The 71,025-nt window shown below is 39.2% G+C and overlaps 2 protein-coding genes and 1 long non-coding RNA gene across 4 annotated transcripts in view; 1 reads left to right on the top strand and 2 right to left on the bottom strand.

Moving 5' to 3' along the window:
* The first annotated feature begins 15,844 nt into the window (after positions 1-15,844).
* On the top strand, positions 15,845-54,556 carry Gabrr1 (gamma-aminobutyric acid type A receptor subunit rho1). Its single transcript, XM_048808983.1, has 10 exons — positions 15,845-16,171; positions 32,072-32,125; positions 34,908-35,017; positions 36,910-36,977; positions 38,151-38,374; positions 44,101-44,183; positions 46,898-47,038; positions 50,282-50,434; positions 51,651-51,853; positions 52,820-54,556. Exons 1-10 carry the CDS (start codon positions 15,939-15,941, stop codon positions 53,111-53,113), a joined length of 1,563 nt encoding a protein of 520 aa, XP_048664940.1. The 5' UTR covers positions 15,845-15,938; the 3' UTR covers positions 53,114-54,556.
* On the bottom strand, positions 37,617-52,962 carry LOC125618526. The gene is made up of 3 exons (XR_007349867.1): positions 51,321-52,962; positions 47,362-47,597; positions 37,617-39,286 (listed from the first exon to the last, which is right to left on the bottom strand). It is a non-coding gene; the product is annotated as an uncharacterized LOC125618526 (long non-coding RNA).
* An 11,368-nt stretch (positions 54,557-65,924) lies between the features above and the next one.
* The window catches only part of Pm20d2 (peptidase M20 domain containing 2), a 17,569-nt gene continuing 12,468 nt past the window's right edge, over positions 65,925-71,025 (bottom strand). The window contains exon 4 of one of the 2 annotated variants that reach the window (XM_048807925.1): positions 65,925-65,987. In XM_048807925.1, the coding sequence (XP_048663882.1) occupies positions 65,947-65,987 (41 nt within the window). In that variant the 3' untranslated portion in view covers positions 65,925-65,946. Of the gene's footprint in view, positions 65,988-70,430 lie in introns of those variants that run through there. The other variant, XM_048807873.1, reaches the window with a different exon arrangement.

Raw genomic sequence — 71,025 nt, 5'->3', positions numbered from 1 at the left:
AGGAGGAGGAGGAGGAGGAGGAGGAGAGGAGGAGAAAGAGGAGGAAATTTGGCAGGGGGTGTTGCAAACATTCAGTCCGTAGCAAACATTTTACATGTGTCATGCATGATTTTATACGTATTAACTAATTTACCTACTTAAGAAGTCAGTACTGTCACTATCATTCCCATTTTGCAGATAAAGAAATTAAGGTCTGGACAGATTTATCTCCCAGAGGATACACAGCTGTAAATGGCATACATAACTGGGATCTGGACATGGGTGGAACTGGCTTAGGCTGAGCTGTTACTATCACGCCATCTGCTTCTCTAAGATGATGTCATTTCTCCTCCTAGCATCCCCACGTTGCAGCAACTCTCTCCACCTTTGTTATTCGTGGGAGGGTTGCTATATTCACACTCTTTGAAGTATTATCCACTAGATATAACAGAAGAAAGCTGAAAGTTTGCCTAAAATCTTAATGATTTCCCATTTTGGTCTTCTCAGAGGTTTGTAGTGAGATTACTGAGTCAGGCGTATTCTTTGTGCACACCATGACAACCTTTGTGCCTACAGGACAATCAGAACCACCAGCATGATGGAAAAGACTCCATGGACCTCTCCACATGGCTGTCTTTCCTCCATACGGCTGTCTTTCCCTGGATACTTAGTGTCATGTTCGACTGAGGTGGGAAATGCCTCTTGGCAATGAATGCTAACAAAGAAGCATTGACTCAAATCTCTTTGTCTTCACTGCCTAGACAGTTTGGCCTTGCTCTTTAGTAACTTCTCTACTGCCTCAGGATTGCCTCTTTTTCTGAAATGTGATGTATGACTGAGTTCAAGAGGCACCTTACATGACTGGGTGGGACAGGTAAGACAGAGTAGCTTTTTTTTTTTTTTTTAATCTAAAAATTACCAGGGAATACTAAGTAACACCTGTAAATTGACTTAAATAAGCACAGTTTTTAAGCAAAATGATCACGGTAAACTAAAAAAAAAAAATTACATGTTCCTATTACTGAGGTTTCAAAGCAGGAACCGGTGGATATTCTAAATTAAGTGGAATTTAGCTACTCTGAAACTACTGAGTATTCAACTCAAGAAAAACCAACTGAGAAAACCACCTGTGCTTCTATCTTTAGCTTTCTATAGAACAATCAGATGCAGAAGTTAGAGCTTCAAAGATCACATCAGCTGGGATCAGCCAACTCTATCTCCAGCATTGACTAAATAGACAGGAAATTACCGGATGTACCTACAGGGAACCAATAAAACAAGAACCTCCTGTGACTTTATAGTCACTTGGAGAAAGCAACCAAAATCAAATAAACCATCTAGACCAGTTTTCTGAGGGTAAACAAAATAGATTAACCTGGGAAATCTCAAATTTTTCTCTAGTTAAAATAATCATGATTCTATAGGATGTCTAAGGTAAGCTCCAGCCACCAGTGATCAACTGCCTGCAACTTCCCAAAGCCTGCAATGTATGTCCATGGGTGTCCTGGAAGTCCTCCTGGGTGGCAGGAAGGTGATCTCAGAAGCCACCAGGGAACACCTCTCTGTAGGGAGAGCCTCACCCTAATCCTCAGTGGGCACAAGGTGGACACAAATCTACGGAAATCATTACTTTCACTGGCTCATAAATATCCCTAATGTTTTCTCTTTCCCTTAAAATGAAGAACCAAGTCATCTGAAAAATTAGAAACCAATAAAAACACTCAGATTTTTGCTTTTTTGTTTTTACGTTCCAAGAGATCCGAAAAGAGAGCAGAATTTAAATTGACCAACTTTTAAAAATTATTGACAAATTTATTCAATGAGTCAAGATAACTCTGTACTCTAAAAGTTGACTAGTCATACATTAAATTGCACAACTTAACACTGTGTAATGTTGTTCTTACCTTATGTGGTTCTTTTCTATTGTACATTAACCTGACTCCAATTAAATCTGTTGTTTGTTATCATGAAATTAAACTATAATCTTTTCTTCAAGAGTTGACAGTTCCAAATATGGCTTTTTATTCAAAGAATTCATTCTTACCATTGCCAAAATGCCTCTCTTTCATTCAAATGAATCAGCTCCTCTAATTAGCAGGGAATAATCTGTAATAAATTAACTGAAAGATTTGGGTTGTCATCAAAGCACCTTGTTGGGTAACATGGTAAGTGAGAAGACTGTCATAAAGAAAATCATTTTACAGATCAGCCATCTCAGGAAGGGAGTATAGAGTCCATGAAAAAGCACCAGTTCTGGGACCGAAAGTACCAATTTTCCTATTTATTAACCGTATGTCTAGGGCAAATATCTTCATGCCTTGGGGCATGAGCTTCCTCATCCATGAAGTGGTGGTGCTAACCTGCTATGCCTCATTTGAAGGTTTGTTCTTGGGACCAAATGGAATCATGGGTGTGAAAACAATTTGTGAAATGCCAAAAAAACATTTGATTGCAAGCTATAATTATTCAGCAGCAGTTGGGTTTCTTTGGGAGACAAGAAAAGAAGTCTGTGTTTTGCATTTGGTCCTCAGACAACTTGCAATGCTGCTGAGAGGAACTGCCTCAGCACCCCCTCTTCATTCCGGCGGGCCCCATGGGGGGCTCCTCAGTCACGCACCAGGAACCAGCTGGATCTCAGGGCATTTCCTCTTTTCACCACAATATCTGCCACAGGGACTCCCTGGAGATGTGACAAGCATACCAAACCCCATCAATGAGAAATCAGGGGACTTTTTGTGAAGTTATATTTGAGCCTAAAAGCCTATGGGTTTCAATTAAAGTCAGAGTTGGAAATAAATAAAAGGTTGCCTTAGAGATTTTCACTAGGATTCCAGCAGAGGGAGACAGGGCTGCACTTTCCCACTGGAAATGCAATTTAATTTAAAAGTTGACATTATGAGGAAACAAGCTTCCTTTCTTCCATATCAGATGATAGTAGCCATATTTTACATATCTCTTGGTTGAGAAAGCACATGGCTAAAGGCCATGACAAATCCAGCAGGACTTCCAAAACAGGTTTGCGTGTTGTTGATCATAAACACACTAGGACTTTGAAAACAGCAGCACATGTTACATGTTCTGTCTACAGACAATGCTTTGTACCTGTGATGGGTTCCACTCGTGGCTGACTAGTCATTCACTCTGTCTTCTTCCTGATCAGAGCCAGTTTTGCTCCACATCTGCCCCATTCCTGGTCCAGAGGGAGATCCTGATTAGCACAGGCCAATCGGATCACATTTCCCCCTGGTAAAGGTAGGGAGATGACTTGTGACCTTACTAGACCCAGTCAGACTGAGGGGAAGGGCTTGTCTTCCACATGCTCTGGGAAGAGGTCCCCCTCCCCTCCCACTGGATATAAATGAGGAAATGGCTACTGTTAGCAGCCAAATTGCAAAATGGCTGGAGGGGGAAAGACAATACATGGAAGAAGGAAGAAAGGAAAGAGCCTGTGCTTTTTTATGACACCACTGACTCACTATGCAGAGATTCTGAAGACAAGGTGAATCTGAATTCAGAGTTACATATTCTGTAACCGGAAATTCTTGTTTTATGAGAGAATATGTTTCTATTTAAGACAATTTGAGTGGAGTTCCTTGGGTCAAGCCTCTATTTTATTTTTACAGATAAAAGTATCATCTTACAAATACAGCACCTGCATGCATGGATGGTCCCCCTTCCGTTTCCCTGACTACCCAGTGTTGTCAGTCCTGCTACTTTTCACTTTAAACTACCTGCTGTTTCTCATGGCTTACTTGTTGAGGATGAGGTTCATATCATTTCTGTGGTGTTCTGTTTCATTGACACAGCCCTCTACAAATAGTTACTATTTATGCATCATCCTAGATGGAACTATAGTTTGGAGGGATTGTTTCCGAGTGAAGAGGTTATAGTACAGAAAGTCAATACTTACCCTGAATCACCCATGGTAGTGCTGGAAATACCATGTCCTTCATAAATGCTCTTCTCTTTTCTAGTTCTAGCCTGATGGAGGGGGAAAAAAATCAAGTCATTTAAAATAGTAAGTCATGGAAGTTTCGGTAAATACAAATCTTTGATGCTGTCTTCCTTCTCTCCTCAGGTGGACTATATCAATTTTTCCTTCATTGCTAGTTCACATTTAAAACCTCTAATTAACTTACTCTAGAAACCACCTTTTTTTTTTTTTTTGTACTGGGAATTGAACCCAAGGGTGTTTTACCATTGAGCCACATCCCCAGTCCTTGTTATTTTTGAGACAAGGTCTTGCTAAGTTTCTTACGGCCACACTAAATTGCTGAGCCTGGCCTCAAACTTGTAATCTTCCTGTCTCGGCCTCCTGAATTGCTGGGATTACAGGCATGCACCACTGTGCCCAGATAGGAGATCACATTTTATTTTTAAAATACAGTTTTACATAGTAGTTTGGTTCATCCTACAAAATCATACATGCATGCAATTTGATTACTGTTCCCATCCCCCCTTTTCTCTCCTGTCCACCCTCCCCTCTCCTGTTTTCCTCTACTCTGCTAGACTTTCTTTTGTAGAGACCACATTTTTAAAGCCACTTTGGGCTCTCCGTAGAAAGAGCTGCAAAATCAAGGATTAGGGGTTGACTCATAGAAAGTAGACCACAGTGCCCAACTAGCCAACAAGGATTTTGGCTAAGTGTTTAATGAATTACTAGATAATTAGTTTCAGGATTCATAAAAGATCTATTATTTGACCACAATTATGTGAAATAATGAATCAAAAACAAATCAAAATTTCATCCAATAGTAGACAATCTTGTGCTGGATGCTGTGTGTAATGAAAAGACGAATAAGACACAATGATGATATTTATATTGTGCTTCCACAACGAGGCTTGTGTATGCGAAACAGAAGCCAACCATTTTAAGCAGCAGTAAATCGAACGCTAAAGTTATGTGGTACATAGTAAGTGCCATCATTACACCAAGGAAGGGCTATTGTGTCAGGAGAGCTTGTTTTGTAGAAGAGGCGCTTCACATGATGCTAAGGTTTGGACAGACTTTCCAAGGTGAGAAAAATTAGAGTAATTATGGTATGATATTTTAAAAATAAGATCAATGCTAATCAGAAACAGTTTTTATTTAGACTTCCTTGAATTTTTTTCTGAAATATATTAAGTAACACACGAACATTCATCTCCTATATTTTGTTTATTTATTTACTTATGTATTTATGGTTCGTTATAGACATACAGAATATTGGGGTTCATAATTATGCAAGCATGTAATATAATTTGCTCCAATTCAGTTCCTAATTCTTCCCCTTTCTCTCCCCTCCTCCCTCCCCTATTCCCTTTTCTTTACTGATCTTTCTTCTATTTATTTACAATTTTTTTATGTTGTAAATAATCCATCTTTAATCTTGAGATTTTTTTTTGCATTTTCTTTTTTTTTAAATTTTTATTTGTTTTAGTTAGTTACACATGACAGTAGAATGCACTTATATACTTTGATATACTTGGATGGGATATAATTTCTCATTTTTCAGAGTATACATATTGTAGGATCACATTGGTCATACAGTCACATACATACATACAGTAATAATGTCTGTTTCATTCTACTATCTTTCTTATCCCCACATCCCCTGCTTTCCCCTCCTTTCACTTCCCTCTACCTAATCTAATTATCTCTGTTTGTATAAAAGTATGTTGACACCCAATTCAAGTCTTCATATATGTACTTTATATAATGATGTCCATCACATTCCACTATCCTTGCTAATCCCCTATTCCCCCTCTTTTTCCTTCCCACCCCCCTTCCCTATCTAGAATTCATCTATTCTTTCCACGATCTCCCTCCAATCCCACTATGAGTCAACCTCCTTATATCAGAGAAAACATTCGGTATTTGTTTTTTTGGGGAATTGGCTGACTTCACTTAGCACTATCTTCTCCAACACCAGCCATTTACCTGCAAATGCCATGGTCTTGTTCTTTTTTAATGCTGAGTAAAATTCCATTGTGTATATATGCCACATTTTTTTTTATCCATTCATCTACTGAAGGACATTTAGCTTGGCTCCACAGTTTAGCTATTATGAATTGTGCTGCTTATTTACAGTTTTTTAAAACAAAAATAAAATAAATAAAAGGAAATAAAAGCTGTGAGCATTTGATAGGTCTATTTATTCATTCACTAAATATTTATTGAGCAACTACTATAAGTCAGGTAAGGTTCTAAGTGGTGAGCAAAACAGATATGCCTTACTGACCATTAACATCTTGATCAGGGAGACCAACAACAAACAAGTAGTTTGAAAGGCTTCAAAGGAGAAGAAGACATTGAATATCTACAAGGTTCACTTATGTAGGGGTGGTTTGGGAAGCCTTCTCCAAAAAGGCAATGCTTGTAGAGACCTAAAGCGTGAGCAGAACCAGCCCTGCAAAGTGGGGAGTGAAACTCCAGGCAAGGCCAGAGGGCTTTGAGGTCTTAGGGTATATATGTAGAATAGATGGCGAGACATAGATACAGATCCTATATGTTCTGCATAGCCTATTTTAGTATGCGGTTGCTAGGGCTGCCAATCAGCAGTGTGCAGGGCAGGCCTCTAGGCTGCCATTCTTGGTAAGGAGTTGGTGCCGTAGTCTTGAGGCAGAAATCCTTCTTCAGGAACCTCAGTTTTGCTCTGAAGGGCTTTCAAGTGATTAGATGAGGCCACCTGCATCATCAGGGGTAATCTTTACATGAAGTCAACTGATGGTGGATGCTAACCACATCTACAAAACACTTTCATAGCAAAACCTAGATTAGGACCTGATTAAATAACTGGGTACGATGGCCTGCCACCTGGCATGTGAAACTCTAACTACTGCATCAGGAAATCATCCTGTGCAGCAGTGTCTGGAGAAGAGTAAGATGGGCAAAGAAACCAGATACATTTGGGAAGCTTGGCAGAGGTCTTGGAAGCTAAGGTAAAGGGTTTAGCTTTAATTCAAAGTGTACCGGGCAACCACAGAAGTATATCAGCAGAAGCAGAGGGCACAGTCACCTTATGGCCAAAAATCTATTTTTCAAGCTGAGCGCGGTGGCACAGGCCTGTAAGTCCCAGCAGGTGAGAGGCTTGCTTTAGCCTGGAAATTGAAGACCAGCCTGGGCAATGTAGTGAGTCCCTGTTTAAAACAAACAGAAACTGTATTTTAATTTTCTCAGAAGACACTCAGTGGATCAAAAAAATAGCATAGGGAGTGCGTCAGTCACAGTCTGGTCAAAAGGCAGAAACAACACCAGCAATTTGAACAGGGAACATAGAAATATGAGTTGTTGTTAACCAGTATAAGGAGCTGACCTGTAAGGGACTGCAGAGGACCCTGAGGTATGCAAAGGTAGCAACTGCAGGGAGCCTTTCTAGGGCTGAGGGACAAACAGAGAAGGAACTGAGGAACTTGGAGGAAGTCCTATAAGGTCTGAGACCCAGATTCTAACAAGAATGTGGCTCCTGCAGGAACAAGCTGCCCAACACTGGGAAGGAGAAAGAACTCCCTGGGAGCTGCTTGCTGGAACCCCAAGAACCCCAACCTCTTTGGGGAAAAGGAAGCCGTTGCACCTGGACTCTTTATCCCCCCTTTAAAAAATTAAAACAGTGAGAAGAAAATTCTCCTTTCTCTCTGCCAGCCTGGCAAACTCTGACTTTCACCCTCCATGGGAAGAGCCTGGCACCATGTTGGCTGACAAAGGAAAACATGGTTTACAGAGTCAGCTCTAGTATCACAAAGTAGGGCCAAGAAAAGTGGGCGTGGACGGAGAGCACAATAAGCTGATAACTGGCAGAGTCAAGGGTAGACTTGGGATCGGGGGACAGGTAAGAAAGTATTTGTGACAGAGCACGGTAGCACACACCCATAATCCCAGCAGCTCAGGAGGCTAAGGTAGGAGGATCTTGAGTTCAAAGCTAGCCTCAGCAAAAGCGAGGTGCTGAGCAACTCAGTGAGACCCTTTCTCTAAATAAAATACAAAATAGGGCTCAATGGTAGAGTGCCCCCGAGTTCAATCCTCAGTACTCAAAAAAAAAAAAAAAAAAAAGCTATTGTGTGTTAATCTTGGAGATTGCTAATAATGCAAACAGTATTAGAGAAAAAAATAATAGTATGCAATATGTAACCTTACATTTGTTACTTACATTGTGATCGATGATATCATTGCTACTCCCATGGGAAAATCTAATTAAATGATCATCTCATACTCAACACAAAAAGAAGCTAATGTGGTTGTCAAGGGAGGAGTTGATTGGGTCAGGATGAGAGTTAATCAGGGCAATTGAAGACGTAAGCTCATTGAAATTATTTATTGGACATAAGTACTCAGAAATTTGTTATTTTGCCTCCTTCATCATTCATTAAAAGATAAGTTGAAAATAAGAAAATTCTATGGTAGGACTCAGGCTCTTAACATTTCACAAATAATTTCAAACATGATATCTTTTTTTTTTTAAAGAGAGAGAGAGAGAATTTTAATATTTATTTATTTTTTAGGTTTTTTTTTTGGCGGACACAACATCTTTGTTTGTATGTGGTGCTGAGGATCGAACCCAGGCTGCACGCATGCCAGGCGAGCGTGCTACCGCTTGAGCCACATCCCCAGCCCAAACAAACATGATATCTTAGTGGAAGTATAATTAACTTATTTATTCATTTATTTCATTCACTATGAAATCAAGAAAATTAATTAAATGGAGTGATAGCCCTAGTTAATGGATAAGAAGTTTCAATATTGTTAAAGTTTCAATGCTTTCTGTAGATTCAATTCAATCCCAATCACAATTTCAGCAAGTTATATTATGAATATTGACAAACTGGTTCTTAAATTTATATAAAAAGGGGAAATGCAGGGCTGGGGTTGTGGCTCAGTGGCAGAGCACTTGCCTTGCACGGGTGAGGCACTGGGTTCAATCCTCAGTACCACATAAAAATAAATAAACAAAAATAAAGATATTATGTCCATGTATAAATAAAAGATATTTTTAAAAAACAAACAACAACAACAAAAAGGGGGGGGGAATGCCTAGCCAATGCAACAATGAAGAACAAAGTTGTAGAACTGACATTACCCAACCTCAAGTCTTACAATGAAGCTATGAGAGCCCATACAGTGTAATACTGGGTGGGTAGGTAGCAGACAATAGATCAATGGAACGGCATAAAGATCTTAGAAATAAACTTAGAAACTGCTCTTTAACAAAGGAACAAAGGCAATTTTAATACAAAAAGGTTATTTCTTTTTTCAACAAACAGTTTGGGAACAACCGGATACCCACATGCCCATGTGCAAACCTAAAATCTATGCGCTTTTAGTCATGCAGCAGATATTTATTGATTTCCACCAAGCTGGTGGTGGTGCTTATAATGAAAAAAAAAAAAGTGCAGATAAAATTAAGGCTCTGTTATCAAAAGGTCTTAGTCTAATGGACTATTGATCCTTGGCACCGTAGTTGTGATTGGAGCAGTCGTAGAACACTAGGCTTGATGTGTTCAGACAAGTCTTAGACTTTAAAAAGCTAATAGAAGCTAATTGCGTCTTCTCCTTCATTTGTATTTCCCATCCACCATGAAAATTTCAGTACAGATGGTGAGCAGTCTCCAAATAGCCTCACATCATCATCATATTCAATAACTTGAATTAAATAAGTTAAGTGCTTTCAGTGTGACACTGGCTGGTTTATGGGAAGGGGTGACAGGGAAATGATAAAGAGAGTACATTACAGATGGGCATTAAAAGACCTAGAAATCAAGGACTCTGACCTGACTTAAAATAGCAGAGATGGAACAGGGGCGGCTACTTTGGAAGCATACTATAAGTACCACAGCCTTGCCTGATATGCATGGTCTGACTAACATTTTGTCCTCTCTTCATTTAATTTGGAGGTTCTCACTGACCTGAGAATTTAGCTCCAGACATGAAATGAGGCAAAGGGAACAAAAACCAAGCAAAGGAGATTTATAGGAACAGAATCTAGGATTCAAGTCACTGCTGTCTGATCAGGAAGGAAAACAATATTGGAGAATTTTTCAGATTGATGATTGTGCCCCCAAACCTATTCTCCTTTATTTCATAGTGATAGAGTTTTAGACAGGCAGCAGGTGACTTTAGAAACTGCATTTCTTAGACCCTTCATAGTTAAGAGTGGCCATGAGGTCAAGTTCTTGCCAATGAGTGTGAATAGAAGTGGTGAGTGCAGCTCCTGTATCCCTTGCTTAAGGAAATTGCTTGCCTTTTATTTCTGCTCTTCTCTTCTTACCATGGCCTGTGTTATGGTTGTGGTGGCAGCCAGCTCTAACTATTTACATAAGAATAGCGCCCTAAGAAGGGACAAGATGGAAAGAACTTCACCCTGGAGCAGGTATCTCTTATTAACCTGGACTACTTACCCATGAACATGAAAAATAAACAATGTTCTATCTTATTTGTTGAGCTTTGTTGTGATAGTTTGCATCTTAAATGTCTCCCAAATACCAAATATCTCAAGTATTTGTCCATGAATTAAAGGCTGGGCTCCCAGCACCTGGCTCTATTGGGAGGTGGTGGAACTCTTAAGGGTTAAGGTCTAGTGGGAGGTTTAGATGGATGGAGATGTGACCTTGAAGGGAATTGTGGAAACTAGTCTCTTTCTTTCTCTTTTGCTTCCTAACCATGAAGGGGGTGGTTTTTGCTCCAACATGTTCTTCCACCATGATGTATCACGAGAGGCCCAAAGCAACGGGGACAACTGATCATGGACTGAACCCTTTAAAACTCTAAGCCAAAATGAACCGTGTTCCCTTTACAAGTTGATTATCCCAAGTATTTATTATGATAATGGAAATCTAGCACAAATGCCTTGATTATAGCAGCAGCTTAAATTATATGCTAGGCATTTCGGTGATGCAGCCACTTCAGGAACGACTCCTCTGGTCATTGTTTCATCAAATCCCTTTGTTTTTCTCTAACTCATCCCTCATTCCCTGCCTGGGAAGGTTCAGTCCAATGCTGAGAGACCATGTTTAAAAACTAAGTTCAGAGTCAGAAAAAAGCACGGGTGTGCTTGTAGCTAGAAATGTGCTAAAGGGAACAACTTGAAAATAGTTCATGGGCACCTGGGGCCGTTGTCTGGGAGCAGGTGGAGTTTGGTATCTGAAGTTAACTCTATCAGTAATTATGTCTTGTGTGTCATGTTCTGCTGGTTGGGAGGGCTGGAGGGGACACTCAAAGGCCATGCAAAGGTCAGCTAGAGTCAACAATTGCCTGGTCTTTCCTCCATGGAAGGAGGGTTGTTTTTTTAATTTTTTTTTTTTTTTAGCTGTAGATGGACACAATATCTTTATTTTATTTATTTATTTTTATGTGGTGCTCAGGATCGAACTAAGTGCCTCACACATGTGAGGCAAGCGCTCAACCACTGAGCCACAACCCCAGGCCCCAACTGAAGGAATTTTTACCCTGCATACCCTGCATTGGTGAGGGGAAGGCCAGGATGGTTGAAGAATAAAAAGTGAGAAGAGAGAAAAAACTGCTACACTGAGCAAAGGAAAGAGAGAGTTGGGTCAAAATGCTTGTTTTAAAAATTGGTCTGGCCTGGGCGTGGTGGCACATGCCTGTAATCCCAGTGGCTCAAGAGGCTGAGGCTTTGAGGATTACAAGTTTGAGGCCAGACTCAGCAATTTAGCAAGGTTCTTAGCAACTTAATAAGACTCCATCTCAAGATAAAAATTTTTAAAAAAAGGGTTGGGGATGTGGCTCAGTGATTAAGCACCCTTGAATTCAATCCCTGGTACAGGGGGAAAAAATTGGTCTGAAAATGTTACACTTCAATAGGTCAGTCTGAATCCTTAAAAGCTATGGTGTTGGCCCATCCTGCTTCTCTGAGGCTGCACTTCCTCTTTTCAACTCCTATTTGTCCTACAAAGAGGGAACAGATATTCTCTGCAGTGGAGTCATATGATGTAAATGGGAAATAAAGTTTATAAAAGCACTTGCAAGAGGGGAAGTAGCAAGTGCACATGGCTTCTGAGCTCTCCGGGTCACAGTGAGAGGGGGCTTGGGCTGGACATGGCCAGCTGAAGCCAAAAGCAGAAAGGGCTTTAAAACCATCCTTTCCCCTCAAGCCTGGGAGCTTCCTGGTGGAGGAAGCAGCCTTGTTGCAAAGGCTTTATTAGCCTGTCCTCCCATTGGTCTAACTCAGACCTGCTGAGCCAGCTCTGCTAAGCTAAGAGAGGGCAGGAAATGCATGTTTGAGGCTTTCTGAATTTGCTCCCTTTAGTCATGCCCAGGTTTCTGGCCCCTGGAGCTACACCCTCTAAACAAGAAAGAAAGGCATTTTCCAATCTGGTATCAAAGGTTCATTCATATTCCCTACCCCCCCCCCAACTTAAGGCCTTATTGTCCTGGACATTTCAATGTGCTTAGCCCCGGAATATCTCCTCTTTGCCACTTGGTTCTCCAGATCAGCAAATCACGACAAAGAAGTATCTAATCATGCTGAGCTACACAGAGTCTGGAGACAACACATGCTCTGCCTTTATTTCCATGTGTTGGATTATTTTCAACATCTATTTTTCGGCAGTGCTGTTAAAGGATGATTTATACACCAGGATATAAACAAGACTCTCATAGACCTACAAAAGGCACTGATATGGTTTGAATCTGGAATGCCCCCTGAAAGCTCATGTGTTGAAGGCTTGGCCCAATGCAGAAAGGTTCAGAGGTAGGACTTTAGGAAATGATTAGATCACTCACGAGGGTTCTAACCTTATTTGTGGATTAATCATTAATGGCTTCATAATTTGAATGGACTGCTGGGAGGTGGTGGAAACTATGGGAGGTGGGACCTAGTTGAAGGGAGTATGTCCGTGGTTGTGTGCCCTCTGGATTATAACTTGTGCCTGGCCTCTTACCACCTCCCTCTGCCCCTGTTTCCAGGCTGCTATAAGATAGCACTCTGCTCCACCATGCTCTCATTTCCATGATTCTCTGCCTCACTGCCTTAGCAATGAAATCAGTCAACCAAAACCTCTGAAACCATAAGCCAAAATAAACCTTTCTTCCTTTTAAGTTGTTCATCTCAGGTATTTTGTAACAATGATGAAAAGACGATTAACATATGAATAGACATCATCAAAGATTTATTTAACTCAATTAGTGAGGGGACCAATAAGATGCTACAAGTAGTTCAAATGAGAATTTGATTTACAGAGATTTATATTTTCTGCGAGACAAAAACAATAATTTGTATAGCTCTAGGCAGGAAAGATATCCATTGGTATCAGTTTTCTACATGTTATCAGTTTTCTACCTTTACAGAATTATAAAATAGCCTAGTCAAAGACAATCAGAGACACACATCCTATAAAATCAGATAATCCCCTGGGGATTCACTGGACAGGGCTCAGCATTCTATTGAAAGGACACTCAGTAATCTCATTTGCCCACTTCAAAGTATGACAGTTTTTCCTGACCAGTTTCATTTTCATTGTGATTGATTATATATAATTTCAAAGAAAGGTTATTCTTGATTTAAAAAAAAAAAAAGGCTGGTCTCTTTATGTTTGGCTGATTACTTTCATAAATTCTTCAGAGTATTATTTACCATGGAGGCCTCTTTCAGTTTGTTTTGTAAAATTTAGAACCATATGTACTCAAACAATTCCAAATTAGCTTCTGTCTAGAAGTTACCATAAGGAATCCTAGATGAGACTTTTAAAAGCACTTATCACTTGCTATTTACTGAGACTAAGAAACCAAGCCCAAAAAACTCCACCTGTACCTGTACATTGGGTGAATTATTTTCTTCTTGAGGCTTAAAAAGTTACCCCAAGGTGACTGGGATGTAGCTCAGTGGTAAAGCACATACCCTGCATGTGTGAGGCCCTGAATTTAATCTCAGTACCAGGTTAAAAATCATTACCTCAAGAACTTGCATGGAAGTGATAAGCCTGGACCCTATAAATTGGCCCCAGGATCAATTTTCTAGAGAGGACTTTGTAGACATTGATTTCATAAGTACATCTAAATTTTGTTCCTTAAACTGGCTTGTCACATTAGTTAAGTGAACATCAGTCTCAAATAAGACATTCCAGGCAAGGCCTTGATTGCATAATTGATTCTTCCACTTATATCCTGGCACAAAAGAAGACAGATTTTTACTGAACCTAAGCAAACAATTATACTGCCATGAAATGTAAATGGGTAGAATGTTTCTGAACTTGAAGGAGGGGAATTATATCAGTGGGAATCAGATATCATTTTAAAATGCTTCATCATGGTTTACAAAAGCAGAATTTTAAAAATTATTGTTAATTACAGATAGCATAAGAAGGAAAAAAAATTCTTACATATCTAGGAAATAAGAATTTAAAACAAATCGATGATAATCCAAACAACCTAGATAAAATTCCCTCATCAATTCATTCAAGCCTATGTAGTTATTCGTCTATTTTTTGTTGCTGTAACAAAATGTCTGAGTAATGTAAAAAGAAAAGAGGTTTATTTAGCTCATAGTTTTTGAAGCTGAGCATCCATGATCAGCTGTCTTCACTGTTTCAGCCTCTGGTGTAGGTCTGATCACATCGAAGTCAGGCAGATGGTATCTTGGGAGTATATCAAGAGGGAGAGAGCAGTCACACAAAGAGACAGGAATCAAAAGAGTCAGGCCCTGCATGCTGGAGCATGCCTGTAATCCCAGCAGCTCGGGAGTCTGAGACAGGAGGATCGTGGGTTCAAAGCCAGCCTCAGGAAAAGCGAGGCGTTAAGCCACTCAGTGAGACCCTGTTTGTTTCTAAATAAAATACAAAATAGAGCTGAGGAGATAATTCAGTGGTTGAGTACCCCTGAGTTCAATCCCTAGTACCAAAAAAAAAAAAAAAAAAAAGAGAGAGAGAGAGAGAATATCAGGGGCCAGGCTTGCTCTTTTCATAACAACTCCCTCACTAATAGGGTCCCTTTAATTCCTTCTAAAGGCAGAACCTCCATATGAACGAATTACCTTGCACTAGGCCCCACCTCTTAAGAGTCCCACCACTTCAGCACCACCATGCTGGGAACTGAACTTCCAGGACACGAACCACTGGGGAACATGTTCAAACCGTATCCAAAGCACAACAATTAATTCTTGTTCTGCTGGATCTTGGGTCAGTAGTTTTGTGAAACTGTCTGCTTTTCAACTACAGAGTTCTGGGAATCGTGACTCAAGTCTGCCAATACAGACTCAAAGTTCAGCTTTGAAGAGACAGTGGTCTGGAGTACAGAGTACAGTCCTCTCCCGCAAGGCTCTGAGACTGTCCTTTGATGAAGACACAAACTCAGACCTACAGATTAGAGCAGAGCCTTTGAGCAAGCATCAAAGGAAAAGAAAAACTATCTGTAGCTAACACAGACTTGATGGCTACAGTTCATTTATTACTAGCATTTTTCAAATGTGAAAAGTACAATGAGGTTTGCAGTAAGAATAATGCAACTGACAAGGAAATTTAGTTCTTTCTGTGCAGAACAAGGATTTTAAAAACTCTACTCACCCTCCCAATATCTACAGAGATGACCTGCCCAGGTGCTGATCAATGTCTGAGGTCCTAGGGATTCAGCCACAAGGAGTGGGGACTGAGAGCTGTCCAAATCCAGCCCTCAGCAAAGCAAATAGTAATGGCTGGAAGCTTAAAATAGATCTGGGGAGGAGCTATTAACATGGCATATGAAGCAGTTCAGCACCTCTGGACTTTTTCATTTTGGAAATTGCTGTGGTCCATTTTTACTTCCTTCTATGCAATGGACAAGAAAATACAGACGTTGACTAACATATTTGCCCCATTTGATGATGAACTAATTTAGACCAGCCAAAATAATTGTTCCACAGGGACACAGGAATTCAACCTCAGTTCAGAAAATCCCTGACATCTGACGTAGGAGGATTTATAGGTTTAGTGGAAATTGCTTTCTCCTGCTTGCCAGATTACATACTGCCGGTTGATTTTTTTTTTTCTTTTTTTGCATGAGTAAACATCCTTCCAATAATGAACAGACCAATAATGTCTTAAGAGAGAAAAGAACATCCGTTTCCTTTTTGTGGTTTCTTGAGAGACGTGTTTGGATTTTGAAACCCATGTTGGCTATCCAGAATATGAAATTTGGTATCTTCCTTTTGTGGTGGGGATGGGTTTTGGCCACTGAAAGCAGAGTGCACTGGCCAGGAAGAGAAGTGCACGAGATGTCTAAGAAAGGCAGGTGAGTGAACACTGAGCGACAGAGGATTTTAGGGAACAAGGCTGTGCAGAGCAAGCTTGGGCATTGTTCTGGGAACCGAGCATCATTTTCAGTTTCTGTGTGTTCTGTGTGGATGCCCTTTCCCTTTGTTCTCCCATTTCTCCCCTTTTCTTTTATAATGATACTAGATTAGATGATATTATCATCATATATTCTTAAACTCTTAACTAATAATTGTTCTGAGTGACAGAGATTCTGGAAAAAAGAATATATGCACATTTTCTAAAATATTAAGGGCAATTCTTTGATATCTGTATCCTAGGTTTAGGACAAATCTGTGAGTTCTCAAATCACCTATTGGATCTTTAATTTCGGAGAATTATTTTATTATTTCTATTAGATATGTGGGTCCCTTCTTAATCTTAAAAAAAAAGGTAGATTGTGTGACTTGAAGGACCATTTGATCATTGCCTACCTGTAAACTGGGAGGGGGCAGGGATGGAGATGCCAACACAGTACGTGCGGCCCCAGCCGTACCAGCCTGTGCAGATGGAGCTTAGACAGGGAGCGACTCCCCACTGGCCCTTCTGCGCTTGGCCTCACCTGTGTGCTCTGATGGCAAGGTTGTATGTATGTGCACTGCCCACCTGCTTGGATGCCATTAGTCAATAAAGCAGGACTGTGGGGACAACCTAGTCCAGCACTCTTTCTTGACTGATGAGGAAATGGAGTCAATAAGGGCATCTTTGATTTTTGATCCTTAGCCTTAGCTCCAAGTTTGATTTTGGCTTTCTAGAAGAGCTGGAAATACCAATTAATATGAAAGGAAATTGAGCTTTTGGAAGTTTAGGGCTGGGGGCAGGTTGTGTCTTGCTTCTCAGTGCCCTGCCTCTTGGGATTTGAGAGACACTTATACGAATGGGCTCCTACACAGCCAGTATAGCTCATAGCACTTATTTCAAGCTGCTTTGCAACATCATAAAACTAGGAGCTTAAATATCTAGAGGCTACCATGAGCCCTGGTGTACTGAGAAAGCCCACTGTGCCCACCAGAATTAGCTTGGCAAACAGTGTAATTTGTGGAGTGATACAACCATAGAGATTGCTTGAACCAAATATGCTCATAGGAATTAAAAGTAACAATAGCTATGAATCATATTGGTTGTCATCAAAAACTTCTCATCCTCTCTCCCAAGTTAGAGTAAAAACCTATTAGCAAATGCGGGTGATTAATAAGTCACAGTGAATTAGACTTTTGTTTTAAAAATTTTTTAAAGTAAAGATTTTAATTTTATTTATTAATTTTTTATTTTATTATAAACTCATAAATTATAACTATACATTTATGGGGTATACAGTGATGCTATTTTTATGTATTGCATATATTTATATGTGTATAAATACATACACAATGCAAAATAATTAAATCAAGCTAAGTAACATATTCATCACCTCAAATACATTTCAGGGTTTTTTTTTGTGTGTGTGTGTGTGAGAACATTTGAAATGTATTCTCTTAGCAATTTTGAAATGTAATGTTAATAACTATGATTACCATGTTGTGCAATATATTGCAAAAAAAAAAAACCACTGATACCTCTGTCTATTTGAAATTTTCTACCCCTTGACCAATATCTCCTCCCAATCCCCCTCCCCACGGGCCTCTGGAAACCGCATTCTCCTTTCTGATTCAAAAAGTTCAGTTGTTTTAGATTCCACATATAAGTGACATCATGTGGTATTTAGACAGGTCTATTTTTGGACATTAAATTTAAGAAAGTGGTCAGATAGTCTGTGGAGATCTCTTTTAGGCATTTAGAAACAATTAGTCTATTGGAGTTTGTTAGAGTTGGAGCTTACAAAGGAGATAGAGTCATTGGCTTTAGGTATTTGTGTCTGTGACTTGTTAAACCCAGAATAATGTCTTCCAGGTTCATTTATTCTGTCCACAAACGACAGACTCCCCTTCTTTTTTTGAGGCTAAATAGTATTCCATCGAGAATACATGCCATTCATCCAACAATGGACCCCTGGGTTGCTTCCATATCTTGGCTATTGCAAATAGTGCTTCAGTGGACCCGGAAGTGCAGGTGTCTCTTCAACATCCTGAACTCGGATCCTTTGGGTATATACTATGAAGTAGGATTGCTGGACTTTATGGAAATTCTATTTTTCTTTTTTTTTTTTTAAGAACCTCCATACAGTTTTCCATGATAGCTGTACTAATTTATATTCTTACCAATAATGTACAAAGATTTCCTTTTCTTAACATCCTCTCTAATGCTTAGCATTTATCTTTTTTATAACAGCAATTCTGACAGGTGTGATGTAATATCTCATTGTGGTTTTAATTTGCATTTCCCTGGTGATTAATGTTATTGAGCTTTTTTCTTTTCTCATTTATCTGTTGGTTATTTTTATGTCTCCTTTTGAAAAAACAAATTGGCCCCTTGCCCTTTTTTAATAGTTGGGGAGAGGGGGGTCTTACTGTATTGTCCAAGTTGGTCTCAAATTCCTGGGCTTAAGCAATTCTTTTGCTTCATCCTCCTGAGTGCTGGGACCATAAGCATATATTGCTGTTCCTGGTTTGCCCTTTGTAAAATCAGGTTATTCACCAGGCATGGTAGTGCACACCTGTAACACCAATAACTTGGAAAGCTGAGGCAGGAGGATTACAAGTTTGAAGGCAGTCTCAGCAACATAACAAGACTCCATTTTGAAACAAAACAAAATAAAAAACTTAAAGGGCTGTGGATGTAGCTCAGTGGTAAAGCACCTCTGGTTTTCATCCCCAGTGCCACCAAAAAATGCATAAAAATTAAATCTAGTTATTTGCTTTTTTACTATTAGGTTGTTTGAGTTCCTTATATATTTAGGGTAGTAATTCATTCTCAGATGTACACCTTGCAAATATTTTGTCCTGGTCTATAAGTTAACTCTTCACTCTGCAAATTGTTTCCTCTGCTGTGCTTTTTAGTTGGATGTAATCCCATTTGTCTTGCTTTGGTTACCTCAGCTTTTGGAGTCAGATTTTAAAAAATCATTACCTAAACCAATGTCTTATAATTTTACTGCATGCTTCCTTCTAATATTTTTATAGTTTCGGGTTTTACATTTAGGTCTTTAATCCTTTAAGAGTTGATTCCCATAGGATGTGAGATGAGAGTCCAGGTTCATTCCTCTGTATGTGAATATCCAGTTTTCCCATCACCCTGTATTAAAGAGACTGTCATTTTTCCATCATTGTGTTCTTGGGACCTTTGTTGAAAATCAACTGATTATAAATGCACAACTAGAAATGATGTATATTCTGAGCCATTGGTTGATGTGTCTATTTTTATGCCAAGATCATGCTGTTTTAAGTACGATAGCTTTGTAATACAGTTGGAAATCAAATAGTATGATGCCTCCAGCTTTGTTCTTTTAGCTTAAGATTTTGTTTTGGTTATTTGGGGTCTTTTGTGTTTCCATGAACAATTTTGGATTGTTCTTTCTATATCTGTGAGAAATACCATTGGAATTTTCATAGGAATTGCATTGAATCTATATATTGCTTTGAGTAGTTATGGATATTTTAATAATATTAATTAGATGGGCACAGAAGTACACGCCTATAATCCCAGCAGCTCGAGACACTGAGGCAGGAGGATTGCAAGTTCAAATCCAGCCTCAGCAAAAGTGAGGCGCTAAGCAACTCAGTGAGACTCTGTCTCTAAATGAAATACAAAATACGGCTGGGATGTGGCTCATTGGTCAAGTGCCCCTGAGTTCAATCCCCAGCAACCCCCCCCCCAAAAATAATATTAATTATACCAATTCATGAATGTGGAATATCTTTCTACTTACTTGTGTCTTCTTCAATTTCTTTCATCAGTTTTTATAGTTTTTAGTGTAACTGATACCTCCCTGGTTAAATTTATTCTTAAATATTTTATTCAGGTTTCAATTTAGCTATGGGGCTGTTTTCTTTATTTAATTATCAGAATATATAAATGGGGCTGTTTTCTTTACTTCATTTTTAGAATATAGAAACCCCAATGATTTTTGTGTGTTGGTTTGTATCCTGCAACCTTAATACATTCAAATATTAGTTGTCACAGTTTGGGGACGAAATCTAAGTTTTCATTTGTAAGATCACATTATTGGAGCTGGGGTTGTAGCTCAGTGATGGAGCCCTTGCCTGGCATGCGTGAGGCACTGGGTTCAATCCTCAGCACCACATAAAAATAAGTAAATAAAATGGGTGTATTATGTTCATCAACAACTAAAAAAAAATTAAGAAAAAAGATCACATTGTCAGCAAACAGCAACAATTTCATACTTTGCTTCCTTTGTTTGGATACCTTTCATTTCTTTCTCTTGTGTAATTGCTCTGGCAAGGACTTTTAGTTCTATAGTTAAATAGAAATACTGAGAGTAGACATTCTTATCTTATTTCTGATCTTAGAGAGTGAAATAGACTTCCTTTTTAAAGATTACTTTTCAAATTTTCTTTTTTTATTATGTCGACACATATAACCAAAAATCTTCCACATTTTTATCGGTGCCTTAGGCATAATGGTGAGAATCATTGTTACATATTTGTACTTGCACACAATTAACAATATAATTTGTTCAGTATCTTTTCTAGTAATTCTGCTTTCCCTCCCCTCTTTCCTCTCCTGGTTCCTTTTCCTCTACTCTACTGATATTCCTTTAATTTTTATGAGATTCCCTCTCTCCACACACATACCTTTCTTTTCCTTTTTCCTATCTCCTCTCCACATATGAGAAAAAAACATACGCCCCTTGACTCTAAGTTTGAGTTGTTTCACTTAACATAAGGTTCTCAAGATCCATCCATTTTCCTGCAGATGACATAATTTTCTCCTCCTCCTCCTTTTCTTCTTCCTCTTCCTCCTCCTCCTCCTTTTTTTTTTTTTTTTTTTTTGTACTGGGGAGAGAATCCAAGGTACTTAACTACTGAGCAATATTCCCAGCCCTTTTTAAAATTTTTAGTTTGAGGCAGAGTCTCTCTAAGTTGCTTAGAGTCTCACTAAATTGCTGAGACTGGTCTCAAACTTGTGATCCTCCTGCCTCAAATAGCTTTCCCAAGCTACTGGGATTACAGGTGTATGCCATTTTTTCTTTAAGGCTGAATAGAACTCCATTGTGTGTATATGCTACAGTTTCTTTATCCATTCATCCACTAATGAACACCTAGGCTGATTCCTTAACTTGGCTATTGTGAATCGTGCTACTATAAACATGGTTTTGCATATATGGCTATAGTATGAAGACTTTAATTCTTTAGGATAGACAGTAAGAAATGGTATAGATGGATTGTATGATGGTTCCATTCCTAGTCTTTTGAGGAAACTCCATACTAATTTCTATAGTTGTTGTACTAATTTACAATCCCACTGAGAGTGAAAAGTATTCCTTTCCCCCAACATCCTCTCCAGCATTTATTATTATTTGTATTCTTGATGGTTTCCATTCTAACTGGAATGATAAGTAGCTTTGATTTTCATTTCCCTCATTGCTAAAGAAGTTGAATGTTTTTTCGTACATTTATTGGCCATTTGTATTTCTTCATTTGAAAAGTGTCTGTTCAATTTATTTGCCCACTTATCAACTGAGTTATTTGGTTTTCTTGTTTTTGTTTTGGGTGTTAAGTCTTTTGAGTTCTTTATATATTCTGGATATTAATCTTCTGTCAGAAGAGTAACTAGCAAAGATTTTTCTCTCATTCTGTAGTTACTCTTCTCATTCTTGTTTCCTTTGCTGTGCAGAAACTCTTAAAATTTATGCCACCCCTTTTATTAATTCTCAATAATATTTTCAGAACATTAGCAGTCCCATTGAGGAAGTCATTGGCTGCACGGATATATTGGAGTGCTGCAGATGACATAATTCTAATATTCTTTGAGGAGTTGCAAAGTCTCTGATCTAATTCATAGGTCTTTTATACATTTTGAGTTGACTTTTATATAGGGTGAAAGTCTCATTCTCCTATATACGGATAACCAGTTTTCCAAGCCCCATTTATTGAAAAATCTGTCTTTACTCCAAAGTGTGTTTTGGCACCTTTGTTGAGGATCAGATGACTGTATCTGTGTGGGTTTGTCTCTGTGTCCCCTATTCTGTACCATTGGTTTATGTATTTGTTTTTATGCCAGTACCATCAGTTTTTATTAAAATAGCTTTGTAGTATAGTTTGAAGTCAGGAATTGTGATGCCTCCAACATTTCATTTTTGGCTTAAAATTGCTTTGACTCTTCTGGGTCTCTTATTCTTCCAAATGAATTTTAGGATTATTTTTTCTAGTTCCAAGAAGAATGTTATTGGTATTTTGAGGGGAATACTTTGAATCTATATATTGCTGTTGGTAGTATGATCATTTTAACAATATTGATTCTCCTAATCCATAAACATGGAAGGTCTTTCCATATTCTAATATCTTCTTTAATTTCTTTCTTCAATTTTCTATAGTTTTCATTGTAGAGGTCTTTCACCTCCTTGGTTAGGAAAAAAAAACTAGTTTTTTTTTTCTCTTTTTCTTATGGCTACTGTGAATGGGATTATTTTCCTGATTTTTCAGCAGACTCACTATTGATGTATAGGAAAACTTGATTTTTGTATGCTGATTTCATAACCTATTACTTGGATGAATTAGTTATTAGCTCTAGCAATCTTCTAGTGGAGCTTTGTGGATCTTCTAAGTATAGGATCATATCATATGCAAACAGTGATAATTTATGGGAAAACAACTTTAAAACACAAAAATTACCCATAATCCTCAATCCTGGAAGGAACTTTGTTAACATCTTAGTGTATTTTCTCCTGATCTTTTTTCTAAGCATATATTGAATATTGACTGGTTTGGGGTTATTCTATGTCTATAGTTTTGTAACCTTTTTGTATCTAATATATTACCTGCATGTTTGCTTATTTTAAAAGTCTATAGAATTCTCAGTTGATTGGCTGCACAATAATGTAAAATATGCATAATAATACACAATGTGCCACTACTTAAACATTTTCCTTTATGTATATTTAGTTGCTTCTTCTTTGATATTATAGATATTCTGTGTGTACATCTTTGCACATAAAAGTAGTTGACTGTATACATGAATATTTAATTAGGATAGACTCCTGGGTGTGTTCTGTACTAATTGGCATGAGAACATTTAAAGTTCTAGGTACTTTTGGCCAAATTTCTTTCCAAAATGTCAAGTGGACCCAATTTATAACCCATCAGACAGGTTAAATTTTATTTTATGTAGCCTGAACTTTTAAATGGACAACTTAATTTCTTCCAGACTCTAAACCCACAAGCTGCTGATAATAATTTATGCTTGTCTTCTTTTCATGGTTCATGCTAATAAAGTAGGAAACAAGGTAAACACAGACATACCTGGGATGAGGAAGCTGAGGTTCCTAGGGTGTAAAATTTAGGGAGATGCTTGCATAGCCCTGACAATGACTGCCTCTTTAAATTTTGCCCTATATGTACTTGCCTAGCACATGGGAGCCACTGGGTTCAATCCTCAACATCACATAAAAATAAATACATTTTTCTAACTCTAGTCTCTATTCTGGCAAATAATTCATATGTTTTTACAACATCTCCATGGAAGGCATATCCAGGTGGGCTCACTTTCACAAATCATGGTAAAGATCAGAATGCCACAGCATTGGGCAGTATTTCTAGAATGAATCAACATTACTGTCTCTCTTCCTCCCTGAAGGAAAGGAAACATAACCTGTCTACATCACAGGCCCCTGGACAAATGCCAGCTCAGGCTCTAGGAGGGCAAAATGACGTTCCAGAAGCCAGAAGAACAATTATTATACATTCTTTGCAATGCTAAAGAATTCACATTTATACTGAAGGTAAAGAGGATCTGACCAGTAGATTTCCATTTGAAGAAAGAATGCTTGCTTTCTTGCTTGCTTGGCAGTATGGTGGAAGGATGGGAAGAGTTTGAGAAGGGAGACAGAAAATAATCAGAGTCTGTGCTTGAGACTAGGTGAGAGATAGTGAAAGGTTGATCTAGGATAATAATAATGGAATAAACAGGGGTGGGGGAGATGTAGATGAGAAATTTTATGGAACAAGAATTGCTTGGCTTCAGGGTGAGAATTTGATTGGCTTCAGGGTGAGAGAGAAGTTTAGGTATTTGGATTGTATGACTGGGTAGATGGTGGTGCGGGAACTAACAAACAGGAGGAGGAGTTTCAGGAGTAAACATGATAAATTCAGTAGAACATATGGATCTGGATGTACCTGCAAGATTCCAACAGACACCTGTCCAGTAGCAGGAAGGGATATAGGTATGCAACTGAGGAGGGATATTGGGCTGGAGATATGGATTCCAATGTAGTCTCTATAGGCATGGTGGACGAAGTACCCAGAGAGAGCATGTAGCAAGAAATAAGAGCAGGATCAAGGTTAGAATCTAGGGAAGAACAATATTTAAGGAGAAATTAGAGGAAGAGTACTCAGTGGAGGAAACTAGTAAAAAGAGAACAGAGAAATAGGTACAGAGCTGGAATAGAAAGGCACTAAGAAGGCCATTTATTTGACAGTTAGTAAATATTTTTAATGGCAGTTAACATACTGGGCAATGGGTTCTTCACCAATGACTAAACCAAATACAGGCTCAAGAGGCTTACAAAATGGGAGGCATTCCAGTGAGGGGTCCAGGGTTTCCAGGAGGGAGTGATCAGTAGGGTCAGATCACACCAAGGTCAAAATCCATTGGGCAGAGGAATGAGAAGTAAGCCTTAAGATATAGGATAAAGTGGGCTGGGGTTGTGGCTCAGTGGTAGAGTGCTTACCTAGCACATGTGAGCCACTGGGTTCAATCCTTAACATCACATAAAAATAAATACATAAAATAAAGGTATTGTGTCCAACCACAACTAAAAAAAATTTTAAAAAGATATAGGATAAAATAATTAAATACCATTAATACTTAAAAAAAAAGAGACAGGTGTCAATAGAGTGTAGCAAGGACAGGAGAAAACGGAATGACTATAGACAACACTTACAAAAAAACTTGACCATGAACTGAAAGATTAAGCTTGAGTGAAGACAAGACAGGGAACCAGGCAAGAATTTTAAGCTAGGAGAGACTTGGACAGGGTCAGATGATAAAGGATAGAAGCCATAAGAGCGCAACAATAAAATTTTGACCTTGCTGCATCAGATGTTGCTATCAAATCTCTGTCACACATGACAAAGTGGGAGTCATTGTATTATGAGATAGGTCTCTCTGATCATCCTAAATACCCTGAACTTTGATTTTTCTCTTCAGCTAGTAGTGCTCTGTCTTCATCTTATTCCTTTATTCTCCAGAAATTTTCCCTGGACTGTTAAGTCCCCACCTTGTGTTTCCTGGGTCTTGTCTCTCTGCCCAAGATTTGCCCTACTCTAAGGTTTCCTGATGCCTCTGCACATGCTGCTCCCATGCTCACGACACCCTTCTCTTTCTTCTGATTATGGCCCATTGAAATATTTAAGAGATATCACCTCCTCTCAACCTGCACCATTTATCTTTGTTTCTTCATGTTGAAGTACAACATCTGATTTATGGTGAATGCTTAAAAAATGCTGGACATAAATAAATGAGTGGCTCCTCTTACCCTTTGCTAATCCTGTACTTCATTAGTTCCTTCATTCATCCATCCAACAAATATGTATGTAGGGCCCTCTGCTCCAGGCACCATGCCCATGGCTTGGGAGACAATGATGGGCAACATGGACCTGCTCCTTCCCGCAAGGTGCTCACAGTCTGGGGGCAGGGTGGATGTTAATCAAATAAATCTTGCAGAATCTCAGACTTCAAGGACCTTAGAAACCATCTCATATTAAAGATGAGAAGGGTAAGGTCCCCAAAGGTACAAATCTTATGTTACAGTCCCACAACCTACCTTGAGTCCCATAGCCCACATTTTTCCACTTCCTGTATTCTCCTCTCATCATCATAAAATGAAAACCCAAAGTTATGTTGACAGATATAAACCTCAAGTCAAATCACGAGGAAATGCTTTTGTAAGTCAAAAATGGTTCAATGTCAGCTGTTTCATGTTTCAGATCTACAAGTTAGAAAGTAGACTTATCTATAATAAATAGGAAAAGTACAATCTGAGAATCTATCAAAGAGAAAAGGTAGGAAGAAATTCAGAGCTTTAAATTCCTAAAAGGAACCAGTGCCTTCAAGGAGAAAGGCACAGGGAACTTATGTCCAAACATACTTACAAGAAAAAAAAAAGGAATGGGCTAGGCTGAGATTTTGCCTGAGAAGCAAGTTGACAAAAGTGCCTTTTTCACTCCCTGGAAGACGAATGCAGGCCAAGTCTGTGAGTCAAGGACCCACCAGGTTGGCAGGAACAAAAGTCAGTGATGGGTGGCAGAAAGATAGCTTGATTTGATGACCCCAAGATAGAATAGAGTTGGCAGGTTAGTTCTGCCCACACCCACAACCCCTGCTATTCTTTGGCTCCAGGCTCAGACCTCAGAAGCCAAGGAGTGTTCACACTGTATATTGAGGGATCTCCAGCTAGTAGTGCTCTGTCCCTCCTCAGTTGCATACCTATATCCCTTCCCTTCCAGAGAAACAGGCCAGTAGCATGCATATGTACATGTTCATATGTATGTATATATGCATGTGTGTATCCATCCATCCATCCATGAGAGAGGGAGAAGGGAAAAGAGACTTAAGAAATCAGCTTCGAGACATTTGTAGAGGGGCCTGAGGTTGTGGCTCAGTGGTGGAGCACTTGCCTAGCATGCATGAGGTACTGGGTTGGATCCTCAGCATCACATAATAATAAATAAATTAAATAAAGGTATTGTGTCTGTCTACAACTAAAAAAAAATTAATAAAAAAGACCATTTGTAGGGGCTGCCACGTCTGAAATCTGTAGGACAGGCTAGTTAGCAGCCTGGAAATTCTGGCAGGAGTTGATGCTACAGTCTTAAGTACAAAGGCAAGTTGGCAAGCAACATGGACCTGCTTGCAGAATTCCTCCTCTTTGAAATCCTCAGTCTTTTTTTTCTCTTCAACTGATTAGAGGAGGCCTACTCACATTATGAATAGCACCCAGCAATGCTCCCTGGTCTGCTAACCTGAAGGCCCCACCCAGGGACATGAGATCAGTATAGGATGTTTTGCTCTGATTGAACTCACACTGATCTAATGTTATTGGTACATGATCCAATGCAGTAATGCTCCTAAGTCCTTTTGTAACCAAAGTTCTAGAACATGGCCAGGAATCAACCTGGAACATAACCTTAGCAGTTTCCACAGGACCCTGTTCCACCTTTTGAATATCAAGAAAGCATTTCCCCATCTTTAGTTGTCTGGCCACTCTCCCATCTTCCAGTTTTTCTCTGCTGCAGTATCCTTAAATTTCCTGAGATGTCATTCCTCTGGGTCTGTAGACTTGAACTCCATATTTTGAAATTCTGAATGTTGTCAGAATATCAGAGCCACCTGAGGTTCGATGACTTGATGACTGGGTCCCATGCTCAGAGATTCTGATTTAATTGCTCTGGGGTATGGTGTGGGGTTTTTTTTTTTATTGTTTGTTTGTTTGTTTTTAACTCCTTAAGTGATTCCTCGGATGCACAAGCAGGGCTGAATCATTGAGTTGGTTGATCTCATGCTGTCATATTTACTCTCCTGGGCAGCAATGAATTCTCTTCACTTTTTCCAATTTGAAGGCTGTTCTCTTTGTGGGAGAATATCAAAGTAAAGCAGGATTCTGATAGCAGAACCTTAGCCTCACTGTAATCCTTTGCTAACATGGCCCCTTCTTCTTCAAGCAGCTTTTTTCCTTCTACAGACTCTTCTAGCTAGAACTCAACTTTATAAAATTTTGCTTTACTTTATCATGTCTTTGAGTCCTACTGATGACATCATTTCTGAGAAGATAGAGACATCAATTTTGACAAGGAAGTAAGAACTAGCTAGCAAAAACAATCCTGATTTATTGGCATTTGTAATAACCAAGGGAAAAAAATGCTTGTTTGTGGTCCAAATGCTCAGATATTAAACTTGAATCCTCTTGTCTCTAACCCTCACCCATGGGAACAATTGGGCATGTCCAGTCCCGGCTCCACTGCTTGGAGGTGTGTCTGCTCCTGTGCACCAAGGAGGCCTCATAGGTTCATTAAACTCTCTAGAATACACCCTTGGGTTTGTGCTTCTCCTTCCGCATTCTGTTAAGTCTTCATAGAATAAGCTGTGCACAATGCTAAGGGCCTACGAGTTGTATAAGGAAGAGGCTTTCCTTTACTGAGCTCACAGTGGAATGAGGTGGTCAGAAAGCTCATTGCCACACAGGATGGTACACATCCTAACAGAAACCTGTAGAGAATTCAGTGGGAAGGAGAAACGCCCAGAAATGCCTCCAGAGGCAGTAGTACTCTACCTGGGAGCACATGGAGTTGTTTGGGCAGGGAAGGGGTGAAGAATGGTGGGAGGGACATTGCAGACACCTGGGACACCCAGAGCAGAGTGTAGAGACGTAATTGCAAACTGTAAGTAATTGGACCAGAGTGGGAGCCAAGGCAGAGGGTAGAGACTTATTATGGGCTGTGCGTGCCCAATGTCTATGGATTTGACTTTGAGGGTGAAGGTTTTTAAGAGGGGGAGAGGTGTGATTATGATTCTCATTACGTGGTGTTGATATGATGGTTGGATTAGAGAAGGGCAAGGCAAAAGCAAGAAAGCCTGCTGCCTCCTTTGTGAGAAAAAAATGATGCATAGGGCAGTGGGAGCAGGGCAGGGAGAGAAATCTGGAAGAGGTTCAGGATTGGTGGGCTGGGTGGTATGGGTAGGGGCCCAGCTGGTCTATTCAAAGACTTTTTGCAAATCAGAAAAGGGTATCTCTACAGGCAGACCTACCTCCAAACAGTGCAGCTAGAGCTGGACATGCCTGTTGAGAGCCACAGCTGAAGGGGCCCCAGCAAACTTTCAGACTGCCAGCTGATGATTGGCTCACAGTGTCCCCAGCAACATCTAGCTGATTGGCTCCTCTGCGGTGATGCTCATTGGGCTGTTTCCCCAGCCCTTTCAGACTATGGAGCTGCTCATTGGGGGACTTTTTTTGGCTCTGCCCACGCGACCCAGCCAATCAGCCTCAAGAGCAGGAGGAGTGGGGGAGGTTGAGAGGCTTGTGGGAAGCCGGTGGTGGCAGTTGGGCTCTGAGGGTTTTTCCTGAGGAGCTGTTTTGTTTGGTGTGTGTGGTTCTAAAAATAAAGTTAGTTTCTTTTGACAAGTGGCTCCTGAATTGTGCCCAGCCAGACTGCAGCACATGCCCAGTTGTTCCCACAGTGAGGAAGTAGCGAGAGAGAGAAGTCAGGACCATATCCCAGTATTTGGACCACAAACAAGCATCTCTTTCCTTGGTTTTGATGAATGCCAAGAAAGCAGGACTGATTTTGCTAGTTCATTTTTGCTTCCTTGTGAAAACTAATTTCCCTATCTTCTCAGAGATGATGTCATCAATTTATCAGGTGCAATCCTGTGCCCTGGCTGAGCCTTCCATAGTCCTCCATCATCAAAGGTCCCCCACCCCCACCCCTGCCTGCCGCCACCACCACCACCACCACCACCACCCATTCAACCTGGGAGAAGTTTTAGAGACCTATTGTAGGAAAAAATACACACTAGCTGACTAGAAACTATAGCATGCAGACACCAAGTTTCATAGGTGGGAATTTTATTCTATCCAAAATGAAAATAAGGGCTCATTCAATGAATACTTATTGGGCACCAATTTTTTGTAAGGTCCATGCTAACTTCTGCATGAGAGAAAGACCTTCACCTTTGACCCAAATTCCTGGCAGTGGGTAGGCAGATCTTTCAAAAAGACACTGTGACCAATTTTGCTTCCAACCTTTGGAGTCAGACCCCCTGTATCTGACTCCTAGTGCCATCATTTTAAGTTATGTAAGCCCTCTGTGTCTTAGTTTTATCATATTTAAATTGGGGGTAATGATAAGGCCTGCCTCACAGAGTGTTGAGAGGAATACGTGAGCTGAATACATGTCATATGAATCACAATAGTACCTAGCAGGTCCTAAGTGCTCAGCAGTGTTCATTGTTCCTACTATGTTGTGTTCCTACTATTTTCAACATTAATAATCATATCCACAACCAGTAAAAAGATGTCAATGACATGAGGAAGTATTTCATGATGTTATAATTTGAGTTTAAAAGCAAGTTACAGTGCAATCTGTCTCTGAGGACTGTAAAGATATTTATAGAATGACAGATTATTTCTGAATTGCTTTCGTCTTCTTTGTGCTTAACCTACTTTCCAGTTTTTCTTAGATGGGTATTCAAAAATATTAATCAACAATAAAAAGACTTTAAGGGTCCTGTTTATCAATCTTCCCTACGCTAGACCCTGAGCTTCATGGAGGCAACATTGGTGGCATCTCAGAGTGTGACAAACCTCCTTTTGGGCAGTGTCCAGTTCCGCAGGCTGGCCTAAAGTCGGAGTCAGTACTGGACCAAGCTTGTTTTCTGTTGTGACCCCTGTGTTCAGTCCTGCCTAGCTCTTTTTCCGGGTGCCCATGTAAAGGGGATGGTGCCTTCCTTTATTCAACTAACCTGTGCTGTGAGTCCACTGGGGCCCAGCTCTGCCCAAGGTGCTTGATGTGCTGAGGATTCTGCCCTTCCTGGCCTATTGCCCTCCAATCTTAGCTTTTTGCCCTTCTGCAGAGCTCACACCTGCCTCTGCTCCACTTTACTACAGATAACATAATCCCTGCACGTCCATCCTAATGTGCCCTATTGCATCAGTGAAGTCCTAGCAGAAAACAGCATTGCACTCAAAAGGGCTTAAACAATAATAACGGAATTAAAGAACTATTCACAGAGACATGGGTGGGGTTCAGGGAATATCAGGCATCCTCCTGTTCCCAAGGACTAGGAAGAGCAGGAAGCTTTGACTACCCCCAGGCAGAACAACGCAGGCATTGCTAGTCCCTGGCATCAAAAAAAGGAGATAACATATACTCTGATCTCTCTCTCCTTCTTCTTCATCACTTCCCATAGTCATTTGACAGAAACCATAGCTAGAGGGTAAGGACCAAGGGAAAACAGCTTACCAGACAATGTATTACTCTCCAAAGTTTTATTTATGGTGGATCCAATTTAAAATGTGCAATCTAGGGGAGGGGAGGGGGGATAGTAGAGGATAGGAAAGGCAGCAGAACACAACAGTCACTAATATGGCAATATGTAAATCAATGGATGTGTAGCTGATGTGATTCTGCAATCTGTATATGGGGTAAAAATGGGAGTTCATAACCCACTTGAATCAAAATGTGAAATGTGATATATCAAGAACTATGTGATGTTTTGAACAACCAACAATAAAAAATTTTAAAAAATGTGCAATCTAAATAAGGAAAGAGGATCACAAGTTCAAAACCAGACTCAGCAACTTAGTAAGACCCTGTCTCAAAATAAAAAGGGCTGGGGATGTGGCTCAGTGATTAAATGCCTATAGGTTCAATTCCTGGTATCAGGAAAAAAAAAAGAAGAAGAAGAAGAAGAAGAAGAAGAAGAAGAAGAANAGAGAAGAAGGAGGAGGAGGAGGAGGAGGAGGAGAAGAAGAAGAAGAAAAACCCTTTGAAAGAATGGCATCAATTTCAGCCTTGGGTAGACTAGAGGGGGAGAGATTTTAAGTCAGGTTTTTTTTTTTAATCACTTCTTTAAAATAATTAATCTTTCAGTCCCTGTAGGTACTTGGAAGAAGCTTATTGAAAGCCTAAATTCGTGCTCTGAATCTCAGTTTTTTCCCCCATATTTGATTCTGGTTAGATTTGAAGCAATCTGAAGTGTGTGGGGGGCTTGGTTGATTTGAGTACCCAGACTGTCTCTAGAATGTCTTTATTTCTTATTTTCATAGTCGGCCTCAAAGACAGAGACGGGAAGCACATGAAGATGTCCACAAGCAAGGCAGGTATGGTCATAAAAGCACACTCACCCTTCTAAAGAGGTTTCTTCCCACACCTCAACCGCCCCACCCCACCCGCCACCCAAGGACCTGGAAGCAGAGGGTGGGACCAGAAGAAGGGGAGCCCAAAAGGAAATGGCAGTGGCTCCTGGATGTAGGGGGCCAGGAGGTGGGGGGTGAGGGTGGACTCACCACAGAGGGGACTGGCTTTCCTCCCTTTGTGCTCCCAGCTTCCTCCCTCGCAGTCCTGATTCCCTGCTCAGATTCTTTCCTGGGCCAATTCTGCTACAAACTCGGTCCTTTCCTCATTTTAAGGGACACTCCCTCCTCAGCTTACAATGGAAACAAAGGCTCCTTGCCTCTGTGTGTCGCTTTATAGTTTAATAAAGCTTTCACACACTTTATCCCATTCAACCCTCTCACCTGTCCCTTTTATCAATCAGGAACCAAATTTTATCAATCAGGCAAACAGACTCCCCAGAGGCACCCAGTAGGCAGTTAGGAAATGGAGGACAGAGTCCTGTTTTTTCTAATTCCCAGCCTTAATTTTTTTTTTCTCCTCAATGTTAGCAGGTTTCTTAAGGGAAGCCGGATAACGGGACTGAAAGGTGGACCCAGCCAGTCACAGGGAGGAGCCCACTCGGGTTGAGAATAACAGGCACCAGGGCAGAGCTCTCCAGCTGCTCTCTCCTGACCAGCAGCTCCAGCAGCAGCCCTGACCTTGTTAGAGATACAATTCCTGGGCCTCAGCCCAGACCTACTGCATCAGAAACTGCAGGGGATGGGGAAGGTTCCAGAATCTAGGTTTTAGGGAGCCCTCCAGGAGATGCTGACTCATGCCCGAGTCTATACTGGGGAAAGGAAGTGTGTGTGATGGTCCCCTAGACAGAGCTGGGAAGACGGTTAATTGTGTGTGTGTGTGTGTGTGTGTGTGTGTTTCCCCAGAGCATACATAAAATTTTTTATTGGCTGCAAAGCAGCAGCATGACAATTTCTTTTTTAAAAAATTGGTTTTATTTTTTAAATACATGACAGCGGAATGCATCACAATTCATATTACACATATAGAATAATTTTTCATATCTCTATTTGTATATAAAGTATGTTCATACCAATTCATGTCTTCATACATGTACTTTGGATAATGATGTCCATCACATTCCTCCACCCTTGCTAACCCCCTGCCCACTCCCTTCCCCTCCCATCCCTCTTCCCTATCTAGAGTTCGTCAATTCCTCCCATGCTCTTCCTCCCTACCCCACTATGAGTCAGACTCCTTATATCAGAGAAAACATTTACCATTTGTTTTTTGGGGGATTGGCTAACTTCACTTAACATTATATTCTCCAGCTGCATCCATTTACCTGCAAATGCCATGGAAAGGAACTGTGTGTGATGGTCCCCTAGAGAGGACACAGCATAAGACAGAGCTGGGAAGATGGTTAATTGTTTCTGAGGATTCTAAAGATGGTGTTGACGGGTAAATGAAGAATAGTGAAGGCCACTGCTGCATTGCTTGTAATGGCAAGAGACTGGGGTAACTCAGTGTCTGCCAGTGGAGGACTGGTCACATGGATTATGGTGCATCTGTTTATGGAATGTTATGCTCTGTAAAAAGAACAAGAAGCTTGGGGCACTCTGGCATGGAAAAAATCCAAGGCATATTAAATAAGGGAAAAGCGAGGTGTAGAAGAGATTATATAATGTAAACCATATAAAGAAGGGGAAAGCTGATAGGCGCTGTGGTGCACACCTGTGATTCCAGTGGCTAAGGAAGCTGAGATAGGAGGATGGCAAGTTCAAGGCCAGTCTCAGCAATTTAGCAAGGACCTAAGCAACTTAGTGAAAACCTTGTCCCCCCTCCCCCGCAAAAAGAGGGAGAGAACCAAGAATATATATCTGTATTTATTTACTTATATCTAGAAGAATACAAGAAACCAATAAGAGAAGTACCTGTGGATGTAGGAAGGGATGGGTAGAGGCAAAGGTAGGGACCAACTTTTCATTGCATTTTTTTAAATTGCAAAACTCTGCAATTATCTTACTTTTGTAAAAAAAAAAGTGACAATAAATAAAAATTTAGATGTAATTCAGAAGCTGCCTGCCATGGATAAAGGGTGGTTAATTTTCAAGAGAGTCCACCCTCCCAGCACTGTCCAACAAAAGGTCAAGGACATGAAGCTCAATCATACCCACTGGCTTTAATCTGGGGTATTTGGGGAGGAGTTTAGGCTTCTTAATAAGACCAGGACAGCAGCTCTCAGTCGTGGTTACACATAAAAATCATCTGGGAAGAATGTGTGTGTGTGTATGTGTGTGTGTGTGTGTGTGTGTGAGAGAGAGAGAGAGAGAGAGAGAGAGAGAGAGAGACAGATTTGGGATTGAGTCCAGCTTTATTNTGTGAGAGAGAGAGAGAGAGAGAGAGAGAGAGAGAGAGAGACAGAGAGAGAGAGAGAGAGAGAGAGAGAGCATGCAGGTGGTGCCTGGGGTTGAACGCAGCTCTACTACAGAACAATACTTCCAGCCTTGAGAAGGTTTAATTCCCAAATCATCCAAATCAGCATCTTTGAGGCAGGGCCCAAGCTTTACCATGACTCCTTGGAGAACCACTGACCTAGACCTTCAGGGTCAGTTTATTTATCCCAAAAAGCTGGAGAATGGAAGAGGGGACATCCAGGACTAGAAGAAGAAATAACACATCCCATCAAACCTGTCAATATGGTCAGAATATGAATAGTTTTTACCTGCCTTGGTTAGGATATGTGATCCACCTATTTCTTCCCCTCAGCAGCCCAATTCTGAAACGCAGCCCTGACATCACAAAATCGCCTCTGACAAAGTCAGAGCAGCTGCTGAGGATAGATGACCACGATTTCAGCATGAGGCCTGGCTTTGGAGGTATGAAATGAGCCTTCTTGTGGGGTATCTTATTTCCTAGGGTCCTTCTATCCGGGAAACCAAGTCTAAGGGCTTTGCTCAGGTCCTGATTGAGTTGGCCTCAGCTGTGTTGGCATAAAGCACCACGCTCACAGCATCTTCTGAGCATTCACTCTCCCTACCCTGGGCTCTCCTGAACACCTTCTCAGGAACGCCTGCTAGTGGGTAGCCAGGCTAGACCAGCCAGCTGTCCTTGGTCCACTGCTCCTGAAAAGGATGGCTCAGGATCAGTGGGGCCAACAGCTGGCTGTTTAAGGTGGGGGGCAGCTGCAGCCCAAAGCTGCCTTCTGAAAATGCTCTGAGATTTATTCCAACAACCTTGACTAAATTTGTCCTCATCTGGGAGCTGGCAGATGAACTCTGAGTACATATCTGAGGGAAGAGTGTGGTCTACTTGGTTTAATTACATGAAAATAGCTTAAAAATTAATGATCTAGTGCAGAAGAATGCCAAAGCCCTTTGAAGCTTAGCCTGCAGCTGCCGGTTTCAGCCCTTTTAGTGACAAATAGAGTTTTCCTCTTTGACAAATAGGCTTTTCTCCCGAAAAAAAGCTTTTTTTTTTTTAAAGAAATTATTTTTATTCCTTGTATTTCTTCTGCAGGTTCTAGAAAGATATCTCTATTCACTCCACAATCTACCTTTTCCATAATCTCTATAACCTTCCTGGACTCAAGTCTACCTTTTTACTCTGTGATGATTTTAGTGGGCTCTCTGCTTGACCCACATCCTGCAGAGAGGAAAGAGGTAGAAATCTATCCCCCTTTTTTTAAAAAAAAATTGTTGTTGTTGACGAACTTTTTTTTTTAATATTTACTGTCATGATATTATTTATTTATTTATTTATTTTAAAATAATTTTTTATTTGTTTTAATTAGTTACACATGACAGTACAATGATATTGACATATCATACATTTGAATCAGATGGGATACAATTTCTCATTTTTCTGAGCGTACGGGTTGCAGAATCACATTGGTCATGCAGTCACGTATATACACACAGCAATAATAATGTCTATTTTATTCTGCTGTCCTTCCTTTCCCCCTCCCTCTCCCCTCCCCTCCCATCACTTCTCTCTACCCAATCTAATGTGACACACTTCTTTGTTGACGGACTTTTTATTTATTTGTATGTGGTGCTAAAGATTCAAACTCAGTGCTTCATGATGCTAGGCAAGCGCTGAGCCACAATCCCAGCCCACCTATCCCCTTTATTATGCTTTCTTGATCAATACTAAGTTTTCATGGCTCAGAAATGATAACAAGTCTAATGTTTCAAAGGCCATCCTGGTATATCATGTTCCCCTAAAAGCTACTCCACGTAGCCAAGATGCAGATCTGTGGATCTGACAAATAAATGATCTGAAAATCAGTTCTGGGAATTATTTCCAAGCTATGCCTTTCTTGTGGTCAGACAAGAACTGCTGGCTTCTATGATGATGCAAAATTAGGAAGTGCATATAGAAAATAAAGTGGGTGGCCTCATGCTAAGGAGTAAATCACTTACTTCTCAGGTTTGACCCAGCCTTTGACCTGGGTCTTCATCATAGCTTTGGATGAGCATGTACCAAAGAAAAATTCTATAGGTTAACCTCATCATTTCAGAATCACCTGAATGATTCAGACCCAACCCTCCATCTTTTTTTTGCCTTCTGGAATAAGGAAGGAAACCTTATGGGGAACCAGCCCACGATTTCTTCCTTTTATCTCAGGTTGGACTTCAGGTTGGCATAACCAGACCTTCAAATCTGACTTGACTCTGAAGATCCAGAGAAAATATTTCTTTTGCTTAACTGTTGCATAGCAAAAGTTTAAGTTAAAAGAATAAATGCTCTTGTTATGCCCTGTCCCCAGGCCCAGCCATTCCTGTTGGCGTGGATGTGCAGGTGGAGAGCTTGGACAGTATCTCAGAGGTCGACATGGTAAGTGCTTCTCTGATTAGGAATGTGAGCAAGAACATTCACAGGGGACCTGACTTTACTGACGGATCAGGAAGATTGTGACATTTGCCCAAGGCTACCCCATTGGTATGACAAACTTGACCTTTCTCCCTTTATTACATAGTCTTTTGAGGCCAGAATGCATTCTCTGGGCAAAGGCTGTCAAATATAAACTGCAGGGTCTAAGGTTGCAGCTGCCAAATAGCCCAACACATCTTATTCCTGCAGATTCTAAGCCTGGCTACAGAAATGCAGAAGCAGCAAAAGAGTGCCCTTCCATTTCATTTAATTTGAATTAATTAACTTATTTATTGGTGGGTTCTGATAAAATATTAGAACATTCTACGACACTTACAGAACTTTTAAAGTTATCTTAGTTTGGGTCCCTCAAGAAGCACATCTGAGCTGGGCGTGATGGTGCACACCTGTAATTCCAGTAGCTCAGAAGTCTGAGGCAGGAGGATCGTGAGTTCAAAGCCAGCCTCAGCAACTTAGTGAGGCCCTAAGCAACTCAATGAGACCTTGTCTCCAAATTAAAAAAAAAAAAAAAAATGGGATGAGGAGTTAAGTGCCCCTGGGTTCAATCCCTGGTATCAAAAAAAAAAAAAAATCGGAATCAAGCATTCTAGCATAAATTTATTGGGGAGGTGATCCTGGGAAACACCGGAACACAGTGGGGAAGTGAGACAGGGAAGGAGAAGGGTGCAAAAAGGACTGTGCTCTCAAACCAGTCATTCCTGGAGGACTCAGTCCCACTCTAGTTCTTCAGGAATCAGAAAAGGCCCAGGGTTGTCCCATCCAAAGGGTGAGAGAGCTGGACCATTTACCCACCACCCTCCTCTCTGGTTGAGGGAAGCCCAAAGGCACCAACTCTCAGGCCACGTTTCTGTTTAACTCATAAGTTGGTGAAGCAGCCTCCCCAGCACAGATGTAAATGCTGGAGACAGGGTGTAACTCAGGGACACTGTCTGCCACAGGTCTCTTGCTGGGCTCCCTCTCCCTGAAAGTGTCCTCCTGCTGTAGCAAAAGCAAGACCTCACCTGGCTCAGTTTCATTCCCCAGCAAGGTGACTGCTCCCCAGGGGTACAGAATCTCCTGCTGACATTCCAGCGGGTAGATGTGTGTCTGGATTTTCTCTCTTCTCTTTGCCCAAAGGACTTTACAATGACCCTCTACCTGAGGCACTACTGGAAGGATGAGAGGCTGTCTTTTCCCAGCACCAATAACCTCAGCATGACATTTGACGGCCGGCTGGTGAAGAAGATCTGGGTCCCGGATATGTTTTTCGTGCACTCCAAGCGCTCCTTCATCCACGATACCACCACAGACAACGTCATGCTGCGGGTCCAGCCGGATGGCAAGGTGCTCTACAGCCTCAGGTAGGAAGCCAGGTGGCTCACTAAAAACGCATGAGTTGTACATCAGTAATTTTGCTTTTGGGCTCTGAATAACTTCTAACTTTTCCATAGCTGCCAAACTTATCAACATCAAGGAAAACTAACTTGACACATGAGTAAAAATTTTATGGAATTTTGAACATACATTTGGGGAAATTTCTCAAGCTGGTCAGTTGTGGCTTATGCTGCATCCTGAATGTTATATTTTAAGTTTCAGAAGTTTACTTGAGGTGGCTGGGACTATAGCTCAGTTGGTAGAGTGCTTGCCTCGCATACATGGCCTTGTTCAATCCCCAGCACTGCAAAAAAAGAAAAAACAAAAAAGTTTACTTTAATGAAATGCTTACTCCTCAAGTGGGAGTCAGAGAAATAGATAATGTGTTCTCCAAGGCTTGCCTCCTCTGATGTGTTTGATTCCCATTGGGGGGTAAATTTTAGAACCTCGTTTTAAAAAAAATGAAATTCTTTTGTTCCACCTGCAGGCCACAAGCATATTTTCTGTTTTGAGAAACTATGGGTTTCTGGGCTACTTTGTGACATTCAATGACATTTTGAATATATCACTTTTACAACTTTTACAAATTAATGAATAAAATTTTTTCTTCTCATGAGCTCAAATGCCTTAGAAGTTTTTATTTTATTTTTTTTTTTCCTTAGAAGTTTTTAATTGCTCATGGAGCACTAACCTGTGGAAGGTTTTCCTAAACACAGCACACAGCCTCCGCTTCTGTCCTGGTGCTCACCTCCCCGGGAGGTGGACATGGAGAGGGACATGGTTACTGGCTGTGGTTGACTTCTCGGTAATTTACTCTGCAGATGGTACAGTTCAAGTTTGCGAACTTGGCTTTGGTTCACATGTTGATTAATGGTAAAGATGAATCCACATTCTATTATCTAAGAAACACACACACACACACACAAGTTTACAGGTTGGTAGAGGGGCATTCTACCATGAGCTATATCCCCAGCCCTTTATTTATTTATTTATTTATTTATTTATTTAAATTTTGAGACAGTTTCTCACTAAATTACTGAGGCTGGCCTCAAACTTGCCATCCCCCTGCCTCAGCCTCCTAAGTAGTGGGGATTACAGGCATGCCCAGCACACTCTGCAGAGTGGAGCACTTTTCTCCCCAGCTCCCCATTAAGTGACAACAGGTTAGAGCCAGAAATGTCAACGCTAAATTTCTGCCCCATGTTCAAAAGCAATATTTGTAATACTCATCTTGATTTGGAATCTAAGCAATTAGGTTCCAAACTGAGAGTGGGGTTATGGAATTTTCATCTCCAAAGCTTAAAATGCCATCTCTTGGGGGCTGGGGATGTAGCTCAAGCAGTAGCGTGCTCGCCTGGCATGCGTGCGGCCCGGGTTCGATCCTCAGCACCACATACAAAGATGTTGTGTCCCCCAAAAAACTGAAAAATAAATATTAAAAATTCTCTCTCTCTCTCCCTCTCTCTCTCTCTCACTCTCTCTTTAAAAAAAAAATGCCATCTCTTATAGGAAGTACTTGAGGGATCAAGGACAGACAACTCTTTCCCAAGCCACGCTGTTCAGGTTCTCCTTGCAATATTCATTTTTGAAGGGTTGTGAAGGTATCTTAAGGTTCAAAATCCACCAAAAATACAATTTCACAATACCACCAGGGCTGCAGAAAACTAGACCAAATCACATACAACCTATCATTGGTGTGCAAATGACTACTTGTCTGGAGACATAGTATGCAGACATGCATTATGTACGTTTATTATGAACATTATTGTAGAAAGTATGTATAGCACATGATTTATAAAATTAAATAAAACTTTATACTATTTTTGTAAGTTTCGTGTACATATAACTTGAGCATTATTTCTTATTTTTTTTTCTTGTTAAAACTTTCATCAGTTTTTTATAATTCAACCACCAATAATCATTCTACAGACTCAGATAATGAATAAGTGTTTGTAAATACCTGCTCCCTTATATGACTGTCAAATTAGTGTAGATTTGATGAATGTTGGTGATATTTTTGCTACATTAGTGAGACAAAGTGAAACTATGAGAACTAAGCAGGAACTTTACTCACTCATCAATAAATAAGCAACCTCCTAGCTAAACTAGATAATAGTTTTCAATGTTGGAAGAATATTTCCTCAATATGTTGTACTATTCAAAAATGAACAGCATTGGACACAAAATACTTTTAGTTTAATCTACTTTTTCAGTCTAAATAAACAACAAAACAATAAATGAAGCCTCAATTTCTGCAAATACTCCCATCATGGCTGATTTCAAGCTTCAAACCTGTTGTTGCTGAATGGGGAGCTGGGGACACAAGCAGGCAGCATACCACTCAGCAGTATTTTCACCACACAGACACATACACAGGCATAAAGAACTTTAGGAGCACAGATAATAGTAAAATATAATAATATAAGTAGGAGTGAGTTTCGAATATTTTTTAATTTTGTTTTTAGTGTAACTGGCTTAGTTTATTTGTGCCACCATGACAAAATACCTCAGTTTAGGTAATTTATAAAGTACAAACATTTATTTTCTCATAGTTCTGGAGTTGGGAATCTAAGTTCAAGGGTCAGGAGATTGGGTGCCTAGTAAGGGCCTGTTCCTCATACAGTGACTTCTTGCTGTCTACTCACATGGTGGGAGAGTACATGGGCAAGAAAAGGCTAGCTCCTTTCAATTCCTTTCTTTAAGGGCACTAATCATATCTATGCAGACAAAGCCTTTTGACCCACTGCCAACAGCCTCACCTCTTAAAACTATCATGTTGGTATTTAAATTCCAATACAAGAATTTCAGAGGTACACATATATTCAAACTATAACAGTAACTTACTTAATTTTAATTTTTATTAATAGCTGTGTTTAACAAATGGCTCACAAACTTTCTGAAAATCTAACAATCAGCTCTCAAGAGCTTATAGACGGCTAGTCCAGCACACCGCTGGTTGTGACCACAGGAAGCAGAACAAAGGAAACAGAATGGAAAACCTCCTGTGTGTTCAGGAAACCTCAATCGGCCTTACCAGCAGAAACATATTCTTTCCATCTCTGTGCCTAAAAGCAGAGTATTTGGTTTCTCATTACGAATAAAATCATGGGTTTTTCTTGATTTAAATCGAAAAAAACAAGATTTAGGCTTAAATTACTGAGAATGGTAGAAAGCCACTGTCCTTAGTGTGATTGAAGGCTAGTGGCCACAGGACAGACATGGAACCAAATGATCAGAGTACAAACTGTGTAGCTGCCGTGCAGTGGGCAGAGGGACAGGCAATAGGTATCAGGGTGGTAAAACTAAAATTTCCTAGGCACCAAGATAGAATAGAAAGGGAAATTCGTAAAGGAGTTGCTCTATCACACTAGGTAGATTTTACAAAGGAAATATTGAAAAGCAATTCCATGGGTTTTGAACTCAAGATATAAAAAAGTCAATGATTGTGTGAGGAAAAGAGACTGGTGAGGGGCTGGGGTTGTGGCTCAGTGGTAGAGCACTCGCCTAGCATGTGTGGGGCACTGGGTTTGATCCTCAGGGCTACATAAAAATAAATAAAATAAAGGTATTGTGTCCAGCTACTATATATATATATATATAAACAAGTCCATCATGTTTATCTTTTNATATATATATATATAAAAAGACTGGTAAGCTTTTCCTGGGAGTTGTAGACTGCCAAGAGTGGCCCTTCACTGGGACTACCTGAAGGGCTCCATGTGTATGTGCCTACAGTTGGGGGACAGTGTGCAGTTTGAAGGGGGCGGGGAGAAGGGAGCTTTCTAGCCACCCTGTGGTTGGAGCCAGAAGTTGTCATGGCAGTAGGGTCAGTCTGCACCCTAGGACTGTTGAGATGGTTAAGTGTGATGGAATGTGAACCACATGCTGGGGTGGGGAGCTACTGCTGGAGCATGGACACCTACTGCATGGAGGTGGGGATGAGGGTCTCAGAAAAGAAAGGATCAGCTTTCACCAGATAGCAGGTCCTTAGAGCCATGAAGCCACCCAGCCTGAGACCCGTCCTGCCCTCTTGCTCTTCTCTCACTAGACATGGGTAGAAACCAACCACTCAAATGCCAGCCTTGTATCTTCATTGAGGAGCAGAAATATTAATTTGAATTAAGTTTGAAACATTGATTAATAAGATCTCAGACTAAAATGCTTTATTTCTGAATTGAGACATAATTTGTGACCCAAAAGAGTTTTGACTATTAGGTGAGACTGAGCAGAGAACAAACAAACAAACAAAATAGAACCTGCTAAGTTTCTACCCATTCCATCCAGGGCAAAGGAAGATCCTTTTCCATAAACTAATTAAAAAGACTTGGAGAAACAAAGATAAACATGGGTTTTGATTACACCACAAATGCTTGTGTGATGTAAGGTTTTGAATGGAAAAGCATCAAGGCAGGAGGAGCCAGTCTGATGATGTTTGTGATTCTAAAAAGATCTGCTTCTGTACTGGCTAGTAAAAAGACAGGAGATATTCAGTCCTCTTGTTCATAACCAAAAAAAAAAAAAAAAATCCTGCATCTGATATTTTAAGTTCTTAAAGTTAGCTCCAAGTATCCCCAAACTTCCTATTTCCTCCTCACTAGTGATGCCATTAGGCATAGTTATGCTGATGATGTAACCACAGAAATGGAAGCCCACCCATTAGGTGTCCCAGGCAACTGCTGCCTGAATCCTCACTCCCATCAATATTCTAATATACCCTGTTTATTAGAATTTCCAGGAGTCATGAGACTACCTAGCTGCACATGATCCCAAATACCCTGTAGAACACAGCCATTCCATATATAAAGGAGTGGGGTGGAAATAAGGCAAATATATGGATAATTGCATTTCTTGAATACTCTTCCTTGAAATTTCTATTTAAATTTCAAATGTATATATACTTCTTTTTTTTAGCTATATATTATCCAAATCATATCCACAATTTATGCATAGCAGATTTTGTATGGTTGGAGGAAAAACGGTACATCCAGCATGAGCCAACAACCAGTATTGTATCCTGCCATGAAATTTCCCACTGACTAGGAGATTTTCATCTATGACTAATGACCTATATTTGTTTGTTCTTTGATGCAGAAGCCGATTTTGCTGTGTAAACTCTGGAACAGAACCATTCAATGCCAGCTAATGTGTTCATATTAGTATAACAAATCTCTCAGTGTTTTTCTGGTACTATGATTGCCATAGAATTATAAACACTATTATCAATATAAAAATATCAGTATATTTTTTAAAATGCCAAATTTGGCAACTGGAGTTAAGTATTCATAACATTGTAAACAATGTTGAACATCAATACAATCAATAAAAGAACATAAGAACTTGAATTTATCTAAAACATGAGAAATAATATTTGCTCCTAAAGCTTGTTTTAAGAGATCATATTGAATGAGTTTTTATTTCACATGGCTATGTTGATTGAGACCATTGCTTCTTTAAAATGCTTGAATGTTCTAGCAGTTAGAGACATTCTGTGTGCCTCACACTGCTCCTAAGGTTAGACATAAATACCTAAGAGTTTTCCAAAGAGGTGTCATTCATAAGCTTCTTATCTAAATCCCAACACTTTGCTTATGAATTATAAGAAAGAGGCAGTTATCATACTGCAAGGAAGCAGAGACCTTTTCTGTTTGCTTTGTCATTTTGCACTTGTCTTTTGCAAGCTCTGAAAACTGGATGTTTGTCTTTTTGTTTCTAGGGTTACAGTGACTGCAATGTGCAACATGGACTTCAGCCGATTTCCCCTGGACACACAAACGTGCTCGCTTGAAATTGAAAGCTGTGAGTAGACTTGTTCCCAGGCATCGGCACACAGCTCCTAAAGTAATTCTAAAGAGTAGCAGGAACAGTATGTGCTCCTCATTCATGGCTATGCTTTTAAAGTGATTTTTTAGATTGAAGCTGAGTCCAGAGTAATTTTACAAAGGAGCACATGAAGAAGCTGGGGTCATGGCTCAGCAGTAGAGCACTTGCCTAGCATGTTCAAGGCCCTGGGTTCGATCCTCAGCACCAGATAGATAGATAGATAGATAGATAGATAGATAGATAGATAAAATAAAGGTATCATGTCCAACTACAACTAAAAAAGAAATTTTTAAAAGAAGAAGTACATGAAAAGATGCTCAATATGGCTAATGATTAGAGAATGGAAATCAGTACAGTGAGTGACCCACTTGCAGTCATTAGGATGGTCACTATCAAAAAAACAACAACAAAAAGTGTTGGTGAAGATGTGAAGCAATTGGAACCCTTGTGCACTGGGGATAGGAATGTAAAATGGTGCAGCTTACTGTGGAGAACAATTCAGCAATTCCTTAAAATATCAAAAACCATAGGTTCCAGCAATTCTACTTCTCAGCATATACCAAAGAAATGCAAGCAAAGCCTTGAAAAGGTATTATTTACAATAGCTAAAGTGTAGAAGCAACCCATGTGTCCAGTGATAGGTGAATGGACAAGGAAAATGTGCTGTATACATACAATGAAATATTACTCAGCATTACAAAGCAAGGAAATTCTGACACATGCTACAACATGGACGGAACTTGAGGATATCGTACTAAATAAGACAAGTCCATCACAAAGAGACAAATACTGTACAATTCTACTTTTATGAGTACTTAGAGTAGTCAAAATAATAAAGACAGAAGGTAGAATAGTGACTGTGAGGATCTTGGGGAGAGAGAAAACGAAGAGCTATTATTTAATGGGTGCAGTGTTTCAGTGTAAGATGAGAAACTGTTTTAGTGGTGATGATTTCACAATGTTATAAATATATTTAATGTCACTAACCTGTACACTTAAAAATGGTTAAGAGGATTTTATGTTATTCTTGTTTTACCACAATAAAACAACCACCCAAATCAGGCACCAGGAAGAGCCAGGCTTAGGAAGGATAGCCAAGCTAGCCACCCCACGCCTCGCTGTCCACTCTCCTGCTCTGTTCTCTCTGCCAAAGCACTCCTTCTGATGGGCATAGTCTGGATTCCTCCATCACTCCAGTTTGCACACTCCTCCTGAACACTGGCAATTCCTGCAGCATCCAAATTCTAGTGTGGCCTCTCTTTGATCTCGGGCCCCTTTGTAAGCCAAATCTGGGCTTACGGTGGTGGATCAAGTGGCTCCTGACTGTAATTAACTGAAACCTGGGAGTGTGGGGATGTTGACACCACACATAGCTGGGACAAATGGACCCTCTGTTAGGCACTGAATGTGGGAAAAGGGCGAGGCCTGAGTAGCCTTTAGTGGCTACTAAGTGCACAGTGTCTTTATCTCTGTGCTGTCATTCAACCCTCACAAAATCCCTACAAGAATGTTATCTCCATCATTCACGGCACAAGGCCTGCGCCTTGGACACAGAGATGAATGGCAAAGCTGGGCTGAAATACCAAGTTTGCTGGCTCCAGAGCTTCCCCTACCCTCACTATACTAGGCAGCTTCTGCCTCCATCTGTAAATGTAGCTTCTTCAAGGTTGTAGCAGTCAGGGTCCTGCCAGAGAAACAGAACCAATCCATTACATATGGTAAGAGATGCATTGTGAGGAATTGGCTCACAGGATTATAGGGGCTGCTCTGTTCTCCCAGGTCTGCAGGGAAAGTTGGGAACTCTTAGCAGGAGCAGATGCCACAGTTCAGGTCAAAGTTCTTCTTCCAGAAAACCTCAGTTATACTCTTAATGCCTTTCACATAACTAGATCAGACCCACCCAGATTATCCAGGATAATCTTCTTTACTTAAAATCCACTGGTTGTAGATACTAGCCACATCCATAAAATACCTTCACAGATTAGTGTCTGATTGAATGACTGTTTACTAGAGTCAAGCTAAGCGAACACAAGAAATCTATGATCACAGATCAAGGGTTAGAAAGTGGGACTAAAATGGTGTTGGGAGACCCAGTGAGAATGGTTTACACATAGGGCTGGGCGCAGTGGCAGACACCTGGAGGCTAAAGCAGGAGGATCTCAAGTTCAAGGCCAGCCTTAGCAATTAGTGTGCCCTGCCTCAAAACAAAAAATAAAAAAGATTGAGAATGAAATAAAGCATCAACAATAAAGCATCCTTGGATTCAGTACCCAGTACCCGCCACCCCCCAAAAAATAAGGATAAGAAGGAAAGGATCAGCACTCCTGGTTTATAAGGCTGAACCATGTGAAAATATGCCAGTATTTAGCCATTTCTGACCACAATATAGCAATTTGATTTGGTTTAATCTTATAAGGGTAGGCTGGATTGTTGGTGTGAGCCCTTCTGCGGGAATCAGGAGGCTTTAAGTTTGAGTATTTTTCTCTGAAGACTTTTGGAAGACTGGAGAGAATTATATTTGTCTTTTTGCTTTTTTGTGTGTGTTGTTTATACTGCAATTTGTTTATTCAAACCATCTTAGCACAATCCTAGAGATTTGTATGGGAGATCAGGACACAGTTTCCATGTAGCCTGGTAGGCAGATCTGCCTTGCCATACCTCCTGCCTGATGCTGGCTCCCATCTTTTCAGATGCCTATACAGAAGATGACCTCATGCTCTACTGGAAAAAGGGCAATGACTCTTTAAAGACAGATGAGCGGATCTCACTCTCCCAGTTCCTCATTCAAGAATTCCACACCACCACTAAACTAGCCTTCTACAGCAGCACAGGTGAGCATGGGGTGGGGGCTGAGTGTGGGGAGGCTTTGGTTTGCCTGTGGTGGTTCATTTTTTATTTCAGAAAAGGTGTGACTTGCTTGTCAAGTAAGCAGAGCCTGTTTCACTTGCATTTGAAACTAAAGATGACAGTCCTAAGTGAAGTTTAGTGGGTTTCAGGCATTGGATGGAGGTGATTTTTTTTTTTTTAATACCACCAATGCACCAAAAGTGATAACCTAGAAAATACTATTAAGGACTCAAACATGTAAGTAGTTTTATTTGAGACTTGCACATTGCCAGATTGGTAGATGGCATATCACCCCAAATATACTCACCAGAATTCTTCTGTACAGCAAGAAAGAAGTTCACTTTGTCCTGATTTCCATTCACATTCTCCCTGCTCCAGTCAGTCCCATGTGATGCTCCACTCTTGGCCAATCACCTCTTGCTACATGGCTTACATGGTTCTTCTGGATGATCTTCTGAACTGCAGTGCAGGAACCTCTGGTCATTCCCCTTTGGGCCTAGTCATTGTTTTTGGAGTCCAACGTCTGAACAGGTGTGCCCCCTCCTTGTAAAGAACACAAAAGCAAAGTAAAGCATAGCTGGACCAAGGATTGTGCACTCTGTGCCTAAATACAATATTGTGTTTAGCTTTATCTTATCTTAAAACACATTTCCTCATAAAGAAATGCAAAGGGGGTTATTTAAATCAGTGTTTCTCAAATATTCGTAATGCATGTGAATCGTGCAGGGAATGTGGTTAAGTAGAGATTCTGCTTTAGTAGATCTGGGCTGTGGTTTAAGAGTCTGAATTTCTAACAAGCTCCCAGTTGATGGTGAGGCTGCTGCTGCTGCTGGGCCCTATACCATATTTTGAGTAAGAAAAGCTTATATGTGAGCTTCTTTAAAAAAAAAAAAAAAAAATCTTTACTTGTAGATAGACACAATGTCTTTATTTTTTTTATGTGGTGCTGAGAATCAAGCCCAGTGCATCACATGTGCTAGGAAAGCACTGTACTACTGAGCCACAACCCCAGCCTTTATATGACCTTCTTAAGAAGTCCTCTTTGCATTTAGGATGAAGTCCAAAGATTCCTTGAGATGGATTCAGATGATATGAATCACTACATAATCCTCTGTTCCTTGATTTTGTGTACTTCCACCTTGTAAAGGGATGATAGGGTTCCAGAGGAATACCAAAGTCATTTATGATTCCCTGAATAAAATTTATTTTATGAATACTGAGAATTAATAAATGGGATGGCATCAAATTAAAAAGCTTCTGCACAGCAAAGGAAACAATTCAGAATGTGAAGAGAGAACCTCAAAGTGGGAGAAAATCTTTGCTAGCTAATCTTTGGACAGAGGATTAATATCCAGAGTATATAAAAAAACTCAAAAAAAAATTACCACCAAAAGCCCAAATAACCCAATTAATAAATGAGCAAATAACTAGATAGACACTTCTCTAAAGAAAAAGTGCAAATGGCCAACAAATCCATGAAAAATTCTTCAACATCATTAGCAACGATGGAAATGCAAATCAAAACTACATCTCCAGTTAGAATGGCAGCCATCAAGAATACAAACAATAATAAATGTTGGAAAGTATGTGGAAAAAAAGGAATACTTTTACACTGTTGGTAGGATTATAAATTAGTGCGACCACTACATATATCAGTATGGAGGTTTATCAACATACTAGGAATGGAACCACCATATGACCCAGCTATAACACTCCTTGGTATTTATTCTAAAGAATTAAAGTTATCATACTATAGTAACATGCATACCCATGTTTATAGCAGCACGATTCACAATAGCCAAACTATAGAACCAGCCTAGATGTCCATCAGTGAATGAATGGATAAAGAAAACATGGTATATATACACAATGAAGTTTTATTCAATCATAAGGAAAAGTGAAATTATGTCATTTGCAGGAAAATGGATGGAACTAGAGACCATTATGTTAAGCAAAATAAGTCAAACTCAGAAAGTTAGGGGTTGTATGTTTTCTCTCATATGTGAAAGCTAGAGAAGAAAAAAGAAAAGAAAGGTGGGAGGGCTAGGATCAATAGAATAAAGGGAGAAGGAAGGAGAAAAGGAGGGAATGGGGAAATACTAGAGAATGACTTTGGCCAAATCATGTTGTTAAATTATGTGCATCTATGAATATGTAACAACAAATCCCACCATTATGAACAACTATAATGCACTAATAAAAATGTGGGAAAATTTTTTATCAAAGGATATTAGCAGCTATCTCTCCAGAGAAAATGTACAAATTGACAATAAGGATGTGAAAAGATGTTCAACATCATTAATCACCAGGGAAATGCAAATCAAAGTCTCCAAGATATACTGCTTAACTCCTAGGAGGATAATTATAGTCAAAACAACAGATAAGAAATGATGGTGAGGATGTGGGAACCTTGAGCCCTCACACTGCTGGTTAGTATATAAAATTGTGCAGCCTCTTTGAAAAACAATTTGGCAGTTTCTCTGACCTGAAATGTTTAATGGGATTAGAGATCGGGGAGTAATAGCTATATGAAATATATCTTGTTTTATGTGATTAAAATATTCTAAAACAAAAGATAAAGTCAGCATGTTATAGCAATACATACATAACCCAATCAGTAAATGGGCAAATTAATTAAGTAGACACTTCCCAAAAGAAGAAATACAAATGGTCAAATATATGAAAACAAATGTTCAACATCTTTAGCAGCATAAGGCCAAATTACAGAACTAGCCTAGGTATCTGTCAGTGAATGAATGGATGAAGAAAACCCAGTATGTATATACAATGGAGCTTTATTCAATCATAAAGAAGAATGAAATTATGTCATTTGCAGGAAAAATGGATGGAACTTGAGACCATTATGTTAAGCAAAATAAGCAAAACTCGGAAAATCAAGTATGTTTTTCTGACATGTAGAAGCTAGTAAGAAAAAAAGGAAGGGGTATATGTATAGGTGTGGGGAATCTCATGAAAGAAGGGAGACCAGTAGAAGAAATGGCAGGCAGAAGGGAAGGGGGAGGTACTGGGGAATGAAATAGTCCAAATTATATTGTTACATGTATGCATGTACAAATACATAAAAATGAATCTCACTATTATATATAATTATAATGCACCAATTTTAGAAAAGGAATAAAAAGGAACACAGCTACCAAAAAAAAAATTCTTTTTTGATGTTGCCGAGTAGCTATGACATGTGCTCTTTTCTTCCTTATGTCTCTCAGGCTGGTACAATCGTCTATACATTAATTTCACTTTGCGTCGTCACATCTTCTTTTTCTTGCTCCAAACCTATTTCCCTGCCACCCTGATGGTCATGCTGTCCTGGGTGTCCTTCTGGATTGACCGTAGAGCAGTGCCTGCCAGAGTCCCCTTAGGTAAGGAACATCTCAAATGCATATTTCAAGTATCTGAAAATTCAAGTTATTCCAAATAAAATCATTCTTTTCAAATTGGTCCTATGCTCCTTTGGGAGCTTGAAAATACTTCAAGGTATTAATTCACAGGCAAAGTTTGATAATTAAGACTCTACATAGCAAGAAGTTTTTTTTTCAGAAGATGGCCTAAGGGATCTTTGTGACAGAATCTCTGAGGGAAGTGGTTTAAAATGAACTTTTGAATGCTATCTTATTGAAAGACTCTGACTCTCTGAACAAGGATAAGGAACCTGCATTTTTAAGGAGCTATCCCAGCTTGTATTTTCTCCAGCCTAGAAACCCCCCTCCATAAGCATTCCATGGATGACAAGTAAATACTGGACCCATTTAACCACACACACACCACCACTGTGCAGACAGTGCAGGGGCTGCAAGGGACAGTGTGACCCACCAGGTTTTAGTGAAAATGGATTGGAGCTGGCCTCTAGGATGACCCCAATCCCCTGTGATTTGATGTTTGCCAAGCAAATGTTCTGAGCTTAATTTGAAATCCTGGGCAAATTTCCACAGACAGATGCCCTGTCCTCTAATGGTTGTTAGGTAGCTAAAACTGTTATTGTGTTAAACAAATATACATTCCAGCTTTTAAATGTGTCTCCTATAAATGAAGTTAACAACATCATACTTCATAATATTGACTTCTAGATTCTCAAGTGGGCAGCCAGGTCCAGTGTAAAAGGGGCTGCCAGAGATGCCTAATAGCTGATAAGGCAGGTTCAGGACCATAGGTTTCTACCATAGCAGCAAGGACAAAAATATTAAAATGAATCCCATGCACTTTCATTGCCTAGATTGAGCAGTACTTACAAGAAGCATATGTACATACCTGCTTAAGTAGGCGATTTCTTTTTAATAATTGAATTGAAACAAATGTCTCAATGCCAAAATGTCTGGGATTCTTTGCAAAAGGATAAAGTGATCCCAGGCTATGTTGAACCTGTAAAGTACACAGAGGAGGGAAAAGGTGGGGATGAGTGAAAGGAAAACTTTCATAAAAGCTAAATCTTGAAAGATGAGTAGGTGTTTGCTAGACAGAGGGTCTGGATGGAGACCTTGTAGGCTGAGGGAGCAGTAGGGACAAAGAAGCAGAGGCACAGAGCCATCTAGTATTTGGTGGAAGATGAGCCGGGTGCTTCATTGTCAATGTCTGCTACAGGCATCACGACGGTGCTGACCATGTCCACCATCATCACGGGCGTGAACGCCTCCATGCCCCGCGTGTCCTACATCAAGGCGGTGGACATCTACCTCTGGGTCAGCTTTGTGTTCGTGTTTCTCTCGGTGCTGGAGTACGCAGCGGTCAACTACCTGACCACGGTGCAGGAGAGGAAGGAACGGAAATTGAAGCTACGAGAGAAGGTGACTTTCCCGTGTACATAATGGGGCTGGGTCAGGGTAGAGCCTGGTCTGGCTGTGGGACTGTGGGTAAGTCAGACTTTCTTTGTAAAATGGGGTTGTGATACCCCTTCCCCCATCCTCCTTCTCAAGGTCTTAGTAAAGAACAAACAAATTGATGTGTATCATAACAGTGTAACATTTACTCGACTACATCTTTCATTCACTGAAACTTTTCTTTAGCAGCTACCATATACCAGGAGCCACTAAGCCAACTTAACTAAGGCATGGTTTCTTTAATCTTGCTGCTGCTCAGAGTTTAATGAGAGAATTCCAGGAGAAAAATAAATGGCAATTTAACACCGTGGAACAAATTATGAACGCAGAGGAGGAATAAAAGAACACACCAGGGATGAAGCTCCTCCATTCTGGGAAATTTTCCTTTACATATGACCTCATACATGTCCCATACCCCTTCCCAGGTTATCTTTCTTCCCAGTCTGGCTTTCCTTTCTTCAACCAGTCTGCAAATTGATAGTTATCTCCTCCAGAAAAATATTACCACACAGTACTAACCTATTTCCACAACCTATTTGCCACATCTTTCCAATTCCTACCTCCACCACTCACGTGCATGCACACGCACATAATAATGTGATTTTGTAAACATTTTTAACCACAGGCTCAGTATGTTTATACTCTCACAGAGAACAGGGTGATTTTTCTAATCGTGAACCTTCTTGATAGTCTGTTGCATGACACAGCACTGTTTTCTAAGCGTCAATTTGTAGACTTTGATTCAACAAAAATGAATACTTGCTCTTTTAGGCTGTTGATAGTAAAAACACTGTCGTTTTCCCACCTTTCCCCCAAACTGGGAATAAAAGAAACTGGAGAAATGCAACATCATCATGCAGTTGAATTGGTAGGGCTTCCTTCTGAGCGATGACACTGAGCTCAAAAGCCAGTGAACGTTTGCTGTATTTGCAGCTCCCCTGCGCCTGTGGGTTACCGCAGTCGCGGGCTGTGATGCTGGATAGCAGCTACAGTGATGGCGAAGTGAACGACCTGGGCAACTACATGCCAGAGAATGGAGAGAAGCCCGACAGGATGATGGTGCAGCTGACCCTGGCCTCAGAGAGGAGCTCTCCCCAGAGGAAAAGTCCAAGAAGCAGCTACATGAGCATGAAGATCAACACCCATGCTATTGATAAATATTCCAGGATCATTTTTCCAGCAGCATATATTTTATTCAATTTAATATACTGGTCTATTTTCTCATAGATGCCTGTAATTCTATAAATTTCAAAATTTTTTTTCATGGTATGTACTACAGAAATACCTGTATGATGAAAAAGATTTAAGATTTTGGTTTTTTTTAAAAATTCCCAGTACCATCTTCACTATCCCTTCTCCAGCTTTCCAAAATTTCATTGGCAAGACAGTTTTTGCATTTATTAAGCATCTATTGTATACAAAGCATCATATTAGGTGCTATAGCAACTGATGTTATCTGTTACCCTGGTCTCCCTGAAAAGCACAGTACCAGTGTGGTGGACACTGTAGTTCAACCTCGTTTAGATCCCAGATGCTTGTTCACATGAATGCTTTCCTTGGAATGAATGTCATTATATTCTTTGGGCTAGTTGGAATTGGAAAACACTTACAGTTCACTTGCATGGAACCCACATGCACCTAAATCCCTACTTCAACAGAAACTCATGCTTCAGTTTATAGTCTATTACCTATTTCTTATGCATCTCCTTGTATTTAATAAAAGGCAATAATATTCAATGTTCAGTTTATTTACAAGTTGCAGTTCATAAGACTTTGCCTCTTCACAAGCTCTTTAGATTGGAGCAATAGCTTAATAGCTTCTGGTGGAAACATCTCTGATAGGAAAATTTTGAAGATGAGGATGTATGCATGCCTTTTGTCTATTTTGTCATAGAGATAACTAGGCTAGAAAACTTGTATTTAAATGTTCCCTTGTATTTAATTGTTCCCTTTACATAATCATTGTTTCAAGCCTTGGGGCAGGTTTTCAGTCAAAACGAAGTCCTTTCTCAGTAACATGGTATCTTCACTGAGGAACTTGGGAAGAGACTAAATAAACAGCATTTAAAGAAAATGCAAAATTCAGGACTACATATAACTCATGAGAATGAGAAGTACTCACCTGGTTTCTTAAAGAGAAAAGAACACCAAAAATCAAAAGAAGTGGGAAGACATCCCTGGATGTCTGCACTTACACTCAGTGAATACCAGCATTTTCTTTTTTTGTTTTTCGTCCTAGGGATTGAACCCAGGGGTGTTCTACCACTGAGCTATATCCCAGCCTTTAAAATTTTTATTTTGGTACAGAGTCTCACTGATTTGCCCAGGATGGACTCAAACTTGTGATCCTCCTGCCTCAGCCTCCTGAGTAGTTGGGATTATGGTGTGTACCACCATGCCCAGCTAGGATACCAGCATTTTCTAAGAACCACAAAACAATTGTCACTTAGATTTTAGGTTAGGCAGCCTCTGTACCCGGCAGAAGGACACCCAGTAGCAACTCATGTCAGGACATAGGATAAAGGAGAGGGTTCATTTTATGTTTTATTCAAAAGGCATTCTTTATGCTACGTATCTATAAACTGTATAGATCAACTCCAACCAAAACCACCCAAACAACACTTGTCGTATTTGAAACTCACTTCAATAAAGTGATTCTTTCCTTTGTCATTTTCATTTCCAAATTAATTTGACCGATTGACACTAAATAGCATCATGGTTATTTTTTTTTCCCCCGTAGGCCTATACTTCATTCTAACTTGAAAAAAAAAATCTATTTGCACATATCCTAATTATAAGAAAATCTCTATTCCCCTCAATAAAAGTTCATCAGAAGATTTTTGGCAAACTCAAATGGTAAACTTAAATCTAGATGAAATTGTTAAATGTTAACTTTGGGGGCTAGAAGTGTAGCTCAGTGGTAGTATGCCTGCTTACAATAAGCAAGGCCCTAGGTTCTGGGTTCCCATCCCCAGCACCAGGAAAAAAAAGTTAACATTTGATATTTAACAATATTATTTTTAAAACACTGCTTTTTCTACTCTTATTTTATGAAATAATTTCAGTCAAATTCTTCACAAACATCTTTGCCACCGTCTTCTTCCTCATCAGGAGGGCCACCAAATCATCTAGAAGTTTTCCAGGGCAGACCATCTGACTTTCCATGTACCTTGTTCGGGATACTCCACATTTAAACCAACCTATAGAATGATTTCTTAGACTGCTAAAACTGCCATAACAAAATTCTACAAACTGGGTGACTTAGAGAAATTTTGTTTTCACAGTTCTAGAGGCTGAAGTCCAAGATCCAGGCGTCAACAGATCTGTTTTCTTCAAAGGCCTTTCTTCCTGGCTTGCAAATGGCTACCTCCTTGTTATGTCTGCTCGTGGTCTTTCCTCTGTACCTGTATGTGTCCTGATTTCCTTTTCTCTAGTCACATTAGATTACGGCCCACCTTTAAAGTCCCTGTTTCCAGACACAGTCACATTAGAGGTTAGGGCTTCAACATATAACTTTTGGGAGTGGGAGGACAAAATAACATGCTCATGGAAATTATCTATTTGCTCAGTAGTACATCTGACGCTTTTATTTTGTTTCGTTTGGTATCAAGAATTGACTCAGGAGTGCTTTACCACTGAGCCACATCCCCAGCCCTTTTGTTATTTTTTTATCTTGAGACAGGGTCTCCTTAAATTGCCAAGGGCATCACTATGTTAAGGCTGGCTTTGAATTCATGATCCTCCTGCCTCAGCCTCCTGAGCCACTGGGCATATGCCCAGGCATATGCCACCACACCCAGTCATCTGATGCTTTTGTGTGTGGGTGAGGGTGTGTGGTAACGAGAACCGAACCCAGGGCCTCACTCCCTCACTCATGTACTAGGCAAGTGTTCTACCACTGAGCTACACTCCTAGCCCTCTAATACATCTTATAGATATTTATCCTGACTTTTACAACACAAGTACATACAGTATTATTTTTTAAAAGTTTGTTTACACTGATAGCCATGCTAGCCATTGTAAGGAATAAATGATTAAATTTATATTAAATTTATTTATTTATTTGTTTATATTTTGTTTCTTTTCTTAAAATTTTTTTTATTTGTTCTTTTTTATTTATACATGACAGTAGAATGTGTTTGACATATCAAACAGATGGAGTATAACTTCTCATTTTTGTGCTTGTATGTGATGTGGAGTTACACTGGTCATATATTCATATATGAACATATGAAAGTTATGTCCAATTCATTCTACTGTCTGTATTATTTCCATTCCCCTCCTTTCCCTTCATTCTTCTTTGTCTAATCCAGTGAACTTCTATCAACCCGCCCCTTATTGTGAGTCAGTATTCGCATATCAGAGAGAAAATTCTTTCTTTTGGGGGGATTGGCTTATTTCACTTAGCATGATAGTCTTCAGTTCACCCTTTTTCCGGCAAATGCCATAAACTCATTCTTCTTAAAGGCTCAGTAATAGTCCATTATGTATATGTACCACATTTTCTTTATCCATTTATCTGTTGAAGGGCACCTAGGTTGGTTCTATAGTTTAACTATTGTGAATCGAGCTGCCAAAAACATTGATGTGCTGTGTTACTGTAGTATGCTGACTTTAAGTCCTTTAGGTATAAACCAAGGAGTGGGATAGCTGGGTCAAATGGTGGTTCCATTCCAAATTTTCTAAGGAATCTTCATGCTGCTTTCCAGAGTGGAAAGTGCTTTCCAATTTGCAGTCTCACCAGCAACGTATGAGTGTACCTTTTCCCCCACATCCTTGCCAAAATTTATTTTTGATAATTACCATTCTGACTGGAGTGAGATGAAATCTCAGTGTAATTTTAATTTGTATTTCTCTAATTTCTAGAGATGTTAAATGTTTCTTCATATATTTGTTGACCATTCATGTTTCTTCTTCCATAGAGTGTCTATTCAGTCCTTTTGGCCATTTATTGATTGGGTTATTTGGTTTTCGGTGTTAAGTTTTTTGAGTTCTTTATATGTCCTGGAGATTAATGCTCTATCTCAGATGCAGGTGGCAAAGATTTTCTCCCATTCTGTAGGTTCTTTCTTCATATTCTTGATTGTTTCCTTTGCTCTAAAAAAAAGGCTTTTTTGTTTCATACCATCCCATTTACTGATTCGTGATTTTATTTCTTGAAGTCTTGTTGAGGCAGTTGGTTCCTAAGTCAACATGATGAGGGGTTGGGCCTACTTTTTCTTCTAATAGGTACAGGATCTCTGATCTAATACCTAGTTCCTTTATCCACCAGAGTTTTGTGTAGGGTGAGAGATAAGGGTTCAATTTCATTCTGCTACAGAAGATGCTATCTTTTCTCCAATGTATGTTAATGACGCCTTTGTCTAGTATGACTGTATTTATGTGTGTTTATATCTGTGTCTTCTATTCTGTACCATTGGTCTTCATGTCTGTTTTGGTGCCAATACCATGCCATTTTTGTTACTATAGCTCTGTAATATAATTTAAGGTCATATTGTGATGCCTCCAGCTTCACTTTTCTCACTGAGGATTGCTTTGGCTATTCTGGGCCTCTTATTTTTCCAAATAAATTTCATGACTGCTCTTTCTATTTCTATGAAGAAGGTCATTGGAATTTTAATAGATTTAACAAGATTAACTAAATCTCTATAGACTTTAGGTAGTATGCACATTTTTTTAAATTGTAGTTGAACACAATATCTTTAATTAATTAATTAATTAATTTTTATGTGGTGCTGAGGATTGAGCCCAGGGCCTCGCATGTGTGAGGCAAGCACTCTACCACTGAGCCACAACCCCAGCCCCATGGTAGTATGGGCATTTTGACAATATTAATTCTGCCTATCCAAGAACATGGAAGGTCTTTCTGTCTTCTAAGGTCTTCTTCAATTTCATTGTTTAATGTTCTGTAGTTTTCATTGAAGAATTCTTTCACTTCTTTTGTTAGATTGATTCCCAAATATTTTTTTTTCAGGCTATTGTGAATGGGATAGTGTTCCTAATTTCTCACTCAGTTGATTCATCGCTGATAATATTCTGCTACTTTGGTGAATTTATTTATTAGTTCTAGAAGTTTTCCAGTGGAATTTTTGGGGTCTTCTAAATATAGAATTATGTCTTCAGCAAATAGGGATAGTTGAGTTCTTCTTTTCCTATTCTTATCACTTTAATTTTTTTCTTCTGTATAATTACTCTGGCTAGAGTTTTCAGGACTATGTTAAGTAGAAGTGATGAAAGTGGGTATCCCTGTCTTGTTCCAGTTTTTAGAGATAATGTTCTCATTTTTTTCTCCATTTATAATGATGTCGGCTTTGGGGTTAGCATAGATAGCTTGTACAATGTTGAGGTTTGTTCCTACTAGCCCTAGCTTTTCTAGTGTTTTGAACATGAATAGATGCTGTATTTTGTCAAATGCCTTTTCTACATCTTTTGAGATAATCATGTGATTCTTGTCTTTAAGTCTGTTGATGTGATTTCCATATGTTGAACCAACCTTGTGTCCCTGTCATATTAAATTTCTTTACTACCTTTTCTTTTTTTTTAATACTTTTTAATTTTTGATGGACCTTGTATTTTATCTATTTGTTTATTTCATCTATTTGTATGTGGTGCTGAGTATCGAACCCAGTGCTTCACACATGCTAGGCAAGTGCTCTTCCACTGAGCTACAATCCCAGCCCCTCTTTAGTACCTTTTCTAGCAATTCTCTTGTGACCTTTAAAGCATCTAAGACTAGCATTGATTGAGATAATTACCATGCTACTGGTTTTTTTTCTCCTCCAGGCAGTGCTTTGCTGTCAAAGATAGGTAATTGAAAGAGAACTCTGAAATGATGTGGTAAGAAATATAAAGCATCTCCCTCTTTTCTAGTGGATAATTTTGGAGAAAACATCATATATGTGGGCATCTATAGTACTTATTAAACTTTTATTGGTATAAGTAGAAAGATTTGGTTAATATTATTGTCTGATATTATGTGACCATATTCATTTTTATAATCTTTAATAAATTTTTTAGTTGTAGGTGGACACAATACCTTTTTTTTATTTTTATGTGGCACTGAGGATTGAACCCAATGCCTCACACATGCCAGGTGAGCGCTCTATCTCTAAGCCCCAGCCCCAGCCCCACTTTTAATAATTTTTAAAAAGTTAAAATACTGCAAAATACACTTGACTAAAACCATATTAAAAGTAATGTAGTCTGTACCTGATAGTTCAGAAGATACCTCAGGATTTTGTTGTAATACAATGTGAAAATAACAATAATGTGGAGAAGTGTTAGCCAGTAGAGAACTGGGATTTAAGTCAAACCAACTTTTACTTAATGACTATATTCTCTTTCTGTGTTATATATTCCTAATCAGTATTCTTTAGTTTTTCATAATTCATATTTTATGGAGAATAAAAAATTTTAGGAACAATAAAAGCTAACATTTGTAAATTCAGTTTTACAAAAAGCACATTCACTGTTTCATCCAAAATGAAGTTGAGAAAGACCGGCTGACTAGGAGGCAGATCACAAGGTTAGTAAGTAAAAGACTCCTAACCCAATGCTTATTCATCTTATCATATAATAGGCGACCACTGGACAAGCAAATAATCATACACATTACATTGCACTGATACAAGGAAATATTTTTTACCAAGCAGTGGCACCATCTTGTTCATTCATCAAGTAATGTATAGTACCTATTATGTAGTAAGTAACATTCTAGACCAGTGCTTCTCAAACTATATGCACTAAAGGGCCAGTTTTTTTTCAACCCATCAGCTTTTGCATCATGAGTGTTTTGAAGTGCACTCCCTAACATGATCCAGTTCTGCACCTGCATTCTACCTCTAGGAACATGAATTTATGAGTTTCAACCATGGAGCTTGCTACTGTGTGTGCATTTATCACAATAAATATTTCATTTTGAAGTTAAGAACAACTATATTACAACTGAATTTTATTTTGATATGATAAATTTATAAATATGATAAACTTCAGTACCTGCAGTAATAAGCACATTATCCTATACTCAATCAAGAACTTTAAAGTACATCGGTTATTTCACTTCAGTATTGTCAGAAACTTTAAAAAAAAAAAAGTGGATGCTCCAACTTTTTAATTCCTTATTTTAAATTTACTTTTTAAAAAAATCTATTTTTGTTGTAGATGGACACAATACCTTTATTTATTTATTTCTTCGTGTGGTGCTGAGGATTGAACCTAGTGCCTCACACATTCTAGGCAACATTCTAGGCCACAATCTCAGCCCCCTAAATTTACATTTAATCTATTTTTGTTCAATTCTTGCTGGTACCTTTGGGTGGAAGGGGACATATTTACCCTTCTTGAGACCAAAGTATTTTATAAGTGCCCTCTGGTTTACCTAAAAAACAATTTACATATTGGTGAATTTAGCGTGTTTCTGGAAACTTGGATGCTATTGTACATAACTTGCATTTGTAGGGTGCCTGGATGGTACACAGGTCTTGACCATGAGAACTGAATGAAGGTAACTGGGTCTCCTTGGGAATCAAATCCATGCCAAAGTGAGGATAATTTATGTGAGGTGTCCAACCACCCAGTGATACTTTTTATGTATAACAGGAGGTAGAAAAGGGAGAAGTTTTTAGCTTTTTCACTTTCCATGACTTCCATGTTTCTATACTCCAACCCTTAAGTACAGAAACCTTTCATTTAATAATAATGGACTGGAGAATGCATATTAAGAAATTGACTGAGATGTTAAGGAAGAAGTTAAATAAAAACTCTTGATGAAAATCTTAAAGCTGGTTACTGGAGGGGGAGGCGGGGGGCGGGGGGAACACTTTCCATTTTGGGGCCAAATGTGAGTTAAACACAACCCCCCAATGACTGCAAGATAAAGTGCAAACAATTTCTTCAGTCTATATAATGCCCAACAGTTTGACTGGTATGCTGAATTGAATGGTTGCTGTGGCATTTCTAAGATTGTACACTTGTGGGGCTGGGGTTGTAGCTCAGTGGTAGAGTGCTTGCCTTGCATGCATGGGGCCCTGGGTTCGATCCTCAGCACCACATAAAAATAAATAAATAAAGATAAAGATATTAAAAAAAAAAAAGATTGTACACTTGTGACTTTATCTATACCTGGTGATTCTCCAATAAATAAGAGCCCTTTAAAACTGATAAGTCTAATTTATCCTGAAAAGCAAAAATAAGACAGAGGACTACAATGCTATTTTAAAAATGCAAAAAATAAGTCTTTCCAATTCCCTCCATTTTCTTTGGTTTAAAATTTTTGCCATTTCTAAAAGTATTCATTCACACTGGGAAAAATGTACTAAAGCAAGAAAAAAAGACTCTGGCAACAAATATAAAAATATAATCTTTAGTTTCAATTGCAATGTAAAACCTAAATGAATGTAATTCCAAAACATTGTCCCTGGAAAAAATGGATTCCAAAGGGAAAGAAATTTTTGCAGGCTAAGAGCTCAATGGAATTATTTGGTTAAAGGATTAAAGAAGCAAAAGTTGATTTAGGGGATGCTGGGGTTGTGGCTCAGTGGGAGAGCGCTCACCTAGCATGTATGAGGCACTGGGTTCAATCCTTAGCACCACATAAAAATAAATAAACAAAATAAAGGTGTTGTGTCCATCCACAACTAAAAAAGGAATTCTTTTTTTTTTAAAGTTGATTTAGGAAATGTTATTGATACAATGCCAAAATTTTCCTTGGCAAAGGCCAAGTTTCAAATCTTATTCAGGCATGTCTTAATAGGATTTCACTTGTAATTTTCCAGCGGTTTCTTTTTCTTAGGCCTTCTATTGGAAAGCAATCAACTTATATTCCCCAATTTAATGGTATGCCCAAAGAAACAGTTCAAACACGATGACAGAAGAAAAACCCTCTCAAAAAAATGTCTCAATCTTCATCCAAAACTGCACCATTTTTTCATGTTATGCTTCTGCACATAGCTATCCTTATTTTAAAATCCATTTTAATGTTCTGGCTTCTTGCCAAAAATCTGTGAAAAGTGGTCTTTAATTGTGAAATATAGCATGATTACATATATCTAGCAGTTTCACCTCAAAACTAGAGATTGAAGTATAGCAATCAGAACTATTTTGCCATTTCATAATACTGTTCCATAACAGGATTTAATTACCATGGCATTCCCCAAGTTGGATTTTGATCTTTGAGTCATCATTGCACCTATTTTTAATTGTAATAAATGCAACTAGTTTCCTAGACGTAATCCCAGAAAAAAAAAAAAAAAACCTCTGCACTGCCTTACTAGGGATGAATATGATTCCAAAACGTGACAAAAAGCAGAATCTTTGGCCATACCTGAGACCTACTCAATTAGACCCTGTATTTTACAAGATTCCCCAGGTGATTTATATGCACTTTCGTTAGCAAAGCTCTGAACTAAGTTCTCAGACCTACTCACCTTTCAGTATCATTCACTGCATTTACCCATTCAGCTATGTATATAATAACTGTAAGTCTTAAACTGATTTATTGATCTCAGAGAAGTTGGTGAAGTACTCCCTGACACCCTCTCAAGGTCCAGCTGAAAGAACACAAATGCCTCTTCAGAATATGAAGAAATGTTTGTCCAGGAATATTCTTAAAATATTCCTCTACCACAACACTCAGGCAAGCTTAAAAACTTGTTTTAATTCTCAGAGAGTATGTGTCTGAGTTACTTGGGTGTAAGTGCTAATTTGGAAGGCGAATTTCCTTTTGTTTCCTGCCCATCCCTTTTTTTGGGGGAAAGAAGGAGTAGTTTGTGAAGTTCATCAAGTTATAGAAGACAGTCAAAAAAAACTCTTTCATGGGTCATGTGTGGTGATATAAACCGGCAATCCCAGTGTCTCAGGAGGCTGAGGCAGGAGGATCACAAATCCAAAGGCAGCCTCAGCAACTCAATAAGGCCCTAAGCAATTTAGCAAGACCTTGTCTTAAAAAAAAAAAAAAAAAAAAGGAGGGAGGGGGGGCCTAGGGATATGGCTCAGTGGTTAAAACAACAACAACAAAAAACTCTAGGTTCAATTCCTGATAACCCCCTACCAAAAACAAAAACAAACAAACAAACAAAAAAACCTCATTCATAATCCTATTAGTCAGCAGTAACTAGTATTATTTCCTATCTTTGTGTCTACAAATTTTTATATAGCTGCTATCGTGCTTTCTGTGCAAATTGATTTTGATTCTTTTCCATAACATATCATGACCTTTTTCTACTAAACTTCCCATGATATATTGCAGCCATTTAAATCACTACATACTATGGATATACAAGTCAAAAATTTCCCCTAATAGTGGATAAAAAATAGCATTATGATGAAGACTCTGAGGCATACATTGTCACTCCATTTCCTTATATTAACAATGAATGCATAGAGTGGATGGTAATTGGAGACCTAGGGTTTTTTTGTTGTTGTTGTCGTTGTTGTTTTGTGGTGCTGGAGATTGAACCCAGGGCCTTGTGCGTGCAAGGCAAGAATTCTACCAACTGAGCTATATCCCCAACCCCGAGATCTAGTTCTTTATGTTACAATAGTCTAATTCTAGCTTCCCAGCTTTATTATACTCTAATAATCAGGAACCCATATGAGTCTATACCTCAGAAATAAAGTAATTCCCTAGTATCCATAGGGCATTGGTTCCAGGAAAATTTGGGGGTTCCAGGACCCCCAAATTTTGGGTTTTTTTTTTAAATCTTTCCTAAAATCCAATGATGCTCATCTTTCCTATAAATGGCATGGTATTTTGTGTGTAATCTATACATATTCTCCTATATATTTAAAATCATCTCTACATTACTTATTATACCTAATACAATGTAAGTGCTATGTAAATAGCTGCTAAATTGTACTGTCTAGGAAAGAGTGGCAAGGAAAAAGTCTGTACATGCTCAGCACAAATACATTTTCCCTGAATATTTTTGATCTGCAGTTGGATGAATCCATAACCTGTATATAAATAGTATGGGCCAGTAACCCTCTTAAGAAAGCAAGAGAAGACAGGAGAGTCTCACAGATATGAAATAAAGGAATTAAAGGGAAGCACAGCTGGCTCTTATAAAAAGTAGCAAGATTCCACAACAGTATAGTTGTGTAGTACCTTCCTTTATTTCTTGATTTCAAGATTGTCCTTCTCTCCTCCAATATAACATTCAGCTCCAGGCTTATTAACCTCAGAATTCCAGGGCTCATCATCACCTAAATGATCCTGTCTCAATTCTAAGTTCTCAGTAGAGTTAACTCCCACCTTTATCGAATTCTATTTTAGTTTGTGGTAGGCCTTCTAAAGGGCTGAAAGAGGGAGAAATGGACCTCCAGGGAACTTAGAAGTCAAGATTTTTCCTACTAGCTATGAGCTCAACAATAGCCAGAACTAGAGGAACCCTTCAGACTTAAAAAAAAAAAAAAATCAGCAACTGGTTCAATATGAAGGACAGGCTTTTGAAACATGCAGAAAATATATTTCTTTGGTAATGGGGCCATAGATCAAGGCATAGAATTGAAAAATAAGAAATATAGCCAGGCGTGGTGCATACTTATAATTCCCCAGGCTGAAGCAGGAGGATCCCAAGTTTGAGGCCAGCCTGGGAAAATTAGCAAGACCATGCCTCAAAATAAACTTTTTTTTAAAAAAGGACTCTGGATATAGCTCAGGGGCAGAGCACTTGCCTAGCATACACAGGCCCTGGGTACAATCTCCAGAAAAAAAGAAAAAAAATATTTACATATATAGTCTTGTGTGTTTATGTCTTTTATTTATTCCCCAGTTTTTAAAATTATATAAAGGACAAGGAATTATTTTAGTGTACTACATAAAATAATGTATGCTATACTGTGCCATATTTATAAGTTTCTGTTGATCTTGTTGATTGAACATGCGTGACCAATAAATATTATATAATAAAAAACATTGATCATAAAAAATAAACAAGTGAATATGGTGGTAATATATTGAGGTAAGAACTAAAAACACATTTTTTGTTAGTTTTCCATCACTGTGCAAAATACCTGAGATAATCGACTTAATAAGGGAAAAGATTTGTTTTGGCTCATGATCTCAGGTTTTGTCTGTGGTTGGTCCTGTTGCTTTGGGCCTGTGGCAGTACAGTACATCATGACAGAAGCAGGTGATGGAGGTGGTCTATTCATCTCATGGCAGCCAGGAAGCAAAGAGAAGAAGGGGCTGCATCTCAATATCTCCTTCAAGGGCACAACTGCAACGACCCAACTTCCTTCCACTAGGCTGCACCTTAAAGGTTCCGCTACCTCTCAACAGTGCCAGGGGCTGGTAACCATGCTTTTAAACACACAGGCCTCACCAGGCTTGGTGGCACACGCCTGTAATACCAACAGCTCAGGAGACTGAGGCAGGAGGATCCCAAGTTCAAAGCCAGCCACAGCAAAAGCAAGGCACCAAGCAACTCAGTGAGACCATGTCTCTAAATAAAATACAAAATAGGGGATGTGACTCAGTGGGTGAGTGCCCCCCCGCCGAGTTCAATCCCCAGTACACACACACACACACACACACACACACACACAAAATAGCAATAACAACAACAAAAAAAAAAAACAGGCCTTTAGGGGACATTCCAGTTCCAAGTTCCAAACTGTAAGTTTTATTAGCCAAATTATTGTCATCTTAGGTTAAGAAATTTGTGCTTTGTGAATCAATTTGTTTTTGTAATTTTTCCTCTGGATTGCCTTAATTCTTTTTGTTCAAATTTAGATTCAGTGAAACAAAAGAAATTATATTATGGCCAGAAATTTCAAAATTGCAGAGAGCAGGCTGGGTTAGTAACAACATCAGAATTGAGGAACATGAATTTAAATGTGCTTAGAGAAAATACCTGGAGATAAAAACCCAAGAGAATCATGGTTGCAATCTCCTGCCCAAGATTTTTCTATAAATGTGTGTGTGCGCACACGCGCACACTCACACACAATTTCAAATGAGACTTTCTCTTTAAAAACCCATAGGTGTTTGGGGCTGGGGCTGGGGATGTGGCTTAAGCGGTAGCACGCTCGCCTGGCATGCGTTCGGTCCGGTTCCATCCTCAGCACCACGTACAGGCAAAGATGTTGTGTCCGCCAATTACTAAAAAATAAATATTAAAATTCTCTCCCTCTCAAATAATAAAAAAACAAAAACCCATAGGTGGGGACCGCCCACACCAGCCCAAGCAGGACCCAGGCTAATAATAGGCCCTGGTCCACCCCTCCACCGGCAGGTCAGTCAGTCGCCAGAGCCTAGACTCTGGTGCAGGACCACCCCTTAGGACCAGCAGACTACTGTGGAGTCAGGCAGGCCCAGATCTGTCCACACTGACTTGCGCAGGACCCACCCAGGCCTAGGGTAGGTCCAAGTTCGCCACCCCCAACACCTGGGAGCCTAAGCCTAACCTACTTCCATCTTGGGACACTGCAGTCATCCATAGCCTTCCCCACACAGTAGCCCCTAACTTTTTGAGAACAGACAGGGCCTAAAAGCAGCTGCATCTCAGAGCAGGCATCCCAAAGGGAGTGTGAGGCCCAGTCTTGCAGCCCCTTCTCTGTACGACATTGCTTCCATCTTGGGGTACCTTAACTATTATCTCGAGTTACCTCTGCTATTGCCACCAACCTTAGATGCAATAGCATACACTGAGGGACACTGGCAGGATCTGGAAGCCCAACATCAAAGTGAGGTATACACAATCTGCAGGGGTACTACAAGAATATAGGGAAGAAATTGTAACATCTCAGATCCACACTGCAAGAAAGGAAGACACATAGACATCATGAAATTGTTCATCCAGTGGGGCAATGTCTACTTGATTTTTAAACTAAACAGATGCTTGTCCATTTAGGACTCTGATCTAGATTCTTTTCATTCTATATTTCTAAGGTTATTGGATGCTTTGACCCAAACTAACTAACCAAAACTAACCTTACATTTTAATCACTGAAGGAAAAAAGTATGAACTCTTTTAAAAGCCAACTTAAACAAATAAATTTGGACCCATATTATGTTACTCACATGAGATACTTATTCTCTAGCTACTGATAACAATCTAATAATCTGTTCTATTGCATTTGCATTATTACATGGTGGAATTTTTTAAAAATGGAAATTCAAATTCTAATTCCTGTGTATTCAATTCCTACCAGGTAAAATTATCATTTTTCAGCTTCTGAGACTAGTAAAACATTCATTTTTAAACAAAAGATTTAACTGTCCTTTTAAAATCGCATTACATGAATAATATGTGGCATTTATACAGCTGAAAGGCAACCTAACACCTACAATACTGATAAATTAATAAAATACAGTATTACCATAGTGCATTTGGGTAATTGTGCTTTATCTTCATGTATTTTCATATACATCATTTTAAAAATAACAAGTGTTATTAAACACACTTAACATTTTATATTTCATACACATTTTAATATATATTAAAATATTACAAAAATTATCATAATCTGATGGTAGTAGAGTGATTGCTTACTTGAAAATTTCAACTTCACACATCAAAATGCACCACCCTCAACCATAATTGTACTACAAGATGCTTGAAGTAAAAAAAAAAAAAAAAAGTATTTTGTCATAGCTTACAGCCTTACAAAAATTGCTAGACAGCACCAAGACAACATTTATCTTATAATGAAAATTCATTTTGACAATGCGAAGGCTGGTGTATGTAGGACATTTACCAAAAGACTTCTTAAGGTAAAAAGTTAGAACTGCACAAAAACTATCAGAAAGGTTTTAATATTTTTTTTTTACAGAATATATTATCAAACAAGACATTCGTTCCTTTTTTTAAAAAAATTTTTGCACATCAATTTCTTCTGTTCAAACAGATTGGGGAAACTCAGATATTTTAAAATATTTTAGAAACACTTTTTCAAAAAATTCCAAGACAATAGCTTTCAGTTGTTGCTTCAGCCCCAGTGTTGTTCAGATGAAGAAAGAATTAAGAAGTGAGAATTTGCCACCAACAGCAAGCTTTCTGAGCAGAGACTTTGTCTTATTCTTTCACCAAGTTCTTAGAAATAGGCACTCTTCAACAAATGTTTATTGAGCTCAAATGTCAAGATTACAAGCTAAAATATCAAAGAAAATAACTTTGTGGAAAATCAAAATGCTTTAAGTTCACATACATATTTATAAACATACAAAATGTTCTAGTTTATCCGAAATGCCCTAGCACTTCTGAGTGCTACAGAGGGAAGCAATGAAAAGAGGAAAATGTCCTGAGTGGTTCAAATAAGGAGAATTTGCAAGACTAAAAAGCAGCCCAAAATTTTAAGAGACAAGCTAAATACTAACTGCATTCAATCTTATATAGCAACTTGGTAATTAATAAAACAGGTTGAATATCCCTAATCTGAAAACCCAAAATGATCCAAAATCCCAAACTTTCTGAATGCCAACATTATACAAGTGAAAAATTTCACACTTGACTTCATGTGACAGGTTGCAGTCAAAATGCAGGCACACTAAAAATACTCTATAAAATTATCTTTGGCCCAAGTGTGTGTGTGTGTATATATATATATATATATGCAAACATGAAGAAATTCTGTGGTTAAACTTGGGTGGCATCCCCCAAGATATCTTATTATGGATATGTAATATTTCAAAATCCAAATAAACTCCCAAATCCAAAACACTTCTGGCTGAGTGTGGTGGCACACACCTGTAATCCCAGTGATTTAGGAGACAGAGGCAGGAAGATCACAAGTTCAAGGTCAACCTCTTCAATTTAGAGACGCCTTAAGCAACTTAGCAAGACCTTGTCTCGAAATAAAAAATAAAAAACGGCTGAAAATGTGGCTCAGTGGCTAAGCATCTTTGGTACCAAACAAAAACAAAAAAACAAAATACCACTTCTGGCCCCCAAGCATTTCAGATAAGAGATATTCAGCCTATAACACATAATTGTTTTACAGGGTCCCATATTCAAGCCTGCTTAAAACTGTCACTATAGAAAAAGCATCTTCAGTTTGTAATTATATTTAAACCATTAATTTACATTATATCTTTTTAAAGCATACTAATTTAACACAGCCCAAAGTTGGTATTTGAGGGAAAAGCTTAAAGTGTAGGGTATGAGCATGAAAGATTATAAATGCATGCAATAAAAGACCTTTCCATAAAACAGACACCTCAAGAAACTAATTTTAGATCAGAAACTAATTCTTTAAAATCTTATAATTTTAAACTTTGCATTAAACCAGTGCAGCTTTTTCAAAAATGAATCTCGTTTTCCTGTATCTGAAGCAAAGTAATATAAGGTATCTATTTCTACTCCAGATTGTACAAAAGATTGCTATGTTCACAAAATTAAAACATATTTTGTACCTATGATCTCTCCACAGAGCTATTTTAAACTTTAATGATTTCAAGCAAGGATGCAGTATTTTCTCATTCAAAAAGGAGAGAAGGCAGGAGAATCATGTTTAAGGGAAGCCTGAGCAAATTAAAGATACCCCATTTGAAAATTAAAAAGGTATGGGGATGTAGTTCAGTGGTAGGGTGCCTCTGGGTTCAACCACCAGTACTCCAATCAAAACAAAACAAAAAGTACTGAATATTCCCAGGTAAACTACTATGCTAGATACTGTTAAGAATTTAAAAACAATCCAAGCACGGTGACACATGTCTGTAATCCTAAATACTCCAGTGGCTGAGGGAGGAGAATCACAAGTTCGAGGTCAGCCTCAGCAAGTTAGCAAGTCTTGTCTCAAATTCAAAAAATAAAAAGGGATGAGGATGTGGCTTAGTGATTAATTGGCCCTGGGATCAATCCTTGGTATAAAAAAAGAGGGGGCAGGGGCTAGGGATATAGCTCAAAGGTAGAGTACCTCTGGGTTTAATTCCCAGTATCAAAATAAAATAAAATTAAATTAAATTTAAAATATGCACACACCAGCTTCAAATATATAGGCAGTGAAGGAAAACTATATATAATCACAGAATGTGTTAGTGATAATAAAATGTCATGAAACTAATGAACAAAAACTTGGTTATCTCCTTCTTCAAAAACAATATAAATATTCTAAATAAAAGAGTCTTGGGCTGGGGTTGTGACTCAGTGTAGAGCATTTGCCTAGCATGGGTGAGGCACTGGGTTCGATCCTCAGCACCACATAAAGATAAATAAATAAAGGTATTGTGTCCGTCTACAACTACAAAATATTTTTTTAAAAAAATGAGTCTTGGGCTGAGGATGTGGCTCAAGTGGTAGCACGCTCGCCTGGCATGCGTGCGGCCCGGGTTCAATCCTCAGCACCACATACAAAGATGTTGTGTCCGCCGAGAACTAAAAAATAAATATTAAAATTCTCTCTCTCTCTCTCTCTCTCTCTCTCTCCCTCTCACTCAGTCTTTAAAAAAAAAAATGAGTCTTATTTGCTAACCACCTAAGAATTAACATTCATCTTGTAAGAATAAAGAGGTAAAGCTAGGTGCTATGATACATGCCTCAAACCCAGCTACTTGGGAGGCTGAGGCAAGAGAACTAAAAGTTCAAGGTTAGTGAGTCCTGGTCTCAAAAAAAAAAAAAAAAAAGGAGGAGGAGATGAACAGAATCTTTCCTTTTCTAAAAGGAACACTTTGTTTAGATATAATTTAACACTTCTCTCTTTACATTTTAAAATATTTAGAAATTTGATGTTGTAAAAACCAACCAATGGTAATTTCAGTTAAGTAAAGGTTTATGAAAATACCTTTGAAGTGTGAGGGTTAAGAAAGAAATTATTTCTAATCACAGCATTAGAAGTCATTGCTAAAAGATATGGGGTTTCTTTATGAAGTTTTATTCCAGAAGATCTGACCATATGACCTAAGTCAAAGAGACACAGATTTTATTTTACTGTTATATACAGCCAGGGCTGGCAACCTTTTTTGTAAAAGGCCAGACAGCAAAGATGTTAGGTTTTGCAGGTCATATTATTTAGTCTCTGTTTTGTTTTGTTTAGCAACCCTTTAAAAAACATAAACCCATTCTTGGCAGGTTTTAAAAAAAAGAAGGCAGCTACATGCCAAAATCAGGCACATAACCCACAGACTCTTATACAGAAGAAAGGCAGTTCTCAACTACTAACTCTCCCAAACACAACCACCTCTCTTGCAATTTTAAATAATT

Source organism: Marmota marmota, unplaced genomic scaffold, assembly GCF_001458135.2.
Source record: "Marmota marmota marmota unplaced genomic scaffold, marMar, whole genome shotgun sequence".
Classification (NCBI taxonomy): domain Eukaryota; kingdom Metazoa; phylum Chordata; class Mammalia; order Rodentia; family Sciuridae; genus Marmota; species Marmota marmota.
Note: the sequence above shows the minus strand (reverse complement) of the source record. Positions and strands in the feature narration are given on the sequence as shown.

Bases quoted from the DNA above. Each gene is read 5' to 3' on its own strand.
- Gabrr1 (XM_048808983.1), top strand. From the start codon at position 15,939: ATGAGTAAACATCCTTCCAATAATGAACAGACCAATAATGTCTTAAGA. The intron at 38,375-44,100 runs GTAGGAAGCCAG...TTTTGTTTCTAG, and splicing joins AAGGTGCTCTACAGCCTCAG to GGTTACAGTGACTGCAATGT. The intron at 44,184-46,897 runs GTGAGTAGACTT...CCATCTTTTCAG, and splicing joins CTCGCTTGAAATTGAAAGCT to ATGCCTATACAGAAGATGAC.